The 72,089-nt window shown below is 38.0% G+C and overlaps 2 protein-coding genes across 2 annotated transcripts; both read left to right on the forward strand.

Moving 5' to 3' along the window:
- The first annotated feature begins 32,570 nt into the window (after window positions 1-32,570).
- Window positions 32,571-33,852, forward strand: LOC110678145. The gene is made up of 3 exons (XM_021850758.1): window positions 32,571-32,995; window positions 33,453-33,632; window positions 33,829-33,852. Exons 1-3 carry the CDS (start codon window positions 32,660-32,662, stop codon window positions 33,850-33,852), a joined length of 540 nt encoding a protein of 179 aa, XP_021706450.1. The 5' UTR covers window positions 32,571-32,659.
- A 2,284-nt stretch (window positions 33,853-36,136) lies between these two features.
- LOC110678579 lies at window positions 36,137-38,574 on the forward strand. Its single transcript, XM_021851609.1, has 2 exons — window positions 36,137-36,607; window positions 37,899-38,574. Exons 1-2 carry the CDS (start codon window positions 36,194-36,196, stop codon window positions 38,511-38,513), a joined length of 1,029 nt encoding a protein of 342 aa, XP_021707301.1. The 5' UTR covers window positions 36,137-36,193; the 3' UTR covers window positions 38,514-38,574.
- The last annotated feature ends 33,515 nt before the right edge of the window (window positions 38,575-72,089 follow it).

Here is a 72,089-nt window from a genome sequence, read left to right on the forward strand (position 1 = left end):
CAGAAAAGAATCCAAGTAGTGTATACTGTCGTTTAAACTAGCATGTGGAGGCCGATATATAACTGCAATGCTAAGTTTAGGCTCTCTTAGTGATACCACAATACAGCTACCTTCCAAAAATTCCTCATTTTTCGTCACATCGAACTGCATTGACTGATGAATGAACATACAGGCACCTCAACCAGATCTATTAGATCTTGGACAACAAACTACGTCATAATTGGGTATATTGCAGATGTTAGTTTCGTCCGGGTTCAGTCTTATTTCAGTTCTGCATATTATATGAACGATTGAGCCAAAATTAGAAATGTAAACCAATAAATCTGTTAGTTTGTTCCGTATTGAGTTTATGTTCATATACAACAAGTTGATTTTAGTATTGGTAAAAGTTTCATTTACATGTGTGTAAGTTATATCTAAAGCCTGTCCACGATAAATTTCGGACACGGATGGCGGGTGTACCACAGAAAGTTCGAGAATTTTACAGAAAGAAGGATTAACATCCTTGTCAACTGTTTATTTTGTAGATATAACTCTTTTATTCTGAAATAAACAATTGTTTTTGTTGAATTATGAGTAACTTTTTTTTTGCTGCCATTATTTGGGTGTCCGAAATTTAACGTGGACAGGCTTTAAATTATCACCTAATCGTGCATTGCTAATGAAGTCATCATCGTTTGTGTTCATTGTGAAAGATATATTTGTATGGACAGCAACGCACCAACACCATCCTCAGCAGCCTCCAACAACACCAACAGCAAGCAACAACAGAGAGTATGGGAGGTTAAGCTTTTCTGGGAGATGAGCGCAATCTCTTGAGGTCTTCAATAGAATCAATGATATAGACATCCGCAGAGTCATCTTTCTTGCAGTAGATGTTCCCGTTATTGCACCACACATACTTATACACGTGGGACCCACGGAGAGATTTGGCTTCTTGAAAAATTTAACGGGTTTCTCTGGTCAAGTTCTCATTTATGAAAAATTTAGTATGAGGACGCTTGTTGGTAGGCGAGGACCTAGAGCTGCCGGGTAGCACTGCAATGCCAAAGTCGATTTCATCCAGGTATATCGATTTACCCTTGCGTGCACGTAGTATGTCATTCCGCACTTTTAAATTGCTGAAGTCGACCAAAATCATCCCATTTCTGCTGCAGCTACTTTTGTGACGATAGTTGCCTCGGCAAGAGATACCTCCTTTGGGATACCGTTTATTATGATTTCATTTTTTAACCCATTTTGTTCAGCCATACGTAGCCGCTTCTTCATCTCGATCAACTGAATCCTTGATATCACTCTGGGATTTTGTGAGTGCACATATGGACGCACTCAACTTCTTCACAGCATCATCCGTCTTTTTCTGGTTTACACCGTTTTCGTCACACTTTTGATTAAGTTTGTCCATGGAAACTTGTAGGCCTTTCATAGTTGCAAGTAGTTCGTCCATCTTTGTTACCAAATTTTGAGATTATGCTGACAAAATTGTAAAAGTTTTTTTTTTGAGTGCATACCGGTCAGCAATAAACGTAGATCATCAGACATCACAGCGTCCAATCCCTCTCGCACACTGAATCAACCGATTGCTATGCCTCCCAAGCGAGCACACACTCTCTCACCAAGGCACATTGTATTGTGTTGTATTGCAAAACTCGAACGTGGACAATAGAATAGCCAGAATGCTTTCTATAGACCTGGCGAATGGTTGGTTTTTCCCGGTGCAAGCTAATTAGTGCATGTAATTTGTAAAATTTCCTATCAGCTAAAGATCGTCCTGCGAAGTGATAAGTACACGATTATCCAGTTACGAAAGGTAATTGATGTGAATCCGATCCTTATAGCAGCACTAATAGCGACAAATCATCTGCACAGACGAACAACCTCATGCCAACCATGTGCTGATTCGGCCGGAGTTTATCTCGCCATCCTTCCGAATTCAGAAAAATCATGCCTCCATATGCTTACAAGTCCCACAGTTCTTTCGCATGATTCATTCGCGCAACCCGATACCCGATGCCTCTTCGATCTGCATGCACCAGGGTGCAATAGTCTCCAAGGCCTATAAGCAGAAACAGGTACTATCATGTCCGTCATTAGCTTCACTGGTACTCATGACACCAATTTCAGTTCCAGTCTGCCTGCATGATCGACGTTTAGCAATCTCGAAGTACACGAGACAATAATAAGGCCTTCAACAGGTAAATCCATTGTAGAAAGTTGTCCAACAGAGAGTATCTAACCTCACGTGATGCTCCTTCAACAGAAGGCCTTTTATTTGCAGCCCGAAGCGTCCCACAGACCCGAAAGGAACCCTAGCTTGCAGCCAGGCACCCGGCTGTCCACGCTCTGCGTCTCCACAACAACACCCATACGCAAACCGCATATCGCGCAGAAGTGCATCGGTGTCGCACACATCTGAAACGGTGTCGTACACACCTGAGAGAGACTCGCGAAGAGGAAAAATATCAACGTCATATGCAGCCCAGATTCCCCTCTCACGAAACGTCAAATGCAGCCCACCGTTTTTGTGGCTGAAAAAGTGAAAAGTATTGTGTTCAAAGTAAACTGTTATTAAAAACCTCGGTCGGCGGAGCAGTTTTTTCCAAAGTTGCAGATAAATCTAAGCAGAAGATTAATTATTTATAATGTCTGCTACGTTTACTGGCATGAAATTTCACTCAAACGGCTATTTATGATTCGATGTGATGCAAACTCAATCATTTTTTGCTGAGAGGTTCATGTGAGGATTTGAACAGCATGCGCATAATTGGTATAAACACAAAGTGGAATAAGAAAAAAACTCAGCTATCACAGAAAAAGAAGACCGTCTTCGCGAGTCTCGTCTCAGGTACACACCACACGCTAAGCCTGCTGAACGCAGCGCATGTGTTAAAACTACACAGAAGGAGGCAAACAATGCAGGACTCTCTGGCTGAGTGAAAATTCTGTGTAAGTCGCACTCATGCTATGTGTAACTGATGTGTTGGCCATTGGCTGTGCGCGGATCGATGGAAATGGAACTGTCAGTCATCTCCCGCGCGGCAGCAAACAGTTGGCCGTTGGTATGATGGGGAGTTTTCAGGGATTTTTTCCAGCGAAAAGCCGGAAGATGGTCGCAAATGAGAAAGCTTTTCCCCCATTTGCTTCCGCTTCGGCTATTCGAATGAAAAAATCTCTGATAAACTTTATAATCGGAATGTTTTTTTTAATGTTTTTAGAAGCAAAACAAACATGGAAGCGGATTCCGCATTCCAAGCGTTCCTGCTCTGTGCGCATTTCACTCATTCGGTTTGTTTACCACCGTTTGCACAAAACTGTGTACAGTCCCCTTTGCACAGAATCTGTGCTGCATGAAGAGAGGTCGATTTTGTGTACTCGGCACTCATTTCTGAGCGGATGAAGTTTAGCGTGCGAGTGCATTGGTTGAGTCGGAGAAAGGCGTGACGTGCATCAGTGTCACGTCGGTGTAGTGCAGTCGGACTTGCGAAAATTGGTTGTTGCATGACATCTTGAGCCGAGAGAAAGTGCATCCATGGTACAGAGCAGTCAAACCCTCTTGCTCAAGGGCGAAACATCAGTCGGTGCGACATCGAAGGTGCAGCAGATGCAGCAAGGGGCCCCCACCAGGGCTGTTAAGAATCATGACCCGCTTGCGACACTGACGTAACCAGTCTTCTCACTGTCATTAGGCGAAACTATATTTCATGTGCTCACTCCGTCAGGTCGCAATGACGGGGCTCTCATGAGAGCAATTTTAAAGTTGTTTTGCTTTAAAAAATTCTATCTCATTTTGGAAAATTTCGGGAAGCAAATGTGTTTGATAAGTAAAGTGGATATATTTTCACGATTCTAGTGATATAAATAACAATCATATCTGATAATGAAATAAAAATGGACAAGTTTACAATTCCGTCACAAGCCGTAGCGACAGAAAAATGAAGGAGCGTTTGAAGAAAGCTTCTGTCATTGTCTCGCCGTCCGATGACAGTGAGAGAAGCATCTATGTAAAAGTCGCGCGACACCCTCTATTAACATTGACGCTTTCCAGCACTGGCCCCCACCAGGGATTGAATCCTGAGAAAATTGAGAGAATCTCTCACGTATCGCTCTCTGTAACTATCATAACATGCTGCACATTATGAGAGACTGTTTATCGTATACTGCTACAAGTTTGATCAGATTGGGGGGATAGAAGTGCATGATAAAACCCCTCTAAACATGCTCCAAGCCTGGGGGAAACTGTTGTTATAGGAAGTTCGTGGATTGTTTATCGTGCCAGTAAAGAAAAATACCTATCCCCAACGGTAAACAAGCGAGAAAAAGGGATTTTATCATCGCTCTCTCGTTGGGGCTCTCGCTCGCTGCTTCCATTTATCAGACTTGTTACACCTTGCGATACAATGACGATCGTGGACCGCAACAGATGGGATGTTTTTCTTTGCTTGCTTTGATCGTGCTTCATTCTCAAATGAGAGCGAATTCTGCAACGCCTGGCCCCCACCGATCATCGTTAGCAGTAAGCGGTGAAATCGATGTAGCGGGTAGAAGCGTGTAACCGTATGTATAAAGCAGCAAATAGAGTTAAGTTGATTATGAGTTACTAGTTATCAATTAAACAACATTAGTCCCTATTTTCGCCACATTTGTAATTGAGTTCGTTTACTTTTGCTTGATTATGTCGTATTGGCCAATCGGCTGCTAGCACACCTCAATCCATTCGTGAGGCTAGCCGGAGAGCAAACATTTGAGTGTACAGGTGAGACACCACCCGATTGACCATTTTGGGACTTATCTCGGTCAATGAGTTTAGTATAAGCACGATTACTGAATCTAAAGCGTTTCCGTTGACTTGCCTCCCACGTTAAAGGGGAAAACTGTCACATCTTTTTGCTGTTCACATGTGAGGTCTCACATTGACCAGAGCAGTACTGCCCATAACTGCATATCAGTCACATTCGACATTTTCGACAATTTCGAGTTAATACCGTGGAGAGTCATCAAATGATGTATACTTTCGATCAACTTATTAAAATCTGTGATTTTGTTCTAGAAAATTCGAAAAAAATACCAAGTTGTTTTGTCACATTGATAATTGTAACTGCATAACAGTCACATTGAGATTATGCATGAGCCTCATAATGTAGTTACAAAGAAATTTCCATCAGAATTATTTTCTGACTATTCACCCAATATATAACATGAGCTGTACAAATTTTCAGCCTCAAATGAGCACTTTTGAGTTCCTGGTAATATTTTGAAATTTTAGTTTCTTCCCATACTGCCATTGAATTCACACTTGGTGTTCCATTTTCTCAATGCCTACTTTTGTCGAATGTTACAAATATGCAGTTATGGGCAGAGTAGTAGCAATGGTTTTTCTGAATTTTGTTATAGCACGATTCATATAGACTCGCACATTTCACGTGCAACGCATTGCTGCAATAGACACATTGCATATGTTTGTCGTCTAGGGATGGTACACAACTTATGTCACGATAAATTTCAACTTTTTCGACCCCCTCCCCTCCCTTTTGTCACACTTTTTGTATGAGTCCTCCAAAAATTTTGTAAGGCTTGTCACGCTAGGCTCGACCCCTCCTCCCCCCTTGGAGCGTGACGTAATTTGTGCATGACCCCCTACTTTGATTTCAGTGTTGTAGACTGAGCACTCATCCATAGCTGATCTTTTGTATCGAACAGACATAACACTCATGGTCACTTCGCCATACACCACTTTTTGGGACGCCAGAGCTGCCCATAACTGCATATTTGTCACATTCGACATTTTTGGTAATTTGAAGTTAATACCGGGGAGAGTCATCAAATGACAAATACTTTCGATCAACTTACTGAAATCTGTAAGATTGTTTTAGAAAATTCGAAAAAAAAAATACCAAGTTGTTAAGTCTCATTGGCAATTGTAACCGCATAACAGTCACATTGAGATTATACATGAGCTTCGTAATGTAGTAGCAATGAAATTTCTATCCGAATTATTTTCTGACTATTCACCCAATATTCGTTATGAATTGTACACAATTTCAGCCTCAAATAAACACTTTTGAATTCTTTGTGATTTGTAGAAATTTTAGTTTTCTCCCATACTGCAATGAAATGCACACTTGGTACCATATTTACTCAATGCCTACTTTTGTCGAATGTTACAAATATGCAGTTATGGGCAGAGAAGTTGGCACTATGTTTTTAGTGATTTTTTATTGAAATATTAGGATAGGAAATTAGGAAATATTCAGGATATTTTCACTAATTCGCGAGTAGCACTTGGAGATTTTCCTAAAAACTCATCTACCGAGAATTTTTAACGATTTATTCTAGCGTAATTATGCGAAATTAAGCAGACAAAGATTCAGTGCGTACCAACTCTCAGGCACTCAACACTTAAACTGGGAGATTTATTTCATATAATATTATAATACATGATTTTTGAAAAAAAATAAGGACTCCTTTCTTCCCTTAGAACAAGTCTATTGAACAACTTGAATGTATACGAAAAGTATACAACTATCTGTATGATTTTTAATCGATAACTGCTTACGAAACTCATCGTTGACTATTCCATAACGTTGTTATTGTTATGTGCTTTTCGCCAGAGAGCCAGTCACAAATATCGTGTGGCAAAATACCTTTCACTCTATCATCCCGTATTATCGGTAAGCAAATCCACTAAACAGTTCTCAATCGAGCGTCGGAAAATTTGCATACAATAATTGAAAATTAATAAGTTAAGCCATTACACCAGTTCGCACGCCGGCATTCGAATGCACAAATTTTAATCTATTGAAATCAGATTCAAAATCAATTTCAATTAAGAACTTTAATTAAGTCGAACGTGTCGCATTTCGTGACCTACCACGGCGGTACAGTGGAGGTTGGAGGAAAGTAATAGAGACATTGAATATAATCCCCTATTATTCACCATGCCATAACTGTGAAATCGAAAACCATTCGTCAATTAATATTAATTGATCATTTTAAATTGTGAAGATACTGTACCGTAACTGGTCAACGAAATGGAATGCATCCAATAACAGTGAGCTGCATGAGCGTAGTCCGGGGTCTAAAGCGACTCGCCCCCCATCCCATCGAAACAAAAATTAGAATCAACTGGTTTTTTAGACTTTTAAAGAGATGGTTTTCAGCATTCATGTTTATGAAAAAACAGCGTCACGACAAACTTTTTCAATAATTTTTGGAGTCTAACTGAAAATTAGGTTTCTGCCGTATTAGATATAAATATATAAGGTTTTTATCAAAAGACCACATTTGATCTAGCGATCTAGCGAGGAATCTACCAAAAATCTGTTACATTCCAAAAGGTTTTTCCCAAGCATCTGTTAAGTTATCTTGAATTCATCCAGGAATTCTTCGAAGAATTCGTCGAGAAATCCGACAAGGGATAATTTCACTTAATAATATTTTTTTCCACTTGATATTTCTTTAGATTCTTCAAAGAGTTTTTTCAATGATCATTTTAATTATTCATTCCAGAAATCATCTTTAGAAGTAGCTTGAAATTCTCCATCGAGTCAACAGCAATATCTCTAGATATTTGTCTCCCTTATATTTTTCCCCAGAAGTTAATCCTAGATTTCATAAAGCTAATCCTAGACTGGAGCCCAGATAGCCGTAGCGGTAAACGCAAAAAATCATAATACTTTCATTGGTCAAAAGCTATTTTTTGGTGGTTCAGAGAAGTATTTTATATTACCATATAGGAGAAACGAGGAGTTTTGTGTGGAGACTGCAGGCACGTTGAAAAAAAAATCAATCTGCATTTTATGTAGCAATTCCAACTAAATTATATCCAAATTGAAAGTTTAAGTCCTATTTTGCATGCTTGGTGGATCAGACCACAAAAAATTGATAAATCATACTCTTAATTTCATGTAAACATCAATAGAACCAGTGCATTATACTACTTTAACGACCTGTAGCTAAAAATGTTGACGTACTGGAACATTTCTGAGAACGTTTTTTAGACTTCACTTTGCTGACTTCGAGGGTGTATAAGGATCTTTTTTTGTAAAATCCGTGAATAAACTCTTGAGGGAACAAGTTCCATCATCAATTTTAGAATTTTCAAAAGCATTTTTTTGTTCAATGTCAATAAAATTTAAATGAAAATGTGTTCATTGTATTCTATTCTCCACCGAAACACAGTAAACAGATTTTCAGCGAATAAATTTCAGTTTTGATCAGCAAGGTTGCTTTTGAATTTTCGATAATGATGGGCTACGCCCATGCTGAGCTGTCCGGTTCACTCCATCAAGCAATATGACCCTGATCCGATAAACACTTCATTCCACGTTGATTGTGTCCGGTGACCCTTCCTATTGTCAAGCCAAAATCACAGCACGAAGACCATTTCCTCTTACTGGGATAGCTTTAAGAACAGAAGAAAGAAAACAACGAAAAAGCTGCCCCAGCGGTGACGGATCCTGGAAAAATCACTTCCCCGACCACCCCGAAGAAAACCAGAAAACTGTCCAAAATGATGAAGTAAGGGATGAAAGGATTTAGTTTCCGGTATTTATCTGTTCGTTCTTATTGGGCAAAAGACAAGCTCCTTCTGGTTTTGGTCTTGTGTTTGATGCTGTCAGCAGAACAAAGACAAGCCCTCTTTTCCGTTCGATCCTGATGCTCGCAACCGAACCGCCTTTGGAAAGGATTTTCCTGCACCATCACTCGACTCTGAAAGCCGTGCTTGACTTTTCAAAGACTGACTCTATGTTATGTCTTATCAGTCCATCATCTCGTTAAAATGGTTTGCTCTGCATCTGGGGTATTAGACCCACGTAGCTCTACATTCGGTTTCTCGCTTGCCAACCATCCAGGTACATAGTTGGTTGACGAATGTTTGCCAGAAGATGAAGAGCGTCTTGCGGGCTCAAGCTCAATATTTGCTGAAGCAAAAGGATTACCGAGTTCCAGTGCATTGTTAACTGTAAGAGTAACGTTTGCGATTTATTGGTCCTGGTTAATGGATAGTGGTTAAGTCTCTTGGAACGCAAGACCCTCTTAAAAGAGTCTTAAATAAAGTCTTACCACGTGTGTTCTCCTTAATATATGACACAAAGAAATGCTCCGCATTTCCGTGAGTCATGAAATTAAAACAAAATAGATGAAATTATGTAAATTTGGAATAAAGCAAACAATATGTGTATTTATGGGACTTACGTGCAATGACTCAAATTCATATTCGTACTATGTACTGTTTTTACATCAAGTTGATAAGAAAATTATCAAATGATATATTAAATTCAAAATACTTTATCAATAATGGAGGTCATAGTTGTTATCTATTGTTAGAAAAATCAATAACTGTTTCTATTCATTTTGGCCAGTAGCATGATGGCAAAGTATTGAATTTTTTCTAAGTGACTCCATTCCATTTTCGTACTTCTATGGAAACTCAAACAAAAACTAAATTTTAATGCTCTATATGAATGTTCAAATTCTTCATGACGTATCAGAGCACATTTGAAAAAAAAAGTATAATAGATATAGGGTAGATGTACCAATAGTGGAGATTGAACTTTATTTAACCGCCTAAATTCAAGAAGCGCAATTAATGTGCATGTTTGTGTTGTAACGGGAAGTAACGACAATTGCAATGACATTCAATGCATTGACTTAATGAGAAAAATGATTTCATCGCTGTAATCCACGGCATGTCAGTGAAAAATAATACCTCCACTATTGGTACACTGTTCCTTTAGGTGCGGTATATTTTTAATTTGTGTTCCTGTAGTTGCGGTATCCGTTGTTTTCTTATGGGATCCTCCACTATAGGAACACTTTACCACAACTATTGGTACAAGTGAGGAACGTTTTAGTAATTTAAGTGATATTTCATCAGTTTCAAAGCAATTTGAACGCTCTTTTCAACTATTTCGTGTATCAACAAGCAAATACATCGATTGGCAGTGTCGGTTCTGTGGCTAATGCAATTAATTCAGTGAAAACGGCACTACCGCAACTTTAGGAACACCCACAACTAAGGGAACACTTACCCTATTTGAAACTTAGGATAATTAAAAATACCACTTTTTTATTCATTTTTACCATAAAATCCAATAAACCCAACAGTAACGTACATGTTCGACGACACATTCGTTTAAAGAATAATATTCGTGTACTGAAAGAGTTTCGGTTGAAATTTATCATGCTTACAGAAAATAAAAGCTGTCTTGTTGTCTTAAAGTTCGCAAAATTATTCTAGCTTTCCTGAAAAACTCTTCTGAAATGTATTTTTTTTATGAATGTGAACCAGATTTTTGTGGTAAACAATTGAAAGAGGTTTATTTTAAATTCATCTGAACAAACAAATTTAAAGTGCAAACTTCGGTATTCGATAAACTATCCCACTCAGGTTTTCTGTATAAATTTTGATAGATGTACGAATTCCAAATTGATTTCAGTTTTGGACACAAATTAATTCATATCCTTTATACCAAAGATAGAAGGAAATGGTTTATAATTGTCTAACAATAAATGACAACTATTTCCTTCATTATTGATAAAATAGAAGGTGTCTGGGTCAAGCATAGGAAACATTCACACGATTATCACGCTAAACCTGCTCAACGCAGCGCATGTGTTAAAACTACACAGAATGAGGCAACCAATGCAGTTCTCTCTGGATGAGTGAAAATTCTGTGTAAGTCGCACTCATGCTATGTGTAACCGATGTGTTGGCCATTGGCTGTGCGCGGATCGATGGATCCGCTCAGAAATGAGTGCCGAGTACACAAAATCGACCTCTCTTCATGCAGCACAGATTCTGTGCAAAGGGGACTGTACACAGTTTTGTGCAAACGGTGGTAAACAAACCGAATGAGTGAAATGCGCACAGAGGAGGAACGCTTGGAATGCGGAATTCGCTTCCATGTTTGTTTTGCTTCTGAAAATATTAAAAAAACATTCCGATTTTAAAGTTTATCCGAGATTTTTTCATTCGAATAGCCGAAGCGGAAGCAAATGGGGGAAAAACTTTCTCATTTGCGACCATCTTCCGGCTTTTCGCTGGAAAAAATCCCTGAAAACTCCCCATCATACCAACGGCCAACTGTTTGCTGCCGCGCGGGAGATGACTGACAGTTCCATTTCCATCGATCCGCGCACAGCCAATGGCCAACACATCAGTTACACATAGCATGAGTGCGACTTACACAGAATTTTCACTCAGCCAGAGAGTCCTGCATTGTTTGCCTCCTTCTGTGTAGTTTTAACACATGCGCTGCGTTCAGCAGGCTTAGCGTGAATGGCGAAAGCGTTCTTTCGTGTCTCACATTTAAGAGCGGATTGGTGCTCTCTCCGCTCCCTGAATCTTTTGATTTTCGGTTTACCTCAATCGTTTGCGATTCGTCGGGGTTGCGCTCATTTGTTCACGCTAAGCCTGCTGAACGCAGCGCATGTGTTAAAACTACACAGAAGGAGGCAAACAATGCAGGACTCTCTGGCTGAGTGAAAATTCTGTGTAAGTCGCACTCATGCTATGTGTAACTGATGTGTTGGCCATTGGCTGTGCGCGGATCGATGGAAATGGAACTGTCAGTCATCTCCCGCGCGGCAGCAAACAGTTGGCCGTTGGTATGATGGGGAGTTTTCAGGGATTTTTTCCAGCGAAAAGCCGGAAGATGGTCGCAAATGAGAAAGCTTTTCCCCCATTTGCTTCCGCTTCGGCTATTCGAATGAAAAAATCTCTGATAAACTTTATAATCGGAATGTTTTTTTAATGTTTTTAGAAGCAAAACAAACATGGAAGCGGATTCCGCATTCCAAGCGTTCCTGCTCTGTGCGCATTTCACTCATTCGGTTTGTTTACCACCGTTTGCACAAAACTGTGTACAGTCCCCTTTGCACAGAATCTGTGCTGCATGAAGAGAGGTCGATTTTGTGTACTCGGCACTCATTTCTGAGCGGATGAAGTTTAGCGTGTTGTTGTTGTTTGAGAGGGACTTTAACCCGAAGGTCATTCGTCCCTTCCAGGGGTTGCGCTCAGCTTAGTAGCGTTCGGCAGTCACTGAACATTCGGTGGCAGCAGATACTTAGCAGATATTTTATCGGTAGCGTTCGGGTGAGTGAGTGAATTTTCCTGGGCCACACCCCAAGCAACCAAAAGTTCGTTTAAAGGGGTTATTTTTGGCTTAATTAGCTTAATTAGACCAACCGATCATGAATAGAATGCTGTTCAGCTTAACTTTTAAGTAATTTACCGAACCTTAAAGTTTATTTGAAATACTTGGTTGAACTTTTAAAAGCATGCCTCCAAAGTTCACAGAAAGTTTATTCATACTGCTGCACTGAATGCTATTCAGCTCAAAAATAGCTTGAGCAAAATGTGTAAAACGAAAATAAATTTAGCTTTATTTTTCGGTTTTTATATTTTCATTCTAATTATCTATACGCTTTGGGACAGTAGAAAGATTTTATTTATTCAGTATAATTCGTTTTGTTTGAATTAAGCTATTTAAGTGCTGTTCAGTAAGCTTACCGCTAGTCTCGATCTCGGGTCCTCCTCTTTGTAACCAGAACACATCCCATGTCTCCATATGGAACGTGTGGAAAACCAAAGTATTTTACTCTATGTGGTTATTTTACAAAATCGGTCTTGCAGATCTTGGTTGCTTTTGGAATACTCAGACAGAAACTGTTTCTGAACTTCGAATTCAATAAAAAGTTCATATAAAAGACAACCTGAATCTAATAGTTCACATAAAGTTCATGCGGAACAAATCGGCAACGATCGACTGTTTTCCAACTGATTTTACAAAGTTTAACTACGGTAAGTCATTTTATATTAAAAATAATAAAGGCTTGCTGACAAATCCTTTCGCAGATTACAGAAATGCCATTTGCCGTTGTTGAAACGATCAACGTTCGAGGCTGCAAGGAATTATTGGTAGTTCCAGATAAATGGCTCTGCATATCAAGAAACGGAAGTGTTGTGCTTTGGCCGAATGCAAAAACTGTTGCAGAACAACAAAAATGATTCGGGATGAAAACAGTTGCCCGAAAAAGTCGTGGCTAAAATACAAGTGCACCATAAAAAGAAACCCTGATCCATCTTGGCATGAGGCGAAATGTAAGTAACCTCATATTCGAGATTTGTGTATCGTTTTGACTTATATTCTGAATACTTAAGGTCAACAGTGACTTGAAATGCATTTGATATGCATAAATAAGCTAACATTTATGAAAATTTTATTTTGCACTCAAAACTCCACTGTTAGCTAGTGGGTGTGCCAATAAAAATGATAATTTAATTTTGCTTAGTATTGTTTTTATGTAAAAGTAGTTGCTCCATACTTTTAAATTTTATTTAAAATTCAAATACCGATCACAGTATTTATTCTGTCATCAGTTTCGAGATGATTCATGGTATTGTAAAATGGAGTGGCATCGTTAAGTGAGGTAAACCTATCAAGGTAACTTGATCAAGAATGTGATAGAAGCTGTCTATCATTAGGAAGTATTGTGGTTTCTAGATATTGAAAACATATCAAAATATTTTTGTTTGAATTTCATGGGCTCAAAACATTCATTTACTAAAGTAGGAAACAATATTGAGAAAAATTTGTATGTCAGTTAGGTACCTTCATTAACCGAGTGGTTGGAGTCCGCGGCTACAAAGCAAAGCCATGCTGAAGGTGTCTGGGTTCGATCCCAGTCGGTCCAGGATCTTTTCGTAATGGAAATTTCCTTGACTTCCCTGGGCATAGAGTATAATCGTACCTGCCACACGATATACAAATGCGAAAAATGGCAACTTTGGCAAAGAAAGCTCTCAGTTAATAACTGTGGAAGTGCTCCATAAGAACACTAAGCTGAGGAGCAGGCTCTGTCTCAGTGAGGACGTTAATGCCAAGAGGAAGAAGAATGTGAGTCAAGACAGATAAGTAAATTTGATTGAGATCATGATGCAAACAAAAACTTTTGAAAATACTATCTAGGTTTTAATTTCTGATAATTTTTATGGAAAAAGTCTGTTTTTGAAAATAAGTGGGATGTTAAAAGATTACCTCCCCCTAAGAGTCTTCAAAAAAAAAAAAAAAATCCGCAAAAATTAAATTTCTCACAAAATTAATATGTCAGATAATTTCAAATTGCTAGGTTATTTCAATCAAAAGTTACATTGATTTGAATTTTGAAATGGATCGAAAAAGACCCTAGGTGCTTACTAAGGTTTGAAGGCGTGGACGACTTTTTCGCTCTCTTTTGCTCATGTCATATATCGTGAGAGAATTCTGATGAGAATCCTTGGAAGATTTCTGATTTCTACGAGGGTTCTGAGAGAATTATAAACAGAATCCTGAGTTGAAACGATTGAAAATAAAAGGTGAGCACAAACATTGTGTAAGCACAATTGTTCCTTAAGAATCCTATAGCTTCATTTCAAAGTACTTTCTAGAACGTTGGGCTAGCTAGTAAAAGGATTAATTTAGTAATACAGTTGAAATCAGTTAACCAAGCACATGGAATTGTGTGCTGAATGGCTATATAGTTCCCATTCGTATCAAATGTTACAGAGTTTAGGCATTTTAATGCAGATTTATTGATGAGGTATTATTTATAAAGGGTATTGATGAAAATTCGGGATATGATGAAAATTTTGACAGATTCTTAAAATTTCTTCGTTAAAAATATCAAAGCACGTCTGGGTCTAGAGATATAGACTGTTAAAAATGCACCATTTATCGATTTCAGCTGCAACATATCTGAGAGGGGAGACGGATTCAGCAACCTCAATTTGACTAGAGACGGGATTTGATCTTTGAGACATGCGAAATGGTTTTCCTGAAAAATTTCCTCTGAAATTAACCCGTATCCGACCAGGTTAAGAAAAAAAAAATTCAAAAAATTCTCGTTAAGCTATTTTCTATCCGATATGCAAACTTCTTTCACTATATGAAATACAAACTCTTCTATTTTCCTATGCTGGAGAAAATGGTCCAACATTGTGCCTGTGGCCGGAGTTATTCCGGTGGGTCAAGTCGGGTAAAAAATTGATCAATTTCCTTTCCTTAACAGTTTTATAATACTAAACTGTCGTTTAACAGCTCAAGTTTTGTAGGAACAGTCAATCGTGCAACATGAAAGATACTCAAATGATTTAAGGAATCATTTCCATGGAAGTTTCCTTGAAAAACTTAAATATGCCTTCCGGAAGATCCGGAACATCCGTAAAAGTGGTCAAATCGTTAAAAATTACTTGGAAAGCCGGTTTTTTATTCAATCTCACTAATTTTTAACATATATAGACGTGCCATAAACAGTATCAGTGTTTAATTCACCATAAGACTCTACTTGGCTACTGTATGGACCCCCGAACGATCCGGAACGTCCGTAAAACTGGCCTTATCATGGAAGATGTCTTGGAAATTCTCGTTGTTCTTTTATTTCACTAGTTTTCTACATTCAAGGATGAAACTAACATTTCGAACGCTTTATGATCAGCTATGGCCACTTGGGGCTTTACCGGAAGATCCGGAACATCCGGAAAAGTAGACAATTCGCGTAAGTCATTCTAAAAACTTGCAATTTATCTAAAACTTGTTAATTTTGCTCACTAAAAACAGCATCAGTATCGAGTCTACCATGTGGCCTTAGTTTGTTACTGAGTGGTCTCCCGGACGATCCGGAACATTCGTTATATGAACGATGGAACTTTCAGATTATTCTGATGGGCTGCTTTTTGGTCACACAGAGTACTGTCGTGCGTGGTGGCATTGATCCAAAAGGGGTACTTCGAGCTACTATTATTGCAGCAAATAATACCAGAATAATGAAAACAATGTGGCAAGCTTCATGAGTACATTCTCAATAGCTACTAGATGATCGTAGATCTGTTTTAAGGCGTTCATAATAGCCATGAGATGCATCAAATGTTATCCCGAACGACGATATATATAAAGCATTTCATCTGTATAATAGCACTACACACTTAGATTAAATTACTGGGGTCGGTAAAATTTTACTAGGTTTTGGAACTACCGAAAAAGTCAGTAAAATTAAAACTGTCGCCACGCGTAATTGAAAAGCAAATTTCACCATGTTTTATTTTTTATCAATATATTGTTTTTCAACAAATTATTTTTAGTTTACTGACATTTTCGGTAGTTCCAAAACCTAGTTATTTTTACCGAACAGATTGAGTGTGTATATTTGCAAGCAGAATGAATAAACGTGCTTTTTGATTTCTTGGGTGATGCGACTTTCAATGCGCGAAATCAATCGATTTTCAAAAAATAGTAATTTTCTAGAATGAGTCACTTGAATTGTTTACTTTTCTGGATGTTCCGCATCTTCCGATAAGCGCTCAAGTACCCATAGCTGGTCATACAATATTGGCAATATTGGTTACGTCTTGAAATATAAAAAACAAGCAAAATTTGAGGAAGCGTGACTTTACAGGTCGTCTTTTATGTTTACTCCAGTTTTACGAATGTTCCGGAACGTCCGGGGGACCACTCAGTTACAAATTAAGGCCACATGGTAGACTCGATACTGATGCTGTTTTAAGTGAGCAAAATGAACAAGTTTTAGATAAATTGCAAGTTTTTAGAATGAGTTACGCGAATTGTCCATCTTCCGGTAAGCCCATAATGGCCAGATATGGTTTTATGCAGTTAAAGCATTGGTTATGTCCATGTTTGTTGAAAACTAGTAAGATTGAAAAAAAAAACCGCGGCTTTCCAAGTCATTTCTAACGATTTGACCACTTTTACGGATATTCCGGATCTTCCAGTGAGCCCATAATGGTCATATATGGTTTTATGCAGTCAACACATTAATTATGTTCATGTATGTTGAAAACTGGTGAGATTGAAAAAAAAAACCGCGGCTTTACAAGTCATTTTTAACGATTTGACGACTTTTACGGATGTTCCGGATCTTCCGGAAGGCATATTTAAGTTTTTCAAGGAAACTTCCATGAAAATGACTCCTTAAATCACTTGAATATCTTTCATGTTGCACGATTGACTGCTCCTAAAAAACTTGGGTTGTTAAATGACAGTTTAGTATTATAAAACTGTTCGGGAAAGGAAGTTGATCAATTTTTAACCCGACTTGATCCAGGAGGACACCGGAATAACTCCGGCCACAGGCAAAGTTTTGGACCACTTTCTCCAGCATAGGAAAAAAAGTTTGGATTTTAAACAGTGAAAGAAGTTTGGAAATCGGATAGAAAATAGCTTAACGAGAATTTTTTGATTTTTTCTCAACCCGGTCAGATACGGGTTAATAAAATGCTTGTTTGATAACTTGCAAAACTATATCAGGCCAATGTTTGAACGAAGATGTTTTTATTTCTTCTATTTTTTTTTGGGTAGCATATTTTCTCATGACTCTTCATAATTTAAAATACATTGAAATATTCCAAACAATCGATGAAGGGGAATCGAAGCCAAACCTCAAATCTTCAAGAGCATAAATTGAGAGAGCCAGTAATCGATCACCCTTAAAACTTAATCGATTGGTCTCTCTTTGGCGGTGGAAAATCGAGAGAATTTTCAGCATAATCGGTTTTTGGTTCTTCAGATTAGTACTCTTGAAAATTTCAGGTTAGACTTCGATTCACAGTAACCTTAAGTCTGCATAAAAAATAATACGATAAATTATCCAAATGGCTTAACCCGTATAGACCTGAGCGAAAGCAAAGATTCTAAAAAATCTCACCGCTCAGCAAATTCCGACTATAGGTAAATAACAAAATTATATCACCTTATGCTAGTATGATATAAAGATTTTATCAAACAAAGATTGTTACAATTTTGATGAAGAATGTTGTTAAAATAACTAAAATTATAAAAGAAAGATATATATTGTATATGAATTGTATAATGGCGCGGTAAATGGCTGGCCATGGCGTACCATTGGTACCTCGCGTACCTGCAGGAATAAAATAGACCCCTTTGTGCGGTCCTTAGCCTCTTGCCCAGCAACTCCTATCCCTACCTCCTCGTGGTACTGGCCGGGGTACGAGTAACCTTGGGGAAGATCGGGTAACCAACCCCCGGTGGGAACTTTGGTCGTATGCTGACAGGGAAGGGGGGGTTTGCTTTTGCAAACCTGGAGCGTCTGTACTCCACGTTAGGAGCGGCTCACAACAGCGTCTGTTCCCCATGTCAGGGGCGGCTGATCATCGTCCGAGTGCCAGAGAAGGACTCTAAGCTAAACTGCGCACTATGGCCCTCCGAACATTTAGGGGGAATGGTCCTCCGGAAATCTAGGGGGTTGGTGTCAGGCCCTGCAAGCCAACCGTAAAAACACATCAGCACAGGAACGTCAACGAGAGAATACGGACCGGAACAATCGGCAAAGACCACAGCGACGAAAATGGACTAGCGATTGGAAACTCGGTACGTGGAACTGCAAATCTCTCAACTTCATTGGAAGTACTCGCATACTCTCCGATGTACTGAAGACCCGCGGTTTCGACATCGTAGCGCTGCAGGAGGTGTGCTGGACAGGAGCATTGGTGCGAACGTTTAGAGGTAATCATACCATCTACCAGAGCTGCGGCAACACACGCGAGCTGGGAACAGCTTTCATAGTGATGGGTGATATGCAAAGGCGCGTGATCGGGTGGTGGCCGATCAATGAACGAATGTTCAAGTTAAGAATCAAAGGCCGATTCTTTAACTTCAGCATAATCAACGTGCATAGCCCACACTCCGGAAGCACTGATGATGACAAGGACGCATTTTACGCGCAGCTCGAACGCGAGTACGACCGCTGCCCAAGCCACGACGTCAAGATCATCATAGGAGATTTGAACGCTCAGGTTGGCCAGGAGGAGGAGTTCAGATCGACGATTGGAAAGCTCAGCGCCCACCGGTTGACGAACGAGAACGGCCTACGACTGATAGATTTTGCCGCCTCCAAGAACATGGCCATTCGTAGCACCTATTTCCAGCACAGCCTCCCGTATCGGTACACCTGGAGATCACCTCAGCAGACAGAATCGCAAATCGACCACGTTTTGATCGATGGACGGCACTTCTCCGACATAACCGACGTCAGAACCTATCGTGGCGCCAACATTGACTCCGACCACTACCTGGTGATGGTGAAACTGCGCCCAAAACTATCCGTCATCAACAATGTACGGCACCGACGCCCGCCCCGGTACAATCTCGAGCGGCTGAAACAACCGAATGTCGCCAATGCGTACGCGCAGCATCTTGAGGCAGCGTTGCCGGATGAGGGCGAGCTCGATAGGGCCCCTCTTGAGGACTGCTGGAGGACAGTCAAAGCAGCCATTAACGACGCTGCCGAAAACATTGTCGGATATGTGGAACGGAGCTCAAGAGACGATTGGGTCGACGAGGAGTGCCAGGAGGTTTTAGAGGAGAAGAATGCAGCGCGGGCTGCAATGCTGCAGCATGGTACGCGGCAAAACGTGGAACGATACAGACTGAAGCGGAAACAGCAAACCCGCCTATTCCAGGACAAAAAGCGCCGCCTGGAAGAGGTGGAATGCCAAGAGATGGAGTTGCTGTACCGTTCTCGAGAAACGCGGAAGTTCTATCAGAAGCTCAACACATCCCGCAAAGGCTTCGTGCCGCGAGCTGAGATGTGCCGGGATAAGGATGGGAGCATCTTGACGGACGGACGCGAGGTGATCGAAAGGTGGAAGCAGCACTACGATGAACACCTGAATGGCGCAGAGAACACAGGCACAGAAGGTCAGGACAGCGAAGGCGATGGCTACGTCAGCACAGCGCACAGCGGAAATCAACCAGCTCCCACGATGGGGGATGTTAAGGATGCCATTCAACAGCTCAAGAACAACAAAGCCGCTGGCAAGGATGGTATCGGAGCCGAACTCATCAAGATGGGCCCGGACAGGTTGGCCGCTTGTCTGCATCGGCTGATAGTCAGAATCTGGGAAACGGAACAGCTACCGGAGGAGTGGAAGCAAGGCGTTATATGCCCTATCTACAAAAAGGGCAACAAACTGGAGTGTGAAAATTATCGTGCAATCACTATCCTAAACGCCGCCTATAAAGTGCTATCCCAGATTCTCTTCCGTCGTCTATCAAGCAGGTTTCATCGACGGCCGCTCGACAACGGACCAGATCTTTTCCGTGCGGCAAATCCTCCAGAAATGCCGTGAGTACCAGGTCCCTACGCACCATTTGTTCATCGATTTCAAGGCGGCATACGATAGTATCGACCGCATAGAGCTATGGAAAATCATGGACGAGAACAGCTTCCCCGGGAAGCTCACAAGATTGATCAGAGCAACGATGGACGGTGTGCAAAACTGCGTGAAGATCTCTGGCGAACACTCCAGTTCGTTCGAGTCTCGGCGGGGACTACGACAGGGCGACGGACTTTCGTGCCTGTTGTTCAATATTGCGCTTGAAGGTGTCATGCGGAGAGCCGGACTTAACAGTCGAGGCACGATTTTCACGAGATCCGGACAATTTGTTTGCTTCGCGGACGACATGGATATAATTGGGAGAAAATTTGAAACGGTGGCAGATTTGTTCACCCGCCTGAAACGCGAAGCAACAAGAGTCGGGCTAATGGTGAATGCGTCGAAAACAAAGTACATGCTGGTTGGCGGAACTGAGCGCGACAGGGCCCGCCTAGGAAGCAGTGTTACGATAGACGGGGATACCTTCGAGGTGGTGGACGAGTTCGTCTACCTCGGATCCTTGTTGACGGCTGACAACAATGTTAGTCGGGAAATACGAAGGCGCATCATCAGCGGAAGTCGTGCCTACTATGGGCTCCAGAAGAAACTGCGGTCAAGAAAGATTCACCCCCGCACCAAATGCACGATGTACAAAACGCTCATAAGACCGGTAGTCCTCTATGGGCATGAGGCGTGGACTATGCTCGAGGAGGACTTGCAAGCTCTTGGGGTTTTCGAACGCCGAGTGCTAAGGACGATTTTCGGCGGCGTGCAGGAGAACGGCGTGTGGCGGCGAAGGATGAACCACGAGCTCGCTCAACTCTACGGCGAACCCAGTATCGTGAAGGTAGCTAAAGCTGGAAGGATACGCTGGGCAGGGCATGTTGCAAGAATGCCGGACAACAACCCTGTAAAGATGGTGTTCGCCACGAATCCGGTCGGAACAAGAAGGCGTGGGGCGCAGCGAGCTAGGTGGATTGACCAGGTGCACCAGGACCTGGAGAGCGTGGGTCACAGTCGAGGATGGAGTGAAGCGGCCATGAACCGAGGGAATTGGCGAAATATTGTTGGCGAGGCTTTATCAAGATAATTGATGTAAAGCCAAATAAGTAAGTAAGTAGTATGAATTGTATAATAAATTAAACAAAATGTGTTTTAAATCTATCAAAACATATTAAACCCAGTTATAATTTTTAGTACAATGTATCAAAATTATAACACTGTATAATATACGGGGTAACTCATTTAGTTACGAGTTTTTTCTATCAATTATATGCAAATTCTAATTAGACATGATATTCCGAACAATATATAGAAAAAATGTATGTTTTGATATAAAAGAAGTAATTTAATATTGGGATTGAGTAGCAACAAGTCAATTGTTTGATCACTTGCAATTCGTCAATTATTAAATGATGACAACATTTTGTTAACGCTTGTATGATTTTAAAAATCTAAGAGATTTTTCTTCTATTCTCCCCAAGATAAAACGAGGTAACTATTTTTTATCAAAAGTTAGTAAATATTTACAAAAAGTTACTTGATATGATTAACAACAATGTTGATATACATTTTTTGTTAATGTTGAAACAATAAAGAATAAAATTGAAATGAAATGATTAAAAAACTTAAATCCGAACAATCGTAATTCCAAAATTTTTCATATAAGGGAATTTACGTTTTCTCGTTTTTTAATCTAAGCAAATGCCGTGCTTCGTTTGAAAATCCTCTATCGATTCACACGGACAGAACTGTTAAAAGCTTTTTGGAAACGTTTTTACAACGCTTTGAACAGGTCTTGTCAGTGTGACTATTGTCGGCAGGCTTGAATTCTTCGGCAGCTTCTCCATTACAACTGCAGTTGAATCTTTTCGGCAGCTCCAAACCAGCCGCATTTTGAGGCAAATTTATTGTAATGGATCACATCTTTGGCGAAATTGTATGTTCAGTCTCGGAAATCTCGTCAGTGGGAAGCAGACAGAACAAAGAATCATCTGAATGTATTCATTAGTGTGTTTTGATGGAAAAATATTGTGTATTTGGCGTTTGAAATTTGGTTGCCGGAGCCGGGAATTACCCTATTATAAATAACTGAAATGCACTGATATGTGTTAAATTTTAATATAAAATTGTTAAAAATAAACAAATGTAAACATATTCACAACATATATAACACATTATGATATATTTTTATTTTAATATATTCTGCCAAGTTATCTTTATTTATTTGCAATGAAAATTACTTTGATTTGCCTAAGCCAATAAGATCTGATAAAAAAAATTGAGCTTTGGACCGCCGTTTAGATGCATTTCGATTTAATGTCTGTAAGATTTGGTTGTAGATTTGTTGGATACTATTCAATTCTCTAAAAGTAAATACCAAACATAATAGTTCACAAAAATATGTTCTCATAAGCTTGGCACAGATGTTTAGATACAAATTGGTCACTGTATAAATGGTAATTACTAGGATCAATAAAATGCACTCAACATGATTATCCAATTCGATCGTTTCAAAATAAGGTTTAAAATGATGCATTTTTCTTAAATCTCTTTGATATAGTAGCCACATAATAGCCGATTTCGGAAACTAAAAGCACAGCACCATATTCACCCGACCTGACCCAGTAACCAGTCGGAATAACTTCAGCCACAGAAACATTCCCGAGTTGATCTGGCCACTTTTTGAAACTATACGAGTATTCTGACAAAAATATTGTTTATTTATTTATTTATGAGCGGTGAGAGAGAATTTCAGATGTTTTTAATTTCACTCAGGCCTATAGGGGTTATTTTTTAAGCCATTTTAATATTGATCCGTTTTATACTCCCGTGCAAAACTTTCGACCATTTAAAGGCAAACTAAAGTGGTTCGCGAGTGAACGTGTTTTAAATGACAACACGCTTTTTTTTCGCTTACTTACATGAATTTGCAATTCAGCCGAAACATATTTTTAGTACAAATTCGGAGGATTAGTGTCATAATTAAGTGTGATAATGATCACGGTGAATCTTGGTATCTAGAGCAAGGGCTTAATTAGTTATAAGTGACAGACCAATTTCCAAAGGAGAATGTGCTGTGGTTTTCTAGACGTTCCAGCTTTTAGTGATATTAGGTTACAACGCATTGGCACGGAAGCTTGCGATTGCCTCCACACTGGAACCGGAACGGTCATCTTTAACAACAGTTACCCGATTTTGGGATTCGGTGAGTTTGCTCCATACAAGGTTCCATGATACTCTCAAGTTTTGTTTAAAAGAGCATAGTTTAATCGTAATAACTGCTACGGTAGCGATTCGTTTGTTTTATTTGTAAAATCGGCTATCGTCGGTTCGGGATCGCATGAGCATGAGCATGATTGACCGCCCACAGATGCTACTCCGTTATTGCAAGAACAGCTGTACTTACACAGGGAACCAACAGACACTACTCGGGATCAGTAGCATCCTCAATGTGTAAGTACTGGTGCTCTCATTATTATAACAAGCAATAACGGCGCCAGCTGCGCCCGAATGCAGGTCAATTTGGGGATGGGAGGGAAATGTTGACGTGTTACTTGCTTTATGGAAACCGAGGAGTCCTCTGCACTTCCACAAGTAGACACTGGGAGTTTGGATATGGGAAAGGTTTGGGTAAAGGATTCATTTTGGTAAACGATAAAGGGATGGTACACAAATTATGTCACGGTTAATTCCAACTTTTTTGACCACCCCCCCCCCCCTTTTACATGTTTTTTGTATGAGTCCTCCGAAAATTTTGTAAGGCTTGTCACGCTTGGCTTGACCACCTCCCCCCCCCCTTGGAGCGTAACGTAATTTGTGCATGACCCCAAATATATAATTTGAAATGAATGCGACTAACCGGATTCGCGATATTACTCGACAAAAGCATTGACCGCCGAACAAGTGTTCATCGCTCGCCCCACAGGAGCAAGCGACAAGATCAACGGATCAAACACTACTAACGCGATCCGCGATACTATTTCACCTTGGTACGCGAACGACGCGCGACATGTTTGATCCTGCCCTCGTCGCCCACCACCGGCTGTCGTCGGTTCGTGATCACGCATAAACCGGGTAGAGCGCCTTTGGAAGAAAATACGTTTCGAATTTGCTACAGTTTCAACATCGTCTCCGTTTGAAACGTTTTTTTAACGTGTAGGGCAAATTTAAATTTTTTTTCTTACCTTCTGTTTTGGAAAAATCAGATGACCCTAAAAGGATTTACGCGCAAGGTTTTTATTTTCTGCCAGTATTGAAACTTTAATACTTTCACTGAGGATCGGTTATGCAAAAAATCGCAGAGAAGAAAACTTTTCGATTCGCGCACTACAATGAGCATATCTTTTTTTTTTATTTAGTTACACGTCAACTTATTTACGCGATTTTATGTCTTTATTTTTTTTTAGAAGACCATGGAGGGATCTGATCTGCTTTCAAATTATTACTGAGCAGATATTTAGAGCTTTCTCTGTTCATGTTTATCTCGGTTTATAGTACTATTCGAAACGAAATAATGTATATAATAAATAATACAAATATATTCTCTTTTGATTGCCGGCATTCAAAAGATAAAACTAAAAAAAAAACCTAAACAACAATTGCCCTCGGTCTATTGCCAGCTTTTCAGGCGAATCCTGAACATATACCTACCCCAACTCCCAACTCCGTAGCACTTATGACGGCGTCGTGGAGTCGGTGGCCTCTCATTAAGTAAGTGCTACATCAACATTTCCTTCCCCTATCCCAAGTTACGGTAAAGATGGGCGTGGCCGGGAATAGCGATATTCATGCTTTTGGTATTCTTGTTCAAGATTGGATCAAGGATTATTCCCGGACCTTGATCTTGAAAGCAGTCAGGATAAGATTATCAAAGAGAAACATAAATGTTGCTTGTATCCAATCTACGAAGTATAGCGTAAGTACGCTAACGCTAACGCTAACCCTTTAAAAGCAAACAAAAGTGTTTTGTCCATATTTTTGGAATTACATGAAACTCTTTTTGGCTCAATCGAAGGCAACGAGATAATCCTACTTCGTAGGTACTTTGATAAAAACATTTTTTGAAATTTGTTTGCTAAATTTCTACTTGAAATTGTGACAAATCCCCAAAAAACATGGCTATTTTTCTTACCATTGGATTGACCAAAATTTTAAAGTAGTGGGGCATTCGAATCACAATCTCATAATCTTTGAAACATTTTAGCGAAAACTTAAACAGTGATCCCAGCATGCATTCGTGTATTGAGTAAGTTCTAGTGAACTCAAGCTTATGTATGATGACTTGAGTCACTGTTTTAATGATTTTTAACAGCATTTCATATTGTTTCGGCAAAAGTTTGCAAGTGCTTTTCAAAGATTATGTGATAATGGTTCTAAAGCAGTACCGATATGGAATTTGAAGTAACCCTGAGTAAATGTTTATCGGCGTTATTTTCGAAAAATGTCACAACTTCAAGTAAAAATGTAATTCAAAAACTTCAAAAAATATATTTGTTAAAATACCTACCATGTTGATTCGAATTGCCGGATGCTTCGAAAGTCGGGCACTATCCTTTTTAATGGTATTTCTGGACTAAATTCCTTTTTTACTCTTGCTTTGAGTCTATAATAACGACGTCTTCTAGATTCTTCATTCGTTTAAGTTAATGAAATAATAATTTTTGGGTGAATTAATGCTGGTGTCCATAATTCAAAGTGTCCTGATAGTTTCAATGAACGCTGTAGGAAGTAAATTTAACTAATTGCCTTTCGAATAAGCCGTAGATTGCTTCAATTAGACTTGTCCCAGAGATATGGACAAAACACATTTGTGTGTTTATGAGGGGTTGAACCTAAACTTTTTCACGAGAATGTATAATAAAACCCAATAGCAGAAGATAGTAGGAATACTACTTTAAGAGCTTTGTTAAAGCTATGTTGGTCCAACTTGCTCAGATCACCCGAGCAGCAACGATGGAACCATCACCAGACACCAGAAAGACAAATTGCTCGATATCTTGAAGGTCTATTTCCAACAAGAAAGCTGACATTGCTAATGATAGGGATTACGAAAATGAAGTTAATGAGCGAAAAACGATGCCGGCAGGATGAAGAATGGGAGCGACCATAACGAGCAAAGTGGAAGCTGCTTGCCGTAATGAATTTCGTCCACTTTGACATTCACTTTCACCACTAATAAGACGGTGGCTGTTGGATCGATCAATCAGGTTCAAATCAAACGAAAGAAAATCTTACATTGCTCCAAATTTGCGACCATCGTGGATAATGAATGGCACCAATTATCGTCAATTGATTATGTGAGGCGTTTTGCGCTGATTTGTTTCATGACCTGGACAAATTACCACGCGACATAATCGAAGCAGCATAAATAAGAAATCGAAACCGTTAATTAAATTTACCCAAACGTAATAAAGAAAAACAACCCATTTCGCGAATGACCCTTCGATGCTCGGTTCATTCGCGAGGTTTCGCTTCAAAATCATAACCAATCATTTCGATCCACAATAGCGAAACATTTTAATTAATACGAAAAGCACTAACGAAAATCATTGCTGCATATTTCGATCCACTATCCAAAAGTGCGCGCCCTCCATTGGCGCTAATTGGAAAGGGGAACCAACTTATACTGCTGACCGTTGCACAGAGGAGCACCTAGTACAAATTCGTGGCCATAATTTCAAATTTGAAAAATTGAGATTTTTAACCCCGTTATATTTTTGAAACATAGCTAATAGTATTCCGCATGTTGTGGCTACATTGAAAAGATGTCATATAACCTTGAAAAAATGTTAAAAGAGTTGAAAGAAGAGGGTTTTTTATTTTTTTTTTAATTTGTTTATATTCTATAATCAGAATTATTGTTTACATGTGACATTTTTTCCAAAATAAACATATATTTTTTACTGAACTTTTTGTTTACGAATACAAACAGAGCTTCTGCATAAAATTTTCCAAAAAAACATGTTTTGTTTGTTTATTTTCTAGGCAATTTTGCACAAAAAACTTTTAGTCATTTTTCGTAAACTTCGGTATTGAAAAAGTTACCTTATACGGCAATATCCGGCAAAGTTTTGACCACAGTGTGAAACTTATATATGTTATCTATCAGTTACAGCATAAAACTCTTCCGCATAATTCCGCACTTGAAATTTTAAGCCTTTTGAAAATATCAATTTTTATCATTTTTTTTCGAATATTTTTGCCCGTTTTGCAATAACCTTCTATCACTAATCAATTGAAGTGCATGTTCTTGATGCGTTTGTTCAATGTGATGTTCGTGAAAACTGTAATTTAAACATATTTCTTTTATTTGCATAACTGACTTAAGTAAAATTGTTAATTTCATATATGACGTATATCACAGTTTTTAGACATGACATCGCCAAATCAGATTTGGCAAGTTTTTAAAATAAATAGTAATGCTTTGTAAAAGACGCAATGGTGCCATGGTTCAAAACTCCATGTCTTTAAACTTCTTCTTCTTCTTCTTGGAATTACGTCCTCACTGGGAAAGAGCCTGCGTCTCAGCAATGAGCACTTCCACAGTTATTAAGATCACATTAATAGGTTTTCAGGAACTTCGTGATTTCGGCTGAAATAGATAATTTTTCCCGATTTGTTTTATATGTTTTCTTTAATGTTGACAATGCCAAACTACTGGTTACAGGAAAACAAGTACGACGGTGGTTTTAGTGCTGAAAATAATCCCTAAAATTAAAACTGGAGGGATTCCATTTCGGGGTGAAATTGAACACTTGTCAATGCGATTATTGTATGTTTTTGAAATTACTCTACATACCGTAATTTCGGGTGAAATTGTTCATTTTTCAGGGTTTTTCTTGTCTGATTTCTATAATGTTGGCAATGCCAAACAACTGAATGCAGAAAATCAAGTACGAAGGTGAGCCTCATTGGCTCAAGTACCGAAATTTTCTAACAAAAGTAATTTTAGTGCTAAAAAATGTCTCTTAAATAAAAAATCGGGTGATGTCATTTTGGGGTGCAATTGATCACTTATCAATGCGATTATTGTTAGTTTTCAAAACAACTCTGCATAATAAATTTGATCTCCCGGAATCCGAATATGCTTGCTAAATTCTTAACCATACAATATTTATAGAAATAATTAATAATTAAATTTCAAGAATTACGGAGAAAACGCCTAAATGTATGCAATTTCGTAATGAATTTCTTGATATCTAACAGAAATTCGATTATTTCAACCAAATGAGCGAATTGGTACGAATTTTGGTTATGAAATCTGGTTTGGGGATATATCTTAATTATTCTCACAAACTTTCAAGATGCATGGTATAAATGTTCAAATCCTTGTCTAGAACTAGAAGTTTAGAGATGTTAGTCAATACTGCATCATACATGATTTTGGAATTTTTCATTATTTTCATAGAAAGACACATTCTTTAACGCAAAAAAACTTCATAACACACAATTTGACAATACTTACGACAAACAACGTTCATTCACTGCAGGTTACATTGATATTTGTGCTCCATTAGGAAGAAATAAAATCGAGTGACACGGTGATCAATTTCACCCTACTGATCAATTTCACCCGAATTTACGGTACTTAATTCCGGCTCCCTGAATACGATTATGCTTCCCAAATTAAAAAAAAAAACTATATTTCTGGAAATAATTTAAACAGGAATTTTGCGGAAAACGCCTTAATGTAGGCAATTCAGAAAAAAGTTTCCTGATCAATGTCTAACCGATAGTGAATTATTTCAACAAAATGAGCTCATTGGTACGAGTTGAAAAATTTTGACCAGCATACACAAAAAAAAAACATTTTTTCAAACCCTCCTTTTCTTATAAACGTTCAAAACTGCAAAACCATTCATATTTTATATTGCAGTACCAAATTATCTCCGATGCATAAAAATTGAAAAACAAGGTCATCAAAAAACAAATTCCGGATAATCGAGTCTAAAATCTCGGATAATCGAATCCCGGATAATCGAGTCACCGGATAATCGAGTCCGACCTGTATCTAAAGGATTCTCAATGGACTTAAAAGTTGTATGTAAAAATTTATCATTTATGTCATGATTTTATATTCATCGGAATAGGAAATGTTCCAGCTGTCAAATGTTTACCTAATTATGCTGTCAAATTTTCACCTTATTATTTTCACCTAATTATAAAGGAACTCTTATGAATATTCGTCTACTTTTTCATTAAAATTTTAAGACTGATGGGCTTAGGCTGACTCATAGTTTTGTTGATGCGATTCACATTTACAAAATATAGAAAGTCAAAATTTCGTTCGTGATATCTTGAAATTTTTGGATCAGATTTTTTGTATAAATGAGGCATCCATAAATTTTTTGCAAGAGACATGAAGAAATCGTTTCAGATAAAACATACTAGTCAATTTTATTATTCCATTAAAAAGAAATTTTATTTCATGAATTCCAAATGCAATATTGCATTGTATTCTTTTAGAAGAAAAAGAATAATTGAAAATGAATTTCTAAGCATACGTACAACCAATGTTTGAGCGGAAATATCCAATAACTGTTAAATTTCTAATTATTCATCGATTGCTTACCCTCTTGCGAGCTAGATGCGCATCAACTTATGACGTACAAATCTATTATCCATCTGTTGCAAGAATATTGCTGATCAAAAATGAACTCAAAAACTGTTAGTCTTCAACGGTATTTTTTTTTCGATACGAATACTCACTGATATGTAAATAATTGTTCTGAAACGGTTCGAAATTAATCCTAATTGAGTTATAACAGTTTTTTGGTCAATATTAAAGTATGAGCAGACCATTTAGGGTAAAAAATAATTTTGGCCATGATTTACCCAAATTACTCTTGTGTGCGTTGGCCAAACGACCTGTGCCCGGAAAAGAATGACCTGCTGGCGGCCATCAATACCAAGAGCGGTCGTTGGCTGCCAGAGTTTTGGCGGATTGGTGGCGCCAGGATTCCGCATCAACGGCTAAAACGTTGCATTCAATATCCGATCGGAATCCGATTTTGGGTTCACTGAGTACGAATGGAAATTTCCAGGTCGCAATTTATATGATTTGAGAGGCGCCATAAGTGCCAGGCAAGCGAACCGAAGAAAAAGGTGCCACGGATATCTGCCGTTTCCGGTTTCGATGCGGTGCAATTGTTGGAGTATGTGGTCGGTTTCATAATGCTCAGTAAAAGCAAATAAATTTGCTACGAACCAGTCAGTGATAATTCTTGTAGGGTAAGTGTTCCTTTAGTTGTGGGTGTTCCTATAGTTGCGGTAGTGCCGCTTTCACTAATTGTATTACATTAACCACAGAACCGACACTGCCAATCGACGCATTGGCTTGTTGATATACGGAATAGTTGAAAAGAGCGTTCAAATAGCTTTAAAACTGATGAAACACAACTAAATTTGCTAAAACTTTAGTTGCTTGTACCAATAGTTGCGGTAAAGTGTTCCTATAGTGGAGGATCCCATAAGAAAACAACGGATACCGCAACTATAGGAACACAAATTAAAAATATACCGCAACTAAAGGAACAGTGTACCAATAGTGGAGGTATTGTTTTTCACTGACATGCCGTGGATTACTGCGATGAAACCATTTTTCTCATTAGGTCAATGGTCGTTACTTCCCGTTACAACATCAACATATACATTAAATGCACATCTTGAATTTGGGCGTTTAAATGAAGTTCAATCGTGCTTAGTACCTCCACTATTGGTACATCTACCCTAGCACCTTTCGATGACACTGAATGAAACTTTCAAGCACCCTGCAGTGTGTTTCATAATTGAACGGGGTGAATATAAATTTAACAGAGGTCATCTTTTTGGATGGAATTGCAAATGTCCTGAGAAGAAATTCATTATATCTTGGAGAGACGAAAATTAAATTATTGTCCCAGTCCTAGAAGATCCTAGAACACTCTGTGACAAACCATTTTTGTTTGTTTCTACATCAATAGGGCGATATTAAAAACTGAAAAGGCAATAGATGGCTCTTTTTCAATGGTAGTAAAAACGAAATCCTGAAGCAAAGAAAGCACCACGGAAGATGAACTAAACACAAAAAGTTATGTATTCACTTTACACTTGATTTCTAATCACTATTTTTTTGATCCAGTTTGCTAATTGCAAGTAATTCACGATTTCCATTATTTTCCATACGTTTTGACAGTTCCCCGACTACCATTCTTCCATGCGCTTGTGTTGAAAGTTTGAGAAATTTGAGAATCCAGCGTAGCGCGATCAGTGGGTGACATACAAACAACAGTGTCGTCGTTCGGCGGCCGGTAAGAGAATCTGAATGTTCGAAAGGTTGTTGTCTGTAATTTTTGCCGCTGGCGCCAACTGTTAGCGTTTGAGAACAAAATAAACAGTCGGTACCCTATTAGCTTGACAAAACTTCGCCTACAAAACGTCATTAATTTTCTTGGTTTATGATCGCCTCTTTCCATCTTCGGATTCTACCCGCGCTCTCCAGGTGCACCATTCCACCTAGCTCGCAGTACCACACGCCTTCTTGTTACGATCGGATTCGAAGCGAGAACCGTCTTGACAGCATTCTTTCAACATGCCATGTCCAGCGTATCCTTCCCACTTTGGCTACGTTCATACTTCGCCGCCACACATCGTTCTCCTGCACGTCACAGAAAATAGTCATTGGCAGATGGCTTATGAAAACTTCAAGAGATAGAAGGTTCTCCTCGAGCATAGTTCAGTCATATGTCATATATCGTTTCGTACATCGTTCATTTCGTACATGGTTCGAAGTGAATCTTCGCATCGCATTGACCGCAGTTTCTTCTAAAGCTCATAGTAGACACGACTTTTGGGTCGTTCAAAAATAATGTCCATCATTTGGGAAGGGAGGAGGTCTAAATTAGGGAGTGTGGGAATGCCGCACCACCAACGACTCACATTGCTCATGCATTGTACTTGAGCCATTCTCGCTGAATTGCTCAAGTGGTGTACATAATGCACATAAATTACGCTTGGTTTCAGACCCTTATCTCCCCGCTTACAGCTTTTCTTCGGGGAGGGGCCTGTACATATAGCACAGCACATATAGCAAAAGTAGCCTAGGCAAACTGCTTCCCCTAGCCGACTTTAACAATGTTACAAGGGACTAGCCTTGACATGACTAATCCTCTGCAGCCAACTCTCGGTCGGCGCTTCAATTCTAGCATAATGTGAGTAACAGCCGTAATGAGCCTATGCATGACGGCGTAGTCGACTGCCGAGTCGACATACAATTGACTTTTACTGTGCGCCCTGTTTACAACACATTTTTTGTTTAGCATTCGTGTTTACAAACAAATTGAAAATAACACAATTCGCTGTTTCCGATTTTTTTTTCGTGATTTCGTTTATATTTGTCCCGCGCGTCCGAAAAAAAAAAATAAGTTTCCGTGATTTTGTGCATATTTGTCCCGTGTGTTCCATAAGCTTGTTCTACAACCGTGTCCACGTCGTTGTTTATGCTTAACAATGATTGCATCAGCTAATTTGTGCTCAGTTGGAACCCGCCTCTCTGAGTACGCCAGGAAATTGCCCCAAGAAAATCCGAATGTACGGAAGAGGTACATTCAAAAACTAAAAATAATCAAGTTTAATGACCCTTATACACTACAACTTCAAACTGAAATGCCAACGACTGTAACTACTGGTCATGTCGTTGACTACCTGTTGAATTTTAAGTCGCCTTATACCGGAGATCCGGTGAAGAACCTCCGCAGTTTGGACGCTTACCGGAAATTCGAGGCAGGTTTCGTACAATCCATGAAAGGACGATTAATTGAAAATTTCTACGTCGTAGTGGGAAAGGTAAGTTTTGAATAAAGTATTTAACTAGAGAAAGTGTTCCGCTTATGGCTATAATGGTTGTATCACCCATATTGATGTGAAGTTTTGCGAAAAAGTTACATGTCTTCTCAGTGAGAATCGAACTCACTGAGAAGACGTGTAACTTTTTCGCAAAACTTCACATCAATTTGTCCATTTAATTCAATTGCAAAGTATATGTAATGTTTAGCTTTTCGGTAGTTGTTAAACTTCCACTCGGCTGGTTAGCCGTAAACCACGATTCATAATTTATTAAAAATTTGAAAACAAATTATCGCGTACCGTCAAACATATTTCACAATAAAACACTAATATAAAAAGATAATTATTTAGTCATAAATCGGTCCTACAATATCTGTCTTACAATTCTATTAGTGGGCACAATTAAAGATGTCATTACAATTACAATAAGGATCTCACCCCTTTCTATATTTTGTAGGTTGCTCATTCAATGCGGCTCAACGAAAAGCCATTGAATCCGTGGGTCATAGTCCAGCGAGAAGGAACAATCATTTCGGCTCACTGTGACTGTGCCGCTGGCATAAGTGAAACGTGTTCGCATGTGAGCGCCATATTGTATGCCTTAGCAAATCTTCATCAATTGACCACTGATGGAAAGGTATGTATTCCCTGTCGCATAAAGACAAACATATAGACTAAATGTTTTGTTTTTTTATCTTGTGGTAAAAGTAGCCACAAGATAGGAAATACCCATAGTTAACGGTATTTATCGCATGTTGATTATGATATTTCATACATTTATTGCGGAAATCAAAACCATCTAACTGAAGTTTAGATTTATTTCCTTCATGCAGAATGTGAAGATTTACCTGAATTGAACAAACGACTTTCCCACCTTTTTCATAAAATATGCAATCGTTGTACGAAATGGTTCACGGAAATATAATTTGAAAGTAGGGGTAGGCCGGGCGTAGTCAGCACCTTGCAGTACCAAAAAATATGACTTAAATTCAAAATAAATATTAAAAAAAAATGTTGTTGGTTGATTATGATCAATGCCATAAATGAATGGTGAAATGTAAAATTTAAAAGGAATATAAATGGTTAAGCGGGGCATAGTGAATCCAACAAATGTTTAGTGTATTATGTGTGGTTAACTCCATTATCTCGTCAACATTTTTGTGCAATATTCAACAAAAACTTGACCAGTTAAAAACTACATTCGAAAACATCAAATTGTAAGGCTTGTTCAAGAAGTGTATTTAAAAAAATACATTAACCATATGCTTTATATGATCACTATGCCCCACCTAACCCTAAAAAAGAAATATCGCTTTCCCGGAAAACGAATGGATGTTTTCCGATTTCCCATGAATTAATATCTTCAGAAATATTTGGTGGCCATGGGAACAAAATGAAAAATCCGGGGTCATTATGACCACAAAATCAGCGTATCAATGGCCAGTCTTAGTAAAGACTTTTAGAGAATGCATTAAGGCAGCGTCCATTTATTACGTAACGCTAAAATTGGAATTTTTTGACCCCCCCCCCCCGCTTCCGTAACGCTTTTTGTATGAAAATTTTCAAATTTTGTATGAGCCGTAACGCTTGAGCCTACTCCCCCCTCCTCCTCGAGCGTTACGTAATTTGTGGATGCCGCCTAAGTAGCTACCACCATAAAAAACTGTAACAATATTCATTTCAATACTTAAAATTTCAAAAACGTACATGTTTGTGCTTTGTTGTGATTTAAGCAATACAAACGTTATTTTAAATTAAATGTCTAAATGTACTCGATTAGTCATAGCCATTTTGGTCCACTATAATAAGTGGAAAACTATGCTAGCAAATTGGTTGAACTATTGTCGCAATTACTAGAATTGTGTTGTCCGTTTACTATATGTAAACTTACTAATGGATCGTCCATAAATAACGTAGCAGTTTTTGGTCAATTCTTCAATTCTTGACACCCCCTCCCCCATCTTTTCCATACCTAATACATAGTACGTCACAAAATCGTAGACACACCCCTCCCACCTAAAATGCTACGTCATTTATGGACAGCCCCTAATACCCAACCCCACCTTTAGTAGGTGTACCTTTTGGAGCTTTTTGTATGTTTCCGTTGCTTAGAAATAAAGCTAATTTTATTTCAAAACATTTAAAAACAATTTTGAAAACATGTTTCATAACCAACAAGTACCTGAGTCTAATTTGATGTGTAATACAAAATTGAATATATTCTAATCAATCTTTCGAACTGGAAGAGCCTGGTGGTACTTCAACACTGTTTTTTTTTGTTAGTGACACGCAACATTAAATATGTTTCATAAGAAAAATTAAAAATTTTATTTCTTCAAAAACACAGTGTACTTTAATTTTTTTATTATTGTCAATAATCGGTAGCCAGAAGAGGCGTCGAGGAAAATTTAAAACCTGGAAAAACCAGAAACCTAAATTTAATAGCTTGTGAACAAATGTAAATTATTTTTACATATTAAACACGAGTTCAGATCGATTTTGAATAGCAAAAAAGTGTTTAGACCGAAAATAACCATTAGGGTATCGGAAATATGCTGCTATGAATAAATTTAAAAAATAAAGTCAATAAAACTTTCTTTTTTTCAACATTGTACTTTTTATTATTAGCTCTTTTCTATAATTTATATAAAAATCATTCTGTTTAATGAAGTGGCTCACACTACCATCATTATTATACGCAAAAAAAGGGGTTTCAAAAATATTGCTCAAAAATTTCCAAGTGGATATATTATCAATATCCACTTTATTATTATCAAACTATAGACATGATATAAAAAACAACATGCTATAGCTATAGTATAAGTCGCTGGCATTTATCCGATTGTATGCTGGTTTTCTATGCAGTCTATTACGTTTTTCTTAGGTGGCTCATATTCCCCAGATTACCCTTAACTGCTCAACCACGTGTTGTAAAAGAAGGATTTGTCTAAGTAATGTACTAGCACCGCCGATTTGCCCACCTTATTTCTAAGAGCTTTGCGCATAATTGTCCATGTATGGGATTTCTTTTATACCAGAGAAAGTTATATAAAGAAGGACAGATTAGCTGTAGAAAAAGTTTTATGATGAATTAAAGTTAATTATTTTGATACTATCATTTTTTTTCAGATAACAGTCACCGACGTTCCGGCCTACTGGCAACAACCCAGAAAACGTGTGAAAGATGACTTATACAAAATGGTCAAAGACGTTGACTATGGCAAAAAAATCAAGCGATATTACGACACAAACATCAACAAGAGCCGAACCGATTTTTTAAACCTTCTGGAGACGATAAAGCAGGACGGAAACAATGCAGCGGTTTTTGGATCGCATTGTGATAATGTTAATTTCACCTGCATCCAATGCTGCGAAAATGATTATCCAGATGAGATTTTTTTGAACAAATCAATTCTTCTCCAAAACAACTTTAACCCTGCGTTAGAAGGAAAATCCTTAGACGTGCTGATTTCAATTGGCAAAACGCTTCCCTTAAAATTAAACCCAAATGAGATATCGTTGGTTGAAAAGTTGACCAGGAAACAGCACGAATCTAAGCTTTGGCATTGGGCACGTACCGGAAGAATAACCGCCTCGGTTTTGAAAGAAGTGGTAAGTGCTATTCTTACAAGCCATTCCATGAAAAAAAAGTATAATCTCTCGTTATTTGGAAATATCAGGTAGCATTGTTCCCTATTAAAAAATGTTTTTCACATAGGGTAGATGTACCAGTATTCGACATCCTAAGGTAAACTATTTATTATGATTCAATCAAAAGACTTTGCAATACGTTCAAAACGTCAAATAAAAGCTTTCAATCCATGTTTAGCAAGCAAAATATAATAACCTGTTACACACTTTGTTTTTGTAATGGAAATTGGGGTGGTGAATACTGGATCACCTGCACCAGTTTCGCCATGTTTTCTACTTACTATAAAAATAGCGTTCTGTGAAATTTTTAGCTCATTCGGTGGTGATTTAATGGTGACCCATAGACAAAGTTCGTTTATATCAAAATTACTATAGAGAAATTTCGAAAAAAAAAAAATGTTCAAAACACTCAAGTGTTGTAATCTAAGTACAAGTTTCTCTGCTCATAATGAAAACTTATTAAACCATCGTCAAAAAAGTTGCCAAAGAACAAAAGCTTTTTGAGCTGATTTTATTTGAGATAATTGCATAAAAATGCAAGGTTATAATAGCAAATTCATGAATATTTTTGAACAATTTTTATAAAGGTTTGAAGAATGAGTTTTTCACTATGAGATGATAATTTTTAAATTGCATTACAGTACTAACGTGTTTTGAATATATTTATAAATTTCTCCATATCAATTTCCATATAAACTTACTTTGTATTTGGACCACCTTTAAATCACCACCGAAAAAGCTGAAAATTTCACAGAACCTTTTTTTTATAGTAAGGATGGTAGGACTAGATTTTCAAAAATTTTTCTTCCCTATTCATTTAAATATATGAAAATTTGACTGGTCGCCCCTACCAAATTCTGAGAGATTGTATTGTATATATCATTCCTCACTGGACTCTCGCAATGCTGTTTATAGTTTATCGAACAGTTGTCGCAAACATTCAAAATGGTATATCTCAGAGTACAGTTGATTTTTTGGAAACAAATCATCATTATGTCATTTAGCGAAAAAAAAAAACAATTGCTCGATTCTATGCTATCGCGCACGTAGATAAGCTTTTCTGCATTAATACTGAATAACGGCGACAGTCCAGTGGTGAAAGAAATAGCTGATATAGGATATCTCAAAACGAGTATTTTTTCTAACATGATATACGGTTCTAAGATACGGTGTAGAGAAAAAAAACATGTGATGAATTATCTAGTTAATTTGTTAATAAATATTTTAATGGACTTTTTTCTTCGCATTTTAGGTGTATTCTTCAAATCAAGTCCCTCCGCCAAAAAGATCTCTACTGAAGCGTATTTGCCACCCATACAAGGAAAAAGCCATAAACACTCCTGCTGTAGCCTATGGCAAACAATACGAGTCAGTAGCGAAACGAGATCTAGAGCGTATCCTAAATCAAACACACCAAGATGCAAAATTCGTTGAGAGCGGAATCGTTATTGATGAAAAATATCCCTTTATGGCTGCATCTCCGGACTATATGGTGCAATGTTCGTGCTGCGGTACTGCTTCCGTAGAGATCAAATGCCCATATCGCCTTAGTGAAAAAAGTCCCTTGAATTTGCAACTCAGTTTGCGCGAACTTGCAAATTCGAGAGACCCTTTTATTAAGTTTGACGGGGAAAAATTCAGCATGGTAGAAAGCCATAAGTATTATTTTCAGGTTCAAGCACAGATTTTCATCACCCGAGCAAAGTATGGAATATTTATGGTATGGAGCCGAAAGGAGAAGTTGATAATAAGCGTACCTAGAGATGAAGTTTCTTGGGGCAATTGGTTGGCCAGGAGTAAGTTGTATTTTGAAAATATACTGATTCCCGAATTGCTTGCCAAACATTTTACTTCAAATATTAACTAAGGATGTAATCTTGTTAATCGTATTTTATTTTTTTATTATTAAAGATTTTTATAAAACCTAATCACTTCTTGCATTTTTCTTTTAAATCTTGAGAGCTGTTTTGCGAAAAATCAACATGCTATTAAGGCCACATGGTAGAATGACCAATCCCTTTATTGCGGTAAAATGTAAATCTTAAAACTTAGGACATGTGCAGGAAAACGGTTTGTGGCGGCGAAGGATGTACCATGGTTGAACGAGATTGCCCAACTTTACGGCGAACCCAGTATACTGAAGGTAGCCAAAGTTGGATGCATACGATAGACAGGGCATGTTGCAAGAATGCCGGAAAACAACCCTGCAAAGATGGTGTTCGATTCGAAACGGTTGATACAAGAAGGGCGGATCGATTTGGCGAGCGTGGGACAGAACCGAGGATGGAGAAATGCGACCATGAATGAAATGAGAAATACAAGGAAGGTTAAATTACAGACAAACAGTCACACTCTCATCACTATCCATCGACCATCTTTTTGAAGATTGATTCCAATATAAAGTACACCGGGGCAAGTTGAAACGGCTGGGGTATGATAAAATGGAACTATATCATAATGAAATTTTATAACAGTTAGAAATTCAATAGCAGAAACATGAAGTTGAAAGATGGAATAAGCTTTTCAAGAAGAAAAATTTGCTAACATTCATTAGCATCATATTCAAAGCTTCGCATTTCATCTTGCCCCACCCATTTCAACTTGCCCCGGTGTACCTTATGGTGGGTGATATATCCGCCATCTAAAGCTCTGGCGTTGTTTTTGTTTGTGTTCGATATTTACAACCTGAGACAGTGATTTATCCATTAATCCATTGGTTTTGATCGCGTCTGTAGTGAAAAAAAACACTGATTATCAATTTTATTATTTTATTTTATCAGATTTATGGTTACATATCTTTTTGTTTTTTTTTTTTTTTACAAAAACATGAGTGTTATGTAATCGAGCAGTTTAGGTTCACCAATATGCAACAAAGTTTGACGATTAAATCTACCGCGTTGTTATTATTTTCAAACCGTTGAAGAGCGGTTGCCTCGATCATTCCTCGTAAATATTCATATTTCATTTTTATTACACCAATTATTCGCTCTACGTGTACTCTTAAAGAAGTAATCTGTTTGTCTCTTTCAAGATCAAGAGGATTTAGTTGTTGGTTTTTCTTCAAAAATGTAGGTATATTCAATCTTGCACCACGAAGAGCAATCAGATCAGCAAAATCAAACCCTTTATCGGCAAGCACCACATCACCAGGCTCCAACAAATCGAGAAATCCAGAATTTTGTCCGATAAATCTATCTGAACATCTTCCGACGAAAGCATTCGAGATAAATGAAACAGCGCCATGTGGCGACATGGCAATTAAAAATTTAACAGTATGTCGCATCTTGTAAAAGCTATGGTGAGAGTTCGCTGCTTTAGGATCCGAAGGAGTTTCACATGACACTTCAAAACAGTCAATAATAAACACTCTTTTATCACCTAGTGCTTCCCGGAACAAACGCGGAAGGTGTCGAATGCTGGTTTCTTTTGAAGGAGGTTCTAAAGCGTATTTCAGAGCGGAATACATAACATAGATCGTCCTATGAAAATATTTGGACACAGTATTCACACATACTGAATAGTCATCTGCCAGATCGACGAATGGTGTACCACGACGCAGTTTACGCAGAGTCATTACAAAAACTTGATCCTTGGTTAGATGGCACGACGGTTTAAATAATGAACTTTCCACAAAATCAAAAATTTTTTTTAATGTTTTAAAATGATCAATTCCTGTGTACAGTTTCGCTCGTTCGTCGATGGCGATCCAATCCAACCCTCTTGTCACTTTAACTTCAAGTAGTGAAAGACGACTTTGCAGCTCTGCTAGTTCCGTGCGGTACTTTTGAACCATCGAACAATCAGAGCCAGAGAAGCAGCAATTGGTTTCATGATTCTCAATGTTCATTATTTCCTCGCAGTGTTCATTACGACCGGGATCACCTAGTACAAATATAATATATAAAAATTATTAAGGTTTTCAAAGATCAATCCGGACTAATATGTGCTCCAAAACCTGACACCCTGAATATTATTTTTACGTGAACTTTGACACAAATGGAACAGAGCCTACTTCTCAGCTTAGTGTGCTTCTGAGAACTTCCACAGACAAAATTTCAATCCAAAAAATCACATACAAATCTGGTCGTTCAAAAAAGATCGTCAAGAATATTTTCATTATGCAGTTTTTTAGTATGTCTATCATATTTGTTCTCTAATGCATCATGTTCCAGTTAGTTATATTTGAAAAGTATGCCTACAAGATAATGCATTGAAGTACTCCTTCGCTTCTTATGGGACATATTTTCAAGATTGCGTTTTCAAAACAATTCTGTTATTTTCTTTGACGTTGAGGACAACAAAGCTTTCTTTGCTGGATACACTTTTTGGGAAATAATCTACAATTTAAAAACATCCCAGTCGTGACAGAACACCTGGAAAGTAACAGTTCAGGAGAACGAAGCTTGGAAGAGTTTTAAAATTTTGGGGTTTGAAGATTTCTTAAGTGTCATAATAATTAATTTAAATTTCAATACAAACAATCTTACCATGGGGGAAAGGGAGATTGAAATATCCCCAATAATGTATTGTACCTGGTACATATATCATGGTACAAGTTGTCAAGAAAATTATTCCAAGGCTATCTTAAATGAAGACGATTATCAATAATGAACTTATTTCAAAATAATCATATGTTTTATAATACTACAGGTGTGTCAGAAGTATGACGTAATTAATGAACAGTCCCTTACATGATTTCATGGTTTTATAAAAGTGCTTTGGATAAATTGAAGACCATTTTTATAATTTTTAAAATTCATGAGATTTATTTTTAAATTTTGGCTTTTGGCCCAAGATATTTAAACATTATTATAGGGACAACGAATAAAAAAAGTGGTCTAAAAAAATTTGTTAAAGAGCCATATTCTGATTCATGGTCGTTCTTGAACAAATATTAGTTTTGGTTTTCAGTCCGCGAAAAGATCATTTGTTTGAATTTAGAAGAAAAATAGTGATCTCGAAATGAACCAGAGAAGTACAAAGTATTTCCTGTTGCATACCGTAAAGTGCCCTAATTCAACGCATCGCCTAATTCCGCGCATTTGGTCCAAAAATGTCAAAACTGATGAAAATTTTAAAATTATCCCATACCGCTATCTGCGCTGAATACGGTACATATATTGTTAACATTGGCGTAGAAACAGGGGGGCCCCTACAGAATCCTCCAGGACGCCCCAGAAAATTTTAGGATAGCATATATCAAAAATAAATAAACGTGTTTATTATAGGCAGATATAACCATGTTAACCAACATGAAATGTATTTATAGTAACTTTATGCCACATTATGCTAAAAGGCGTGGTGAGACTCAAACCCACAATTCCCATGCATATTTCAAATTCAAAGATATCTTACTAACCACAAACAAGTCATCGTTTATTTCCTTATTTAAGAACATTGCAAAAACTACGGAAAATGCATCTTAAAATTTGATAGAACATTTGGAGTTCCTCATGGAGAACAATAATCCTTTTTACTTCAATTTTCCATAATTTTGTACCGGAATTTTTCGAAAATTGTCTCTCGAATCCCTCCAATAGTATGCTAAGAAATTTCTGATGGATATTCTATCATGAATTATATCACATCTTACCTCTAGGAATTCCACAATGTACTGCTTAAATTATTCTACCGGATAAATTTCAAGAAACTCTTCTTTGTATTGCTTTGAATATTTCTCCAAATCCCACTAAGAATTCTTTCATAAATATTATCAGAACGTCCACCAGAAAGTGTATCAGTGTAGTGTATTCCTAAGTTTCTACTATAATCATTCAAGAAAATCCACCGAAAGTTCCTAAATCCCATCAATATTTGTTTTTGAAGAATTTCATCAAAAGCTCTAAAGATTTTCTTCTGAAAATTGTTCCAGAAACTTAACTACAAACTTAAAAGTTTTTTCCACTTTTTATCTCAACAATAGATTTTGCTAAAAATCTAAAAAATGTGCTAGATACAACTCTATGATTTTCCCAGGTACATCGTTATAACTTCTTCCGAAAAATGTTTGTAATAATAATACATGCTAGAAGTTAAATTTTTTAATCCAAACATTATTATTCCAGGTTTTTTTCAGGACTGTGAAAAATTTCTTAATTAATTATGACAAAAATCATGAAAAACAATTTATAATATGGTCATGAAAAACAAAATTCATCAAATATGTAACAAATTGCTCTAAAACAATATTTTCTTTTATATCGAAAGAATGTATCTATAAGTAATATTTAAATAACAATGAATCTATAAAACCTTATTGTAAATTTGATAAAAAATACCTGAAGATCCTTGTAATTTTTATTTATCTTAAGTTAAGAAAATGGTAGTGGAATCTTTTTATAGTAACGTATGGCAAAATAATTAAAGAAAATGGAGTTTCAACTAGAATTCAAAGATATACTTATGAAGGCATTCAGAGAGAAATTTGTTAACATCTTCTGTAAGATGTTTAAGAATTTCTTAGCAGATTCATTTTAAGTTATCCTTAGATGTAGCTTTATGGAAATATTTTTTAGAATAGTTTAGATCAATTATCAAGACTATGATAAAATTCGTTGGCGGAATGCTTACAATAATTGCTGATAAATCATCGGAGAATCCAAAAGTTCAATTAGGAAATTCTGGCAGATATCTTAACAGAATTCGAGAAGTAATAGCTGACGAATTCTTACAGTATTTTTTTTTGTTTAGAGAGACTTTAGCCAGAAGGGGCATTCGTCTCTATGCTTACAGTAATTCGAAATGCTATTATTGAAGAAATCTTCGGTAGAACTTCTGAGGAATGCACTCTTTATGAAAACTCTAGAGTAATACATAATGGAATGCTTTAAGCTAAAACAAGAAAATAAAATTAGATTTCTCATATAATTTCATTTTATATGAGATTTTTAAGAATTACTTTTTAGTTATTCCATCTAGTATTTTAAAAGGTGAATCATGTATTTAAAAATTTCAACAAGAAATTTCTACGAGATATGTGTATAAAAATTGGCAGAATTTTGTCAAATGTTCTCTTAAAATTTTTCCCACAATCCCCCATAAATAGAAATATCCTTTGGGAATTCCGTCAAAATACTGAGAAAAATATCGCCTTATAAATAATTGAGAAGCTTCTGAGACCGTTCTCCAATAAATTTGTTCAATTACACTAGATTAATTTATATGCTCTTGCCAAAAAATACCCATATAAAATCAAAATATTTGAAATGACTTCTCAAAAAATCCTTATTTTTTTCCTTTAGGCCTAATTATGATTTAAAAAAAAGTTTTGACTAAAACAAACTTCTTAAATTCCCATTCCAATGCCTTCCTGCATACCGCCACACAGTGGCCCAAGGCTGGCCAAGAGTCAAAAAAAAAGAAGTTTGAAAATTCCTTCTCGAATATTTTATCTTGATTTCTTCAGTATTGAATAACAATTCCCCAAAGTTTCAGATCGATCGGTTTATTTTTCTGGAGAGATGTCAGCTGAAATTGACCCTTTGAATTTTTCAAATTTCGTGAAGGTTGATCTATAGAAATAAATTGCATTTTCTGTGATAAATCATATTTTAAAACGTATAGTGTTGAACAATAGAAGATAAACATCTAATTATCCACCACAAGGTATAAGAATTCCTATTGAATGAGAATTTACGAGATATTAAAAAAGAATACCAAACATTTAAACCTTAAATAACAATTAACTTACACCATACTAATAATAATAACTATCAGACACGAATGCCATTTGTTTGGTAAAGTGTCATAAATAATTAATAAATAATAAAAATAATACTAATAATGACTTAGATACTATTACAAATAACGTGGAACTCAATGAAACATTAATTTTTCTCCAAGATTTTTTCACAAGAAAACCATGAACCAATATTTTGATAATGACATAAAGTTGTTCTGGTGATGACCTAACTCAAAACTTAGCCTAAATTAAAAATAGGCGATTCATTATTTTCTCCCGGAAATTTAGTTCAAAATAGTTGAAAAAAGTGACATTTTAACGAAAAAGATGACTTTAGTTGAAATGGCTTCAAAAAAGAGACTTTAAAGTGACTGGGTTCAAAAAAGTGACCAAGTCACTAAAAATGACTCACTACCAGCCTTGTAATTCTGTCAAATGTACCGAAAATATCGATTTTCTGCTTCAGCGACTATTTCTATCAAATTGCCTCTAATAATCATGTTTTGTCAAACAATAAGCATTTTTGAACGTTTTGAGTGAGAATTGTACTTTTGGCCAACATTTGTATGGGATGCGGCCACTGTGCGCCAGTAATTTTGTCGAAAATAATGTCAGCAAGACAAATCAGCTGGCCTTTCATCGAAAATTCTCCCAGATGTATCGCTAAAATGTGAAAAAAAAATCTCGAATGAGATTACAGATCACAGATAAAATAATATTAATCCAAGCATTTGTTTAATAAGTTTCACTTAAAATTTACATTGATAATAATCTGGGAATCATGTAAAACATTTTCTCAGTCATTATGCCAGGAATAACATCACGCCTTTAAGTCCTTTATGCAAAGTATGAAAATCTCCATAAACTCTGTTGCAAATTACTAATCTTCTCATAACATGTATCACAAAATCACAAAAATATTGTATTATTTATGATTATAATACCTTAAATTAATCCATAAAAAATCCAGAAAAGAGCTTTGTAGAAATATCGGGAAATATTTATAGAATGACTCCTAGATAGATTCCAGAACGAAATTCATAGATTTTCTGTAGTACTAGAGTAGTGTTTGAAGGAACAGCCGAATTAATTTATGAATTTGAAAAGGGTAGTATTCCTGCCGAATACCCAGAAGACATCTCAAGAATAAATTGTTACTTTCTTGTAATCTAATGATCCATGTATTTATAGCAGAAATTTGGAACAAAATTCTAAGGACAATTGTGCAAATTTCCATAGTTCGGAAGAACAACTTGAAAAACGCTGAATTTTTATCAAATGTTCATGGTAGAAGCAATCCTGAAATCTACTTGAGAAACATTTGAAGAAAATAAATGAATTCTCTTGGAGGGTTCTTAGAACAAATTTCTGCAAGATTCCCTATAGAAATTTCTTAATAAATATCAGCAACAATTATAGGAGTATTCCTGTAGAACTCTAGGATAGATTTCTACGAGCTGGTTCTGGAAAACCGTGCAACTCTTAAACTAAAAAAAAACCTACATCAGACCTAAAGAGAAGATAATTTTTGAAGAACTACTGATTAAATTTCTGAAAATTTCTAGTTTGCTAAATGCTAAGAGGTATCCCAAAAATACATGAGAGAATTCCTAAAGAATATCTTGGAAGACGTTATGAATCAAACAAAACAAAATAGGAAAGATACATTAAAGATGAACCTAGCGGCATTTTCGAAAGACAAATAATCAGAGATAAAGGAACTGTTGGAAGAATTCTCCGAAGGAAGTTTTTATGAAGTAACCAAGACTATAAAAGTAATTAAAAAGTAACGTTGTCCATAATCATAATTGAAATCTATAAAGATTTCTAAATGTGCTCAGCGAATTGGGATACTTTTACATTCATTTGGATCATAAAAAAGTACAATTACTAAAAATCCATGAAAAATACGAGATTTGTGGAAACTATGATTATTGCGACGTAAGTATATTACATTTGTGACATCAGAACACGCTGGGCCCCCCCAAGGCCCCATCCAGAAAAAAATCCTAGCTACGTCAATGTGTTAACTATATTTCTCTGGCTTTAGTAGCCCTTACAAAATATGTTGTATTTTTCTTCTTATAATTTTTCGGCTCGGGAAGGAGATCGGTGTAGTTGGGGTTTGACTCCCAAAACCTCCCTTGGTTGCGCCACTGGCTGCACTCGATACCGGACACAACCTGGAAATAGCTCGATTTCTATAAATTTTAACATCATCGAATGCTTTTATTCCAGGAATAGTATTTCATAGCCAATTCAATGCATTTGCAACATTTACAAGAATATTTTGATTGGATCTTTCATACCACGATCGATAAAATCTATGAAAAATTAATGTATTTTGAGATACTGGCATGCGTTTTCCAAGGATGTTTAATTCTACGCAAACATTACTCTCTAGTATAGCTCTCTTTTCTTCTAATACACCATGTTGATTGTACCATGATTTCTCAATTCTTCGAATTTGTCCGGTATTGGGTGCTGTCCGATACAGGGGGATCTCCCTTTCTTATAAATTTCCATACATCCAAGTGTCCCACGGGATGCATCCTTGGGTAGATCGTTCTGAGTACTGAAACTTTGCGGAAGACAGTACAGATTTTTTGGGATTGGAAATTTTCTCATGGTCATTTGGCAAGGAGTTAAGAACTGTGGAAGTAATCATACGAAGCAGGCAATGCTCCTTTCAGAGCGTAAGACCAGAAAGATAGCAAAGAAGTTGTATACTTTCACTACCCGCCTAGAGTATATAATCGTCTAATTGAGTGTTGCAACACTCGCTTTGAATATTGCAATACCCCCGGAATGTTTAAAATTACTACCACAGCAACTGAATATATCTGGTGATTCTAAACTTTGCAATACTAAAAACGGTTGTTACAATATTCGATGAATTAGAATACTTTAGGCGGGTAGTATAGGGTGCAGAGCAACTTGGGCACTTTCATGATTCACTTTGGGATGGGTTTTTTTTTTCTCCTCTTTGGGGGCCAAATTGTCTGAAACTTTGCAAAAAAAGCTCTTTAATACGCCGCATATTTTGGCTAAATATGAGCTCACTAGCTTTCAAAAAACCCACTGCCGAAGTGAATCAAAACTGCCAAGAATAGGATCCGGCTCCCTACTTGTAATAGTTTGGTGACCCGCTGTAATAAAATTTGCACTTACCTAAGGACGTATCGGGAACTGCACCAGCACTGCCATCTTCCTCAAAACTGGTCGATTGAGCATACTCTGGACACTCCAGGAACGTACTCTGCAGATTACAATTCGTCGTCGGTTCGTTTGCCAGAAGTGGTGCCGCGAAATTGTCAAAGCTATCTATTTTTCCAGTGTCGTGTCCACTGGAGTTTTCCACGGAGCCGCTGAATTCAGTAACATTGGTTTCAGTACCTTTAAAGAGATAAAAATCCATGAAGTCACTGTAATCACCCTATCCATTTCAAGAAGCAAATCTCAAGTTCCACTCCATATGTCAATGTGATAATGTATCACTATATTTCTATTTACCATTAATTAATCGGTTTTTTAGCTATATACTTACCATCATTACTAGAATTATACACAATTTCACTTGCATGTTGATTTGGTGGGGTCACAAGTTCAACGTTCAACTTTTCTGGATCGAAGTTGGGGATATTCAATGTGGGAGCCCAATCGATATCTGATATATCTGTATCTCTAGCAGATTTTCCTTAAAAAGTAAATGAAAATAAGTATGATGTACAAAGTTTAACATTTCATCCACTAACCTGTTTCAAAATGCAAACTACAGACAAATTTGTTTGCGGGGTCGTAATGGGGTCTAAATCCCAAAACGCTTATCCACTTCAAGAATCTTCTCTTGGAAAGCGTTGGTGAAGAACATTTTAGTGTGGGGAATCGGAAGAATCGTATGTTTGGCGTTCTGTGCGACGACAAACACTCGGGAACAACACACTTTCGAGGCATTTTAACGAAACGGACGGACAAATATGCACAAAATCACGGAAACTTATTTTTTTTCGGACGCGCGGGACAAATATAAACGAAATCACGAAAAAAAAATCGGAAACAGCGAATTGTGTTATTTTCAATTTGTTTGTAAACACGAATGCTAAACAAAAAATGTGTTGTAAACAGGGCGCACAGTAAAAGTCATTTGTATGTCGACTCGGCAGTCGACTACGCCGTCATGCATAGGCTCATAATACGGTAACAACTGTTTGTTTCGTTGTCAAACGCCAACAGTTGGCGCCAGCGGCAAAAAGTACAGGCAACAACCTTTCGAACATTCAGTTTCTTTCACCGGCCGCCGAGAGACGACACTTTTGTTCGTATTCCTCCCACTGATCGCGCTACGCTGGATTCTCAAATTTCTCAAACTTTCAACACAAGCGCATGGAAGAATGGTAGTCGGAGAACTGTCAAAACGTATGGAAAATAATGAAAAACGTAAATGACTTACAATTAGGAAACTGAATAAAAAAAGTAGTGATTAGAAATCAAGTGTAAAGTGAATACATAACTTTTTGTGTTTAGTTCATCTTCCGTGGTGCTTTCTTTGTTTCAGGATTTCGTTTTTACTACCACTGAAAAAGAGCCATCTATTGCCTTTTCAGTTTTGAATATCGCCCTATTGCATTCCAACACTCGGCATCCGCATACATTTTCTGGATTATATTGTATGGGGACGAGCAATGCGATCTCTCAAAACAATGAAACGCGGGCAACCGAACACGGCTTTATCCTATGTTTTCTCCACACCAGCACAAATGGGGCACGCAGGAGATTCTGAGTGCTCGAACCTATCCAGGTACTGCCTATAGCAACAATGTCCTGACAGAAACTGCGTCAGGTGGAAGTTCACTTCCCCATTCTTTCTTTTCTTTTATACCAATCTTATTGGAGAGACACCTTTCGTGCCACCTCTATTCTATATACGACTCGCGTGCACATCTCTACACTCGTAGCATCGTTGGCAACTCCAAAGCTGCAGCAGCAAAGCGTAACGCGAGAACCGCCATCTTATTCTTAAGAGTTAAATGTGCTCTCGCTGTGTTAACATCGTTTAGTTGAATACTATTGGCGCATTTGCTCAAAAGGACACGCGGCCTATCCCAGAGGAAAAAAATAACCGCGGTTTTGCTCCTTTTTTACTTAAATCTTATGGGATTTAACATTGCGGTGTTTCATCGAACGTTATTGTTCTTTTCCTTAACCATCCGCCGCGTGGAACTTTGGGCAAATTCGCGTTTTGGAAACTTTACAACTACCGCGCGGTGTATCATATCCGGCGCACAAGTCAATATATTTTATTTCGTTTGATCAATTAAATACTGCGTTTTAATTCCACTGGAACATGAGTCCCAATGGTAATGGGCCCAGTTGCGTTAAAGTGCGGTACTTAAAAACGTAGATAACTCGTCGTGATTCGTAAATTTCGATTTAATCGAGACAGTAAAGTGTACAGGGCCGGAAATAAATGGCCGACAACAAAGTCTCGATTGAGAAGCAGAACGACCAGAACTATGCCATCTAGAAGTTCAAGATGTGGCTTCTGTTAACTCGGGAAAAGGTGCTAAGTGGTGTGATCGGTCCGAAGCCTGAAAATGCTGATGCGACCAGAATCTCAAACGATGAGAAGGTGCAGGCATTGGTGGGATTGGCCTTGGAGGAGACACAGCTGATTCACGTGGTGCAGAACACGTCGTCGAAGGGAATAGAGGATGCTCTGCGGAACTACCATGCGCGAGCGCCTCTCTCCAGCAAGATTCAAGTCATGCGGAAGCTGGTGTCCACTCGGATGCCTGAAATTGAAAATATGGCAGAGTACCTGAAAACGATGACTGAGCTGTGGCTTCGACTTACGGCATTGAGAGAAGAGCTAAAAGACCATTGGTTTGTAGCTTTGATGCTCTTGAAAGCTCTTGGATGAAGGTCGTCGTCGTGTGGAGAAGAGTCCTGAACGTGAGAAAGTGTTTGTAACTGAGCCGGCTAGCAAGAATAAGCCGACTAGTGTGAAGCAGAAGGTGGCGAATTCGTGCATACGAGGTGCCAACGATGACTTTGGGAGCACGCGCGGACGACGAAAGACTTCCGCCTCCCGATCTCTAAGAGGTAGAAACGAAGATTAGAAGGTTGAAAACCAACAAAGCCGTTGGAGTGGAACAACTACCGAGCGAGTTGCTAAAATACGGTGGTGATGCACTGGCAAGAGCGCTGCACTGGGTTATTTCCAAGATTTAGGAGGAGGAAGTATTGCCGGAGGAGTGGATGGAAGGTGTCGTGTGTCCCATCTACAAAAAGGGAGACAAGTTGGATTGCGCCAATCACCGTGCGATCACATTTTTTTATAAACAGACAAAAGGTGCACCTATGGGTAATCCATTGTCTCCGTTTTTGAGCGAGTTGTTTATGGCCAATTTTGAAAGCATTTTGAAAAAGAAAGATTTGTTACCACAGCGGTGGTGGAGATATGTAGATGATGTGTTTAGCATTATCAAAAAGGATTATTTGCCACAAATTTTAGAAGCAATTAAAAGACGTCGCTGAAAGTTCAGAAATTTACAAACAAAAGCCTTCACTACTTCTTAATAGGGATCAAGGAAACGGACAATCAAGGCTGTTTAAGTTTGTACCTAAGAAATGTAAACGAGCTTGAATACATAGGTAGATAGTTAGGGATTTGTATAATTATTATTATCCCCCTTTTCAATTTTTGACCAAGACATGACAGGTATACTCCTGTCGAAATTTTTCCTAGGTAGTTTGATTGTGTAGGTACTTATCTGGTGTTAGTATTTAAGGTAGAAAGATGCGACGATTTCTTCAGTGGATACGAGTAACTGACACTGAAGAAGACTGCAAGTGGTAGTCGAAATACGCGTATCTGTCAAAGATAAGCATTTAGGAGCGGAATTAAAAGGTACACGGTACTCCATCTACTTTAAAGTTTCTCTATTTGAGATTCTGCTCAGAGGATTCGAACATTCATTAAAGACAAGTCCTTACAGTCAGTTGGGATGGGGAAGGAATGTTAGGGTGTAATGATTGTTGCTTCCAGAGACCGAGAATACCTCTGCATCTCCACAATCACCACGGGAAGGGTGTTTATTAGTGAGGGAGGAAGATATATGGGAGTCACCTCTGGTCGGTGATGCGATCCATGGACAAGGGGGAAATATACGACTTATATTTGAAGCTAGTTTTGTATTTTAGTCTCGAGAAGTTTTTGGTAGAAGCTTTGTAAAATACGTCAACATCTATAATGTCGAACAATTCAAAAGATCCGGAACTGACACTATTAATGACGAAAACTGAAAATTACATGATATATTTTAAATTATATGAAACAGGAATAATGCCGACACTTGTAGTGACGAACCATACATAGTTTGTTTGAAAATTACATATGAGTATTACTGTGCATTTTGTCTCGATATGGTAGAAGTTTTAGAAAATACGGCAACATTCACAATGTCGAACAATTCAAAAGATAATTTCTAATAATATCAAAAAGAGAAAAATATATGTATATTGAAATTGTATAAGAAGAATGCATAAGGCTGACACTTATAGTGGCGAACCATACACAGTTTGTTTTAATATTACATAAAAGTTACGCTTTCAAGAAAAAATGTGTTATCATAAGCATGAAACGAACTCACCAGTTGGTAATCCATTCTCGACTGAACACAAAACTGACACTGACAGCAAAACTTCTTGGCGTCCCGAAAACAAACCGTCTTGCTTAGGCCTTCCCAAATACCTACCCAGCAAAACAGGGGACCCTTTGAGACGATGGCGGATACGTACATCCGACAAAGGGCTGAAGCTAGGTGAATCTGACTGAACATCAATGTGTCGAAGACGAAGTACATGATAGCGAGAGGCTCAGAGGAAGACACGGCACGCCCCCACCTCGAGTTCATGTTGACGGTGATGAAATTGAGGTTGTCGAAGAATTTGTGTACTTGGGCTCACTAATGACCGCCGACAGCCGCTGGAAATCGTGCCTACTTTGGACTCCGCAGAACGCTCCAATCGAGCAAAGTTCGCCATCGCACGAAGTTAACCATCTACAAGACGCTGATTAGACCGGTACTCCCCTATGGACACTAACATGGACCCTACGTGCAGAGGATCAATGCGCCCTTGGTGTTTTCGAACGGAAGGTGTTGCAGACCATCTACGGCGGAGTTGCACTAGATCGGCCAGTGCTTCTCGTCTTCACAGTGTTTAGGCGTTTACCCACCCTGTTCTCACTTAAGTTGATGTTGGTCCCATCCTTTCTTGGCGGGAACCTTAGCCGGTTACTGATAGATACAGAGTAAAACCTCGTAAGAAAAATCGGGTTGCGTACAAGCATGAAAATGTAGTGAAGTTAGTGCGTTGCTCGATTAAAAGATGTGGTTTTCATCTATGGAAATGGTGAATTGAAAAGTTATTAACAAATCCGGATCCTTCTTCTCCAAACCGTAAAAGTCCACATCCGAATATATGTATGCATATTTGCAAATCTTCAATTCACTTGAAATAAGTGACTTGATTGTATGAATCATATAGGGTCGATGTACCAATAGCCGCATAGCTAAGAACAAAAAATCGTATAAAATCGAAAAATAACGCTAGCGTCATTATTTTTATATCATCTGAAAGCTTTTTATCTTGGTTTTGTGGGAAAAATATGAAAACTACCTATAGTAGCACTAGCATCACGGTGTTACTTATCAAAAACGTATTTTTACAAAACTTTTATATTTTTCCTACATAGTGTGGATTAAAAGCTTACGTTTGATGTAAAAAAAGTTCTTATTTCATCAATTATTTTGTATAATAAAAATAGTTTCTCTCAGTAGTGCTACTATAGGAACAATAGGTTAACTATAGGCGCAAGGGAGTTCAAATTTTAAGCAACACTAATTATTTCGATCATTTTTTGAACAAAATCAAGCTGTGTAACAATGGTACTTAGATTAATAGCTCCTGACCTTAATGTCAAAACATATTTTGAAAATATTTATAGCAAAACGGCCGTAAAAATCCACTAGTGCGACTATAGGGGACTGTCCACTAAGGGAACACCGACCCTAATTTTGGATTTTATGGAATGGAATGTATTTGTGTTTAGTGAATTAAATTGTCTTCGAAACAGAGAGCTTGAGCTTGAGCTTGATTGGCCGCCCGTGGATGCTACTCCAGTATCGCCAGATCAACTGCACTTACACAAGGAATCAACCGAATGGCTTGGGACTAACAGGCATCCTCGGTGTATAAGTGCTGGTGATCTTCTATTTTTAGCGACAATTCACTGTGGTTCAGGAATCAGTTTTACGCGGAAAGATGCATTTTGAGCTTTAGAATGAAACATTAGACAAAAACGGTCTTATACAAAGGTGTTTGTATTAGTTAGCTCCTTTGTTTGGTGTTATTGAAAATTAGGGTGGACCATAATTTCATAGAAATTGTGTAACTTACTTTCTCATTTGTAAAAATTATATCATACATGTTTCAGCAAAGTTGTAAACCATTCAATTTCAAGCAAGTTACCCAAAAAAAGTTTTTTTGTATCTCTTAAATTGACAGATTTAGAGCTTTTTTCCTACGGTGACATAGGGTGGTCCGAACAAAACTGGGTTTCTGGCTCTAGAGTTTTCAATTCAAATTTCTCATCAAAGTAGTCTATGAAACACTTTTAGAGCTTTGGAAATTACGTAATTTGGTGAGTGAAGAAACTCGCTATCTCCTTCCGTTTTGGGAGTTATTGTTGTTTTTCTCTCAAAAACATGCCCACTTTGATTGAGAATATCTCTGATTGGGGCAAATATAAAAAATATCTTTTGACGGCATTCAAAAGACAAAATAAATTTGTATGTTATATCAAAAAGTTACAGATGTGTTATTTTTGTAACTCTAATAATATGTCTTGAAAAACGAATATTTTTTATCACAAAAACTTTAATAACTTTTGAACTGTTACGAGTTACAATCGCTTCTTGACCGGCTTATTGAGTGGTGTGGGGCAAACAAAATGACACTCAGTGTTCCTAAATGCTCTATCATTAGTTTCCATCGTAAGAAACAACCGATCATGTTCAGGTATGCGTTCGGTGAAGAATTTCTTTCACGAGTTGACTTTATACGTGACCTGGGCGTTATTCTTGACACCGAATTCACCTTTAAGTATCATTACGAGGAAATCGTGAAAAAGCTCGTCGTCAACTAGGATTTATGTCCAAAATAACGAAGGAATTTCGCGACCCATACACTCTTAAATCATTGTATGTAGGTCTGGTCCGTCCTATACTGGAATCATCCTCTATTGTTTGGGATCCCTATCATGCAACAATAATTGACCGAATTGAAGCTGTGCAGCGCAAATTCTTAAGATTTGCTTTACGGTTGCTCCCTTGGAATGATGCTGTGAACCTGCCTCCGTACGAAGCTAGATGCCAGCTTCTGCAAATCGAACCATTACAACTACGCAGAGAAAATGCCAAGGCTGTGTTCATCTCGAAGGTCCTGACTGGGGAACTTGATGCTCCTAACTTACTGGGATCGTTAGATATAAACGTGCCAGCATATACGCTCCGCTCCAATGATTTCTTTCGCTTACCACGACGACTCCACGCCTACGATTCGAACGAGCCAATTCGATCATTGATGAACATTTTCAATCAAATGTATCATAACATAGATTTTATTTAATAATGACGTTTATACTCTAACTATAGATTCATTAAGACACACAATATTGTCAGATGAATACACCACCAAATAAATAAATAAATAAATAAATAAATAAATAAACTAAAATAGATATCAACAATCTTTTTGTATGAAAAATTGCGTTTTATTAAGTTCTCAAAGTCGTTCATAGACTACTTTGACGAAAAATCTGAAATAAGAAAGATAAAGCTCTAAAACTATTCTGAAGATTTTCATAGTATGTATTTTTTATTATTTTGCATTTTGAGCATGTAAATAACATTTTAGACAAAAATGATCTTCAACAAAAATGTTCTTAAAACTGTAAGCTTTCATACTGTGTCATTTAAAACTAGAGTGGTCCACGATATCACACAAATCATTCTTCTTCTTCTTTCTGGCATTACGTCCCCACTGGAACAAAGCCTGCTTCGCAGATTAGTGTTCTTATGAGCACTTCCACAGTTATTAACTGAGAGCTTTCTTTGCCGAATGACCATGTTTGCATGTGTATATCGTGTGGCAGGTACGAAGATACTCTATGCCCTGGGAATCGAGAAAATTTCCTTTACGAAAAGATCCTCGACCAGCGGGATTCGAACCCACGACCCTCAGCATGGTCATGCTGAATAGCTGCGCGTTTACCGCTGCGGCTATGTGGGCCCCTGTCACACACACAAATCATACAATCAACTTTTTTATTTGCAAAAATACTGTTATATACTCTTCAGCAAATCGGTAGAACTTGAAATTTTGATCAACTTTGCCAAAAAAGTTTTTCTGTAGCCTAAAATTTGACCAATCTAGAGCATTTTTTCGTAATCATCGCAGGGTGGTCCAACAAAAATAAGTTTTTCAACTCTAGTTTTTTTAATATTAGTTTCCCGTCAAAGTCGTCTATGAACGACTTTTAGAACTTAACAAAACGCAAACTTATATGCAAAAAGATTGTTGATATCTATATTAGTTCAAAAGTTATTAAAGTTTTTGTGATAAAAAATATTTTTTTTTCAAGACTTTTTATTAGAGTTACAAAAATAACACAACTGTAATTTTTTGATATAACATACAAATTTGTTTTGTCTTTTGAATGCCGTCAAAAGATATTTTTTATATTTGCCCAATCAGAGATATTCTCAATCAAAGTAGGCATGTTTTTGAGAGAAAAACAACAATAACTCCCAACTGGAAGGAGATAGCGAGTTTCTTCACTCACCAAATTAAGCTTTTTTCAAAGCTCTAAAAGTGTTTCATAGACTACTTTGATGAGAAATTTGAATTGAAAACTCTAGAGCCAGAAAACCAGTTTTGTTCGGACCACCCTATGTCACCGTAGGAAAAAAGCTATAAATCGGTCAATTTAAGAGATACAAAAAAACTTTTTTTGGCAAACTTACTTTAAATTGAATGGTCTACAACTTTGCTGAAGCATGTATAATATAATTTCTACAAATAAGAAAGTTAGTTATACAATTTCTATGAAATTGTGGTCCACCCTAATTTCCAATAACACCAAATAAAGGAGCTAACTAATACAAACAACTTTGTAGAAGACTGTTTTTGTCTAATGTTTAATTCTAAAGCTCAAAATGCATCTTTCCGCGTAAAACTGATTCCTGGACCATAGTGCAATGGTGCCTGCCACGTCAGAATGCTGACCAATGCACAGTGGTTCGATCTAGAACAAATGTCGGACAAAACCTCAAACTCTCTTCAAATTAGCTGAAATTATATATTTGACATATTTTATGCCATATTGAACTATTATGGACTTTAATTTTTTCGATTTTTTCTTGTTTTGGACTGATAATTAGAATATTCAGGTTTAGACAATACATTTTCAACTTTTCACAGCATGCCAGGCATTACTTGAATTTCAACATATATTTTTGAGTAATTTTTCCATGCACAACTGCAACAGTGAAAACAACTAGACTAAAGCGCAATTTTTGACAAAAATATTAACTATTCATCCAAAGATATGGAAGCTCTACACAAAAACCATCATAGGTAAATATGTTCATCTCGTCTTAATGACCACCTTATTTATTAAATGCGCCAATTTTTCAAATTTGTAAAAAAACAATACGATGAACTCGTGATTGGAAAAACCACTCAAAAATTATGGTTGAAATTCATGCGACGTCTGAAAAAAAAATGTTAAAATTTCATGCACATTTGTCCATAAATATCTCACATCTAACCCTGTTTTTATGCAAGTATCATCCATTTAATCAGTTTCAGCATGTCATGTCTTTAGCTTCAGTCTGTTATCATACTTGTTTTAATAGCTAAAGCAAGTCCACGTAGGGAATGATTTTTCCAATTTGTTTCATTTTATATGGAGGCTGCATTTCGAAGGAAATAGTTGCGTTCAACCATCTTTATAAGCCGAGATAATTTGTATTATTTTATTTAGTGACAGCTCAAATTTAAATTCAAGGAAGTTCAATATCCTAATAATATCAAATAAAGGTACCGTAATCTGGGGTAAAATTGATCATATTTTGAGATATTTCTTAAATTTTTCATTTAAAAATATTTATATCGCAAGTTTTGTATTTTTAAAACAAGTACTGGTACCCACCGCTCGCATCTATATACTGTATTTTTATTTTCAAAAGATTTAAGTATGTTTAAATAAATATTTAAAATGATTTTTTGATTTAGCTGATATGGGGTAACATTGATCACCCATGTAAACAACGTTCGGTTATATTGAAAATGTCCTTACTTACTTAAATCATGGCCCCTGAAGCCGAATATGAAGACCAAACTCTTACAAGTCATTTACATTTTGAGTTATTTCAAAAATAAAACACCTCGAACCGTGGAATACGCCTAAATGTAGGCAATTTCCTACGGAAATTCTACATTCCTAGCAGTAATTCGTAAATGTTGACTAATTTAACATTATTATGATTGTTTTGACAACGGAATCGGTTTTGGCGATGTTATTGTTAGTAAGAATCACATTTTCCTTGCTCATATAGCTTGCACAACTTATGTGAGACATGAATCTTTGGTTGTGTCATCTTTAACTATTGAAATCGTTGTTTCAAAAAGTTGTTAAATTTACGCATGAAGTAAATGCAATTTTCGAAAACATCTTAATTTTCATTAGCTCATGAATATTAAAAGAAGAAGCGCAATTCATGTTTTGGAAATATCTCATCAATAAATGATGATACGAACTTTTTACGAGATGGTTTATTCCAATCAATTTTACCCCGCTGATCAATGATACCCCGGATTACGGTATAGACAATATTTAATTAAGGTATAACACCAAAATATTGCATACATAGGGGCCCAGAGAGTCCTAGCGGTAAACGCGCAGCTATTCAGCTATACTAACCTGTGAATCGTGGGTTTGAATCCCACCAGTCGATGGTCTTTTGGTAAAGGAAATTTTCTCGACTTGCCAGAGCATCAAGTATCATCGTACCTGCCAGAAAATATACACATGCAAAAATGGTCAATCAGCAAAGAAAGTCCTTAGTTAATAACTGCGGAAGTGGTCATAAGAACACCTGCCTGCTTAGAAGCAGGCTTTGTCCCAGTTGAGACGTAACGCCAGAAATAAAAAGAAGAAGAAGAAGATTTGAGCGAGCTTTTCGTTTCTTCTCGGGACGGGATGCAATTCATGGCTACTGCGATTGCAATGCACGTACTAGCGTATTACAGGATTATTTTTATTTAATTAGAATTGCACTCCGTACACCTTCAAACGCGTTGAAAGTAGTATATCGCAAGTTTTCGCAAAATAATTTGTACCCTACTTGAAAGCTCTTGTTTTTAGCTTTCGAATGAACTTATTCTCATCGCGGGCATTCGCAGGCTACTAATGTCTTAGGGTACTTTTATAAAAAACAATATGTTTTTTGAACAATTTTAACTTTAATTCACTTTATATGAATATAATGAAAATTTTTATTCAACTCAGGTGTGCTTTATGTATAAACAAACAACTTCTCTAAAGATACCATTGCGGCTTAAGCTCTCTCTAAATTCATAAATAGCTTGTGAAAAATGGATCGAAAATATTAATTTTCTTGAAAAATCATGTCCACGGTCCACTCAAGGAGAAGTGTTGAGGAAGTCGGGAAAAATATTACTGCTCGGATAAAACAACTTTGATTTTTGAGGTTTTGGCCGCCCTCGGACCATTGTGCAATGTGGGGAAGGGGGAGGAATTGATGATGCATTATACTGGCTCCCACGTAGTCCGTATATACCACTGCATCTAAGCCAGTTCATGCGGGAGTGTATGGATTGGGGGAAAGGCATGGCAGATAGGTTTGCTTTTGTGGTTAGCAGACTGCCTATGTATCAGGCGTAAGGATAGGCATGCGCGTGGAAGAATGGAAGCGTCAGGGAAACGATTTCTTGTCCGTCTCTGGTCCTAGCGTTTGCTATGAACGAAGAGTTTGAGTGTGATAGATTTAGAATGGAAGATAGAAGCAAGTGAGAGATATACAACTACAAAGTACGAGGAAAGGGACGGGCCTGGGATTGAACCCATGACCTTCTGCTTATGAAGCAGAAGCGGTAGTCATCAGACCACCCACCCCATGTCTTCGAAACAGAGGCAATCTCAACAACAAAAAATAAGAGGCAACATTGTGCAAACCTTTTCACCTTGTTTGACAATTATTATTCAATTATGGGGCAATATTTATCTATACGGAGACAGTTCTCGAAAATTGCAATACAAAGCCTAAAAAAATCGCTACGCACGTGGTGAGCGATCATATTCGGTTCAAGTTGTGATAAACTATGTATTGTTGCGCAATGAGATTGTTACAGCAATAGGTAATAGGAGAGGACATTATCGTTGTTGCTGCGTGTTGGTTGACAATTGATTCACTAATCCTATTCACTCTTTACATCAATCTACAATCTTGTAAGAAATAAAATGCGAAAGAAAAGATTTAACTCTCACGCAAACTTATCCGTTCCTGCATAAAGCATTGATTTTTTTTTCAAGAAACGATGGTAGAAGAATGTGAAATGATAACTTGATGATGCTGATTTCCCATTTGCATTGAAACTCAGGAAAGGCCAACAGACGGAAAACACTAATTATTATTAGCGTAACTGTGCTGCTTCGGCCTCTTGGAAAATTACCTACTCGCAACCTCTTAGTGGGTGGTGCTGGAATAATTGAAACTGTGTGCCGATGAGGACTCAACCAAGTGGCCACTTGAAGCTTATCGGCTTGCACCAACTAAGGGTTTGTTTCGTTTGTGCGCTGAATTTTATCGTATAGAGGATACTGCCGAGGCATATTACCATACAGGAAAAGCCTTATCCATTCTGAACGATACATATGCCCTCAACGATACGATGTGATGGATGGATAAAGTACTTGCGGTTATGGCGATGCCGAGTACTGTAGAATCAACAGAGTGAAAATTTTTAATTAATAAAAAGCTAATGTAAGCCTGCATGGTAAGAGAGGACTGTTCAGGAATGGTTGGCTGAAAATAAATGCCGGCGCAAGTGATGTGAAGTTATACGTAAATATGCGTTGGTGGTTTGACACTTTTCTACTTTAACGAAGTGTATGTTTTTGAATTACAACATCATTCATATGATACATGTTAAAAAATAGGGGCCTTCCTTAGCCGAGTGGTACAAAGTCCGCGGCTATAAAGCAAACCCATGCTGAAGGTCTCTGGGTTCGATTCTCGGTCGGTCCAGGATCATTTCGTAACGAAAGTTTCCTTGACTTCCCTGGACATAGAGTTCCATCGTACAGTCACCCCATAGTTATGGATAGCACACAGATATGGATCAAAGTTGCATTAAAACTGGAATATCTTCTCAAATATAGTTGGAATTACCCAAAACACATTTTACCTACGTGAACCATAAATCGATATAGCATCGCAATCAATTATAATATGCTTAAGCATATTTTTTCCGTCCGTAGGAAATAAAATGTTGACCGTATTCCAAGAAGCATTGATTCATAACTGTGGGGCAATAAAAACCATACCACAGTTATGAATCAACGATAAGACGATTCCGAAACAAACGCCAAAACGTATGCTTTCACTAACACACCATTCGTTTCCCTCGCAGATAAAATGCTGTTATAGTGTTTTGATCCATAATATGAGTCGATTTGATCCATAATAAGGATCCTCCTCTCCCACTGATCCACATCTGTGGGGTGGACATCGTTTGAAGTTTTTAGCAAAGTTGATACTTTTTCGTAAATAATCGGGAATTTTAAGGTGTATTCCCAAAAACAAATATATTCTGCAGTGCCAGGAAGGTAATTTTGTTTTGTACAGCGTCACCATGATTATTAATCACATATTGTTCTGAAAAATGACCCTTAGTTGATCCATAACTGTGGGGTGACTGTACCTGCCACACGACATACGAATGCGAAAATGGCAACTTCGACAAAAGAGAGCTCTCAGTTTATAACTGGTCAGTGTTCAGATATACCGGACTAGATGATATTTTAGCCTTGTAAAGATAAGCCAAGGACTCCGCCAATTCTGATATTTTCGATGCTATTTTGATAAAGATGTTTCATCAAACAGATAAGTTCCATCATTATTGCAAATAATGCAAATATTTTGTTATTCCGAACGCTTGGAGTACGTTTTTCTAATATCACTAAAAACAGTTGGTTCAGTCTGTCTGAACACCGACCAACTGTGGAAATGCTCATTAGAACATTAAGCTGAGAAGCAGGCTTTGTCCCAGTGAGAACGTAATATTCCAAGAAGAAGATGATGTTAAAAATCATGTGTCATATTACCCTCTGAATGTGTATTGTCCATTTATTATATACGTTTGACGAAAGTTATGAGGAATAGAAGAAATAGTTCTATCCGGTATAATAATGAATGGTACCGATATTCGTCGATAAGAAAATTTTGGCAAACGTGGTACATGTAGCAAATAACTGTGCGTTTGAATCGGCAAACTTAAGTCATTTTTCATTTGCGATCTCAAAAAATGGACTTCCGGGAAATATTTCTACAGTACTGATTTTCCAGCTACCGTTAGTAGACGTCAAAATGAGCACAGCTTGAAATGTTTGAAGATGCAGGTTGAAGATTATCGGATTTTTTAATTTAAAGTATACCGGGGCAAGTTGAAACGGCTGGGGTTAGAAGATGGTGAGGTATCATTGTGAAATTCAGTGACAATGAGAAATTTGATTACAGGATGGGGTGGGACAAACCTTTAGAGAGTAAAATTCTGCATTTACATTTACTAGCTTCATATTCAAAACTTTGCATTTCATCTTGCCCCATTCGTCTTAACTTGCCTCTGTGGACCTTATTTTGTTTCACATTAATTATTTTGACTACATTTATTCGATCTATGGCCACTTCTTCACATCTTCGGTTGCAACTCCAAGTTTCCCTGGTCGAATTGCACCTGGTCAGTCAACCTAGCTCGTTGCTCCCCACACTTCCTTGTTCCAACCGTATGTGAAGCGAATACCGTTTTTACAAGGTTGTTATCCAGCAATCTTCCAACTTAGGCCACCTTCAGTATACTGGGTTCGCCGTAGAGTTTACGTAGAACGTACGATTAATTCTTCGGTACGACTGGTACCTTTCAGGTTAAAGTATTGAACATCTTCCTTGATGATGAGTCCTATGGGCATCATCCCGGCAATGATGCACACGGCCTTTTAGAAACGGTTCGGTATGCGCTTGCTACTCTTAAGTACATGATCCATTACGGGCTTTCCATGCGCCTTAGGTTCCTTCGTTTTACGCGGTTTTGTCCAGACTGGCCCTCCATAACTCAGTATGGATAGCGCCATGCCTGCCAGGAGTTTGCGTTTGCTGAAAGTTGTATTAGAGCTGTTAAATATCATCCTTGAAAACGCTAAGCTGCGTAGAGAGCCACTGGCCGAAACAGAAAAGGTCGAGTGGTACGCAGGAAGACTTGAAAGTTCATTTGCTTGTTCATGACATACAACTAGCCGAACCAGTTATCGATGTACATCGCAACTCAAAATGGACCATATTGGTACGTACCGTGGCTATCGTCGCAGGTTCGTATCTAACTGTCGCAAGAAGATAAGTGGGTTTCCAATTGGAACATTGAAAGCTATAAATAAGCATGCAGCAGTAATTAAATCTGTATTTTTTCAGTACATTCATTCACTTCTTTAGTTAACATCTAAACAGATAACACTGAATCAACAATTTCACGCCACAATACTAGGTTCGTGACCGCATCTCTCCATCCTCGGTTCTGCCCCACGCTCGTCAAATCGATGCGCTTTTGATCCGCTCTTCTAGCTCGCTGTGCTCCTCGCCTTCTTGTACCAACCGGATCCGAAGCCAGCACTATTTTTGCAGGGTTGCTATCCGACATTCTTGCAACATCTTGCCCATCGTATCCTTCCAGCTTTGGCCACCTTTTGGATACTGGGTTGCCGTAGAGTTGGGCGAGCTCGTGGTTCATTCTTCGCCGCCACACATCGTTTTCCTGGACACCGCCAAAGATCGTCCTAAGCACCCGTCGTTCGAAGACTCCAAGTGCTTGCAAGTCCTCTTCCAGCATCATCCACGTCTCATGCCCGTAGAAGACTGCCGGCCTTATGAGCGTTTTGTACATGGTACATTTGGTGCGGATGTGAATCTTTTTTGACCGCAGCTTCTTATGGAGGCCATAGTAGGCCCGACTTCCACTGATGATGTGCCTCCGTATTTCACGACTAACGTTGTTGTCAGCCGTCAGCAAGGATCCAATGTAGACGAACTCGTCGACCACCTCGAACGTATCCCCGTCTATCGTAACACTGCTACCAAGGCGAGCCCTGTCGCACTCGGTTCCACCATCTACTTTGTCTTGGTCGCAGCCTTTGATGCCTCGCGTTTCAGGCGGGTGTACAGGTTTGCCACCTTTTCAAATGTTCGGCCGACAATGTCCATATCATCCGCGAAGCAAATAATTGACTGGATCTCGTAAAAATCGTACCCCGACTGTTGAGCCCGGCTCTCCGAATAACACCTTCTAGCGCAATATTGAACAACAGGCACGAGAGTCCATCGCCTTGTCGTAGTCCGCGGCGGGATCCAAACGAACTGGAGTGTTCACCTGAAACCTTCACACAATTTTGCACACCTTCCATCGTCGCTCTTATCAGTCTCGTGAGCTTCCCGGGAAAGCTGTTCTCGTCCATGATTTTCCATAGCTCTACGCGGTCGCTACTATCGTATGCCGCCTTGATATCGATGAAAAGGTGATGCGTTGGGAACTGGTATTCACGGCATTTTTGGAGGATTTGCCGTACAGTAAAGATCTGGTCCGTTGTCGATCGGCCGTCAACGAAGCCGGCTTGATAACTTCCCATGAAATCGTTTACTACAGGTGACAGACGGAAGATAATCTGGGATAATCCTTTTTAGGCCGCATTTAGAATGGTGATCGCTCGAAAGTTCTCACAATCTTACTTGTCGCCTTTCTTGTAGATGGTGCATATTACCCCTTTCTTCCACTCCTCCGGTAGCTGTTCTGTTTCCTAGATTGTGCCTCTCAGCCGGTTCAGACAAATGGCCAGCCTCTCCACGCTCATCTTTATGAATTTAACTCCGATAACATCCTTACTAGCAGATTTATTGCTCTTGAGCTGGTGAATGGCATCCTTAACCTCCCTCAAAGTGGGGGCTAGTTGGGTTTCTATCGCCCGCAGTACTGACGAAGGCGTTTCCTCCGTTGTCCCGTTCTTCATTGCATGTGCTCTTAGTGCCATTCAGGTGTTCGTCGAAGTGCTCCTTCCACCTTTCGATTATCCCTGCACATTTCGGCTCGCGGCACGAAGCCGTTGCGATGTTCAGCAAAAACACGCGTTTTAAGATATTTAAATACTTTGTAGAAGACATGAAAAATGTTAAAAAATTAAGTAAAAAGTTATGAACAAAAATGATTTTAAACGAGTTTTTTCATACAAATTTGTGTACTTTATGTTAAAAAATTCGTAACTCTTTTACAAGATTTTTAACATTTTTCATGTCTTCTACAAAGTTGTTAAACATCTTAAAACGCGTGTTTTTGCTGAACATCGCACCTCTCTATCTCTTAAGAAAAAAGAATTATCAGTCGAATTTGTTTTAATAAGGCTTATTTGTTTGATAGCAAAAACCCATGCAATGACGCTTATAGACAAAAGTTTTTATCAAATGCGAAAAGTAGAGATATGGTACTTTCATGATTTGTAAGAGTTGTCTGCGCCATTTTGCGCCGAAGCCAGTTATAGAGGCCTTAACTACCCCTTAAAAAAAGAGTAATTCATGAATAACTTTGTTATTTCAAAAGATAGGGTGATCATATGTTCAGCAAAAACACGGGTTTTTCCATGACAAACCACTTTGTAGAAAACACAAAAAATGTTAAAAATCTTGGAAACAAGTTATGGTAAAAAATATGATTTTAGGGGCCATTCACATACAACGGCATATATCTCAAAAAATATAAGAGATAGAAAAATTGTGTCTTCGACAAAGTTGTTTCAAATTGCCAATTCTACAACTTTGCCGAAGACACCATATGTCTATCTAAATGTTATGAAAAAATAGTTTTTCTATCTCACTGCTAGGTGGATTGATCACAAAACTTTTTTCGTCAAAAGTTGCGCTTTAATAAACCAAGAAACTTCTCCGAACAAACTATATCTCTAAAATCAACGGTTTTGGCGCTATTCAAAAAGCGCATGAAATCGAGAAATAAAACACAGTGCGTTGGCCGTCGAAGTGAAAAGAGGTGGATAGTTTTATTCACATGCTTAGTGGTCAGGTCAGTTTTCCTCGAAGTAGCACATCCGCTTACTACGCAATCATGTCTCGTGGCGATTCGCTGTTTTATTTGTCGACGTGGTCCACCAACTTATATATTCTCAGGTTAGGCTTGCAGGAATTACACCAAAGACTGTTGCAAACCAATTGAAGTAAGTTTGTATATATTTGTATATATCGACTACCTGAAATCCTAATACTAGATACAATTGCTTGAAACTATGTACAAATTCCTTGTTTTACTATGTACAATTTAATCGTGAACTACATGTATGGAGTAGGAGATCGAACATTGCCAGTGCTAACCTAGTGAGGCCTATTTTCAAGAGGCTGACGGATTGGAAACCAAATTGTGTGTGGAAAAACTTTAACTGTCAATTGAAATTTACTGAATGCATACCATATTCTACCTTTGATCAGCGTTTGTAGAAGGCGGTGATTCCAAAGACTGCTTACCGTGTGGGATCGAAATCCGTACACCTTCTTCTTCTTTCTGGCGTTACGTCCCAACTGGGACAAAGCCTGCTTTTCAGATTAGTATTCTTATGAGCACTTCCACAGATATTAACTGAGAGCTTTCTTTGCCGATTGACCATTTTTGCATGTGTATATCGTGTGGCAGGTACGAAGATACTCTATGCCCTGGGAATCGAGAAAAATTCCCTTACGAAAAGATGCTCGACCAGTGGGATTCGAACCCACGACCCTCAGCATGGTTTTGCTGAATAGCTGCGCGTTTACCGCTACGGCTATCTAGGTCCCTTGTTACCGATCTATAAAAAAAATCGGAACAAAAAGCATTCCTTTGACCTTAAATTTGCTACCTTATCCTATTTAAATTTTAAAGATTATTTGAATGAAGTAATTGAAATTAAAACCAAATGTATAAAAAAATATTATCCAAAAAATCTGCGAGTAGTTTATTACATTCCAACTGTTAGAATTGTTAAAATTAATCCGTGAATTGAAACACCGTTGTACTAAAATTATTTATGGAGGGGAGACGGTAAATTCACCACTAAATGAGGATTTTTTGGATATCGCTACAACACTGGATCCGGGAAAGAGGAGGATGGAAATATAGCGGAGAAAAAGGGAGCTTTTTTGAGGAGGTTGAGGTGGATGACGAGAGAAAGCCAGGGATCAATATCGCTTGAACCAGTAAGCAACTCACAAGTCCTATAAAACCGTATCTTTGCTACGAAGTCATTAGATAACCGTGTGGAAAGCGCGTGGACGCGATCGGGTAGTGCCACCAAAAAGTGACTCGCAAGCCAAAGCCAATTAGTTGAGGTCGAGGATTCAATCGGCTACCCTAAGGATCGTATAGAGACCCTCGTCAGGCTGTCAATCGGATTACGACCGGTGACACTGTAGCAGACCACCGGTGGGTAGAATCCCTCTCGAGACGGCGCACATCCCCGTTTTGCCTGTTACGTCATTTGTCGTCACCGACCCTTCGTCGCTTGAACATCAACTCGAGCATCACAAAATCCACGGCAGGGTTGCTGCAGGTACGTTCCATCCTCCTCTCCCCACCTCCGCACCAGGGCCCCAACGTCATCGAATAGCGCTGCACCGAATACCGTACCCTCCAGAAATTCAAATAAAAGAAGACCTTGCAATTCAATTCTCTCAGCTCTCTTTAATGCTTGTTCTAGGAAAGAGTCATTGGATGTAGCCTGTTCCGAGTCGTTGATCAGTCCACTTTGTACTATCGGTAAGTGCACGTAGTTGTGAGTCCTCCCGAGGTCGGTGGCCGACCCTGAGATTTAATAGCCAAGAGGTAAGCTAGCCGGTCTGCGACGTGCCTACGTCAAGGACACTTTCACCCTACACCTAAGAAATGAATCTAAATCCGTCCACTTCATACAAAACGCCTACTTTTTGTATGAAGTGTACGGATTTCGGTCCCCACTGTATAGAATAAATCCATACACAAACTGATTGTTTGACGGCCTGTTCGCAACCTCCGTATACGGTACTAGCCTGTCGCATCTAGTAAACAGATACCTAGGTCTATATGTCGACGTGTGTTTCCCCGTACAAATTCTGTCGCTTCCATACACTCGGGAAAATTCCTTGATCAATGCAGCGTTGCATAGCGATTCTGAACATGTTCGAATCCGCATTGACTGCCACTTTTAGGGCAACATTTGGGATACTATTGGGTCTCGGTGGCTTCTTCTTATTTTTCTTCTTCTTATTGCCATTACGTCTTCACTGGAACAGAGCCTGGTTCTCAGCTTAATGTTCAACGAGCACTATCACAGTTATTAACTGAGAGCTTTCTTTGCCCAAGTTGCCAATACTCTTTGCCCAGGGAAGTCAAGAAAAATTGCATTACGAAAGGATCCCGGACCGATTAGGAATCAAACCCAGACACCTTCAGCATGAGTTTGCTTTGTAATCGCAGACTCTAACCACTCGGCTATGGAAGGTGACCTATCCGATACCCAATTCCCGTTGTTGACTGGTATTCAGTTTAAGTCCGATATTAACACCAAAAATCATAAAATCAAATAACTGCTAAGGCCATTCTACGAAGGCAACCCTAGACCTCTAATGCTACCTTTCGGTCATTCGTACAAATTAGCTCATTAATCTTGCGAATACGCTCATTTTCAAAGTTTCCAAGAAACTGAAAGGCAGAAGGAAAATCAATCTGAAATTAATTAGTCCGCTCTCGCTTTCCTTCAAACTCATTTACGCTTTTCCAGCTTTAGCACCCTACCAAAGACGGGAAGTCCACGTCCTTGTAACAAATTTGTTCGCTGTCTCCTGCTTTCCTTGGAACGTTCGTCCGCCAAGTAGTTACCTAATAACCATCGTCTAGCCAAAGCTTGAAAAAGCGAACGCCGTAGCGAAAAAAAAGTTAATTAATGCACAAAAAACAAACACTGGCAACGGAAAAGTGCAAATGTTTGACTTCGCCACACCATAATGGCCGAGGTCGGGGTTAATTTCACATTCATGATGTTTCGACCTTTTGGTACGGTTGGGCCCGCTTGGAATGGCCTGAATTATTTTAGGAGTGTGATTTTAGAATCTCGGCGGAGTATTTCGTAGTTTGCCACTCCTCACGATGAAAGGGTAAAATTTTAACACGGTTTCTGGCAGCAAATGTTATCACGAACTGTAACCCCCACATTACGTCTCGCCTTTGTACCTGCAAACTGTGAAAGTTCTTGCCAGTTCATCGTAGTAGAATGCCAAACTGTCACAATCACGATGCTATCGCGGAAAGATGCCGGAATTTTGCCGCGTAGAGAGATATTTATGGTGCTTTGTAAGGAATCAGCGCAAATTTTGTAGATGACACGGCCGTTTTTGACATGGATGAGCGTAAATGGGTAGAGAGAAAGAACTTCCAATTCGGCACGTTCTGTCATTTTATTGCTGTGATGATTTTAAAAATGATAATCTACTTGGCTGATATTGCGATTTTCGATGGCGAAAGATTTGTTAAATCGTTGGAGCTACGCTCTACCTTTGAGCAATTGATCATGGGCCTATAGTTCTTTGCAATCAATTAGGACAAAGTTTTGATTTTCTCTTAATAGGTGGAAACAAATATTCTACAAGTATATAGGAGAAGGTTTCGACCGTGATTGTTTTTAAATTATTATTGTTTTATGGCTATATCGGTCATGCGACTCAAAGGTAAAGGGAGTCTGTAGAAGTAAATGATGGAAACGAATAGGTGCATAGGCGTCGCAAGGGAGCGACAAGATTGAAATTTAATTAGGTGGTGAAAATTGAGCAAGCCATTTTAAAGTCAGTAAGCATCGAAGCGTATTTTGCCTGTGTTGGTAGCAAAGCTCAAAGCTTTGAGCCAACCCTTTTCCAGTAGAGAAGCTAGGCAAAATACAGGACGCTTCGATGCTTACTGACTTTAAAATGGCTTGCTCAATTTTCACCACCTAATTAAATTTCAATCTTGTCGCTCCCTTGCGACGCCTATGCACCTATTCGTTTCCATCATTTACTTCTACAGACTCCCTTTACCTTTGAGTCGCATGACCGATATAGCCATAAAACAATAATAATATTCTACAAGTTAATCATATTTGGCAATATTTCTTAAAATTTGACTCATAGTCCTTGATACTTAACATCATATGACCAATTCATTGGCATCGCTTTCATCGTGACAACATGTCTACTTGAAGGTTTCAAAAAAAGTGGAAGTTGAGTTTTGGAAACATTAGGAAATATCTTCCATTTTTGTAAGTATGAAGATGCAATCTACTACAGATGAAACGAAGACATCGTCCTTTGGCGGAGAGGCCTGTGTCATACGCAAACAAGGATTTTTGACATCCCTGAGGTAACTCAGGAAGTCAGTTGTGAAAACATTGTATAACATTGGTCCCAAAATGCTGCCTTGAGGAACACCAGCTCTTACAGGAAGTCTTTCAGATCTGAAGTTCTGATAATTATCCTGAAGTGTACGATTTGACAGATAACTTTGAATTATTCTATCAATGTATGTTGGACAATTAAAGTTTTTTAATTTTACGATCAAACCTTCATGCCAAACACTGTCGAATGCTTTTTCTATGTTTAGAAGCGCATGACCAGTAGTTCATGCCATAAATCTGAAGGTTATTATTTGTTGGAATTGATCAAATTTGTTACACGTAAAAGTTGATGAGTGGTCGAATGTCCATGGCGGAATCCGAACTGTTCATTGGCAAACATTGAATTTTTGTTGATGTTCATTCTGTTCAAAATAAACTTTTCAAAAAGTTTACTGCTAAAGGAAAATAAGCTGATTGGACGATAGCTAGAACCTTCTGCAGGATTTTGTCCAGTTTGAAAATTGGTACAACTATGGCATTTTTCCATTTGTCAGGACAAGATGCCAACCTAAAGCATATGTTAAATATTTCAACTATGAATAAGCTACTCTCTGGAAGTTTCTTGATGAGGATGTAGAAAATTCCGTCCTCGCCACAGGCTTTTATATTTTTGATTTTTTTCAATAATAGTTCTGACTTCTTCCAAATCAGGAGTACCTCAGTAGGCAGCGCGCGCGAACGGATGTTTTGAAAATTGTTCTGTCACGCTGTTAACGTCTCCACAAATAATTAGATTCGTCTGATGAAACGGTTGGCGCAGTTTCTGAATAAAAAGTGTAATTTGAGCATTGGTTGAAGTGTATATCGTGCTTTTTAGTTTTTGCGTTGCTTATAAATTTTTAAGTAGACAATATGGAATGGTGCAGACCAGGTCCGTCACACTCGGGCTCAGATTGGGTACCACTTCTAGTACTGCATTTGGTCCTCGGTAGTGCAAAAGGTACCAAAGTTTGACAGATCGCAGTACACTTTGAACGGCATTCTAGATTACCTTATGAGCCATACAATTTTGAGCAACTGCAAGGGACATGGGGGTCTTTAATTTGTCTTTGTGCAGACCGAAAACGGGCGTGAAAATTTCTCACCCGTTTTATTTTTTTTCTCGTGCTGCTTTCTGCAGTTTGGTGAAATGCGGTTAGGGGCGACCTAAACTTTCTAAACTTTCTTACCCATGGGTTTATTTGATGATTGAGTAGAGATTAACATAAAATTTGAATGTGTAGTGCAAAGCGGAGGAGACCGTGGGCATTGCACTTGTTAGTCACATGTATTTATAGGAGACCATGAATTATTATGTGCAGTTTGAAGGAAGTTTATGTTTTTGCTGAAAAATGCATTGAAAAAATCTTATTGAGTTTATTATGAGTTTAATCTCGAAATGCGGAAAAAATGAAAATTAGTGATCAGTGTTGATAGATTCACACTCAAATCTCAATCATTACGCTCTCCTGTGAGAGCAAACTCATTAGAGATCTGCTTCGCAAATCTCACGCTTGAGATTTGGATGCAAAATCACTCATTCAAAAAAATGATCGTAAAAAATGGTTCAGTCGCAAAACCCGTTAAAAACTCGTGAAACCCGAATGATGTTGTTTACGTTAGAAATGATTACTATAATTTTACCAGACTAATAAGAAGTTATTGCCGTGTGTGAGTAAATTAGTAATATGAGACAATATGTCAAAAAGATGAGATAACTCATTCATGATTTTTTGACTGCTGAGTTACGTGATTGACAAGTCACGCGATATATTGGAAGAATCGGAACGTCTCTAACGCCATTTGGTCGAATGCCATTTGGCCGAATGCTGTTTGGCCAAAAAATGACACTAATGGAAAACTATGAGTAGCATCTGAAACATAAAGCCTTATTTGCTGCTGAAAAAGAATTGTCAGAGATAATTTTTGCCAACTCCTTG

The sequence above is a fragment of the Aedes aegypti genome, chromosome 3 (assembly GCF_002204515.2).
Source record: "Aedes aegypti strain LVP_AGWG chromosome 3, AaegL5.0 Primary Assembly, whole genome shotgun sequence".
Classification (NCBI taxonomy): Eukaryota; Metazoa; Arthropoda; class Insecta; order Diptera; family Culicidae; genus Aedes; species Aedes aegypti.

Coding starts and splice junctions, on each gene's coding strand:
- LOC110678145 (XM_021850758.1), top strand. CDS start 32,660: ATGATTGCATCAGCTAATTTGTGCTCAGTTGGAACCCGCCTCTCTGAG. Junction 32,996..33,452: donor TCTACGTCGTAGTGGGAAAG/GTAAGTTTTGAA, acceptor TATATTTTGTAG/GTTGCTCATTCAATGCGGCT. Junction 33,633..33,828: donor AATTGACCACTGATGGAAAG/GTATGTATTCCC, acceptor TCCTTCATGCAG/AATGTGAAGATTTACCTGAA.
- LOC110678579 (XM_021851609.1), top strand. CDS start 36,194: ATGGTCAAAGACGTTGACTATGGCAAAAAAATCAAGCGATATTACGAC. Junction 36,608..37,898: donor CCTCGGTTTTGAAAGAAGTG/GTAAGTGCTATT, acceptor TTCGCATTTTAG/GTGTATTCTTCAAATCAAGT.